The sequence below is a fragment of the Dioscorea cayenensis genome, chromosome 7 (assembly GCF_009730915.1).
Source record: "Dioscorea cayenensis subsp. rotundata cultivar TDr96_F1 chromosome 7, TDr96_F1_v2_PseudoChromosome.rev07_lg8_w22 25.fasta, whole genome shotgun sequence".
Classification (NCBI taxonomy): domain Eukaryota; kingdom Viridiplantae; phylum Streptophyta; class Magnoliopsida; order Dioscoreales; family Dioscoreaceae; genus Dioscorea; species Dioscorea cayenensis.
Window position 1 is genome coordinate 29672960 of NC_052477.1, and position 58359 is coordinate 29731318.

At 38.2% G+C, this 58359-nt stretch overlaps 8 protein-coding genes and 1 long non-coding RNA gene across 15 annotated transcripts in view; 5 read left to right on the plus strand and 4 right to left on the minus strand.

Moving 5' to 3' along the window:
- LOC120264893 (probable E3 ubiquitin-protein ligase HIP1) overlaps nucleotides 1-3790 on the minus strand; it is a 6012-nt gene extending 2222 nt beyond the window's left edge. Inside the window, exons 1-3 of one of the 5 annotated variants that reach the window (XM_039272780.1) lie at nucleotides 3672-3788; nucleotides 2296-2424; nucleotides 1608-1862 (exon numbers count right to left, since the gene is read on the minus strand). The gene's annotated coding sequence lies outside the window, so the exon portion shown is untranslated. Of the gene's footprint in view, nucleotides 1-1607; nucleotides 1863-2290; nucleotides 2435-3671 lie in introns of all 5 variants that reach the window. The other 4 variants (XM_039272779.1, XM_039272781.1, XM_039272782.1 and 1 more) reach the window with 4 other exon arrangements.
- Nucleotides 3791-5872: 2082 nt separating this feature from the next.
- LOC120264406 (protein YIPF5 homolog) lies at nucleotides 5873-7076 on the minus strand. Its single transcript, XM_039272218.1, has one exon. The coding sequence runs from the start codon at nucleotides 6960-6962 to the stop codon at nucleotides 6201-6203; it is 762 nt and encodes a 253-aa protein (XP_039128152.1). The 5' UTR covers nucleotides 6963-7076; the 3' UTR covers nucleotides 5873-6200.
- Nucleotides 7077-7805: 729 nt separating this feature from the next.
- LOC120264240 lies at nucleotides 7806-11367 on the minus strand. 3 transcript variants are annotated; one of them, XR_005537386.1, is made up of 6 exons: nucleotides 11177-11367; nucleotides 10553-10731; nucleotides 10254-10468; nucleotides 9506-10182; nucleotides 9168-9366; nucleotides 7806-8186 (listed from the first exon to the last, which is right to left on the minus strand). It is a non-coding gene; the product is annotated as an uncharacterized LOC120264240 (long non-coding RNA). The 3 variants fall into 3 exon arrangements; XR_005537387.1 differs by having other exon boundaries at nucleotides 7806-8095; nucleotides 9475-10182; XR_005537385.1 differs by having other exon boundaries at nucleotides 7806-8095; nucleotides 11177-11366.
- A 2609-nt stretch (nucleotides 11368-13976) lies between these two features.
- Nucleotides 13977-21640, plus strand: LOC120264810. The gene is given in 6 exon segments (XM_039272659.1): nucleotides 13977-14198; nucleotides 14291-14655; nucleotides 14767-15532; nucleotides 16259-16645; nucleotides 16647-17360; nucleotides 18384-21640. Coding segments are annotated over 5 exon segments (4827 nt in total). The 5' UTR covers nucleotides 13977-14198; nucleotides 14291-14607; the 3' UTR covers nucleotides 21296-21640.
- Nucleotides 21641-21899: 259 nt separating this feature from the next.
- Nucleotides 21900-24274, minus strand: LOC120264808 (tetraspanin-6-like). Its single transcript, XM_039272657.1, is given in 5 exon segments — nucleotides 21900-22352; nucleotides 22445-22473; nucleotides 22475-22765; nucleotides 23631-23930; nucleotides 23932-24274. Coding segments are annotated over 5 exon segments (852 nt in total). The 5' UTR covers nucleotides 24124-24274; the 3' UTR covers nucleotides 21900-22312.
- Nucleotides 24275-26429: 2155 nt separating this feature from the next.
- LOC120264809 (phosphoinositide phospholipase C 2-like) lies at nucleotides 26430-34253 on the plus strand. The gene is given in 16 exon segments (XM_039272658.1): nucleotides 26430-26761; nucleotides 26867-26971; nucleotides 27089-28257; nucleotides 28367-28505; nucleotides 28641-28752; nucleotides 29242-31552; nucleotides 31554-31727; nucleotides 32059-32255; nucleotides 32345-32480; nucleotides 32554-32793; nucleotides 32876-33089; nucleotides 33175-33284; nucleotides 33393-33539; nucleotides 33635-33721; nucleotides 33818-33835; nucleotides 33837-34253. Coding segments are annotated over 11 exon segments (1746 nt in total). The 5' UTR covers nucleotides 26430-26761; nucleotides 26867-26971; nucleotides 27089-28257; nucleotides 28367-28505; nucleotides 28641-28752; nucleotides 29242-31417; the 3' UTR covers nucleotides 34125-34253.
- A 502-nt stretch (nucleotides 34254-34755) lies between these two features.
- LOC120264806 (NF-X1-type zinc finger protein NFXL2) lies at nucleotides 34756-41834 on the plus strand. Its single transcript, XM_039272655.1, is given in 16 exon segments — nucleotides 34756-35517; nucleotides 35519-35929; nucleotides 36063-36176; nucleotides 36257-36312; nucleotides 36734-36800; nucleotides 37603-37695; nucleotides 38307-38392; nucleotides 38486-38525; nucleotides 39555-39674; nucleotides 39789-39968; nucleotides 40130-40320; nucleotides 40671-40752; nucleotides 40963-41175; nucleotides 41273-41359; nucleotides 41447-41634; nucleotides 41740-41834. Coding segments are annotated over 15 exon segments (2658 nt in total). The 3' UTR covers nucleotides 41603-41634; nucleotides 41740-41834.
- Nucleotides 41835-41847: 13 nt separating this feature from the next.
- LOC120264807 (probable endo-1,3(4)-beta-glucanase ARB_01444) lies at nucleotides 41848-44380 on the plus strand. The gene is given in 2 exon segments (XM_039272656.1): nucleotides 41848-44003; nucleotides 44006-44380. Coding segments are annotated over 2 exon segments (2223 nt in total). The 5' UTR covers nucleotides 41848-41992; the 3' UTR covers nucleotides 44218-44380.
- A 3427-nt stretch (nucleotides 44381-47807) lies between these two features.
- On the plus strand, nucleotides 47808-50593 carry LOC120265742 (putative serine/threonine-protein kinase-like protein CCR3). The gene has a single exon (XM_039273700.1). It carries the CDS (start codon nucleotides 48096-48098, stop codon nucleotides 50436-50438), a length of 2343 nt encoding a protein of 780 aa, XP_039129634.1. The 5' UTR covers nucleotides 47808-48095; the 3' UTR covers nucleotides 50439-50593.
- Nucleotides 50594-58359: the final 7766 nt, after the last annotated feature.

The window sequence follows — 58359 nt, forward strand, 5'->3', positions numbered from 1 at the left end:
TATCATGTTTTAAAATGTAAAACTGATCTTCTCCAATGGAAAATAGCATTTAAATGTTTAAGCAAAGTACCAAAAATCTAAATAGAGGCTGGACTATTACATTAAACTAGCATAAGCACTACTGGAAAATTTAAAAAATTAATGGTTCAACCAAACAATCAAAGCACAAAAATTGATCAATCCTCAACAATGTAAATTGCGGGAGTTGATATATATTACATGAAGATGAGATCATAATACTCCAATGTCAGATCAAACCTGGAAGAAGGGAACTCAAAGAAGGACCTGCCTTGAAAAACAAACCTTACCAACAGTCATTATTAAACATCTCACTTCTATTATGATGAGAAAGATGACAATAGATTATAGGCCAAAAAAACTAAAAAAGAAACAAGGAAATTCCTAATAAAGAAAAATATTCCTATTATACCCTGGCAACAACAACTCAACATCCTCATCATCTAAAGCCATGCAAGTTATAAAATAGTTGACAGTCAAGTGGCAGTTTTTCTTATTGAAAATAAGTTAAACTTGTTGAAGATTACCTCAGATGCTTCAATAGTAATTATACCAACAAAACTTACTGCCAATCACATAACTAGGAAAATTCCTATTAATAAAACAATCATGTCTAGAAAAGCAAAAGATCCAGAATGGTAAATTCAATGATAATCATCTCAAATTGTGCATGAGCTTAAAATTAAATAATAGGATATCATGAAAATCAACTAAAAAGATAATTTATTAAAGTAATTTTTATTGTTTGTGATGCTAGCACATGTCAAAATGGAGAAAGATGAACATTTAGTATGCATTTCAGTCAAAATCCATGAAGATATCAAGAGGTGATATTTAATTTACAAAAAGAACTTGTAGTCAAAAGAAACTGCATCTGTTATTAGGTTTGAAATGGTATATTAGATGGCTCTTTGTCAATTAGATAGAAACCACAACTAACAGAACAGGTCATTAACTGAGTTTCAGATCAGTATAAAATGAAATAAAGCACATGCTCTAATAATTATAGCTAGGAATGCCTTTACTTGTATCAAACAATGCTCAAACCCATTCAGACACCTTAAAATTAGAACAGTTTCTCCATGATAAGCTTTGCATATCAATAAAAGATGAATGAAAATTTTAGAATAAGTTAACACTTGTGGCACATTAGAAATATAAAGATATTATTACTCCTGGCCATATGCAGCTTTTCCTTCTCATCTCTAACCAGTTAGCAACAAAATGACAACCAGATAATGGCTGAAAAAATGTTTTTCTATAACTCAGATCCATAAGCTGTTTTCCATTATGCTAACCAACATTGCAAACACCACCCTTGAAATAAAAAGCAATCAGACCACTCCATCCTGTAGAATATCTCTTTTCCATGCCAACTAAATACCGGGCTTGATTGCAGCAAGAAATAGCTGCAAGATGTGAATGGATAAAGGTGTAGCAGTAGTCAGCTAAGTCAAATCTAGACATACTGACTCCATGAACCATTCACTGCATAATAAGCTTTGCTGGAAATTAATGACAGAAATGGCCAGCAGAATTGCTAGCACACCAACATCCTATGATCCCCAAAGTTAGGAAGAAACTCACACCTTGCTTTGCAGATAACCATGTTAGGTCCAAGAAACAAATATTCTTTGTTTCAAAGGAAGTTCTGGCGTTCTTGGAACACTTATCCCCCAAATCAACCAGAACATGACAGTATGGCTCAACCCTCCAAGTAAGAGGTTGATCTAGTAAAGCCTCAAAGTCCACTTCACACACTTCACACATAATGAGTCTTGAAGGAACTCAAGATATCAACTATAAATCCACTCCTGTAGGGCTCAAGAAGGCCAACAAAGCGCCTGCAACAGCATTTAAAATTCAGTTGATACTGTTACAAAGAACACTAGCAACAAACCAACCCCTGAAAAGAGTCTATCCTATCACAGATCCTTATGATATAAACCTATTCATAAGAAACCTTCTTCCCCAAAACCTTAGGTATAAATTGGAAAATTATAAAAGGAGAGAAATAAGGAAAAGCCAAATAAAAAAACCTAGCCTTTCTTACAGAACTAGGCCTATGGGAAAAGAGACAGGATCAAGTATGCTTATTTATCTCAAGATTTGTTACCAAAAACAACTAACATAGCATGAAGCACAGAAACTTAATAAACACTAATGTTATCACTCTATAGGACAATGGAGAATCTAACGAAGGAACAAAGAATTCTGCTCAATGACTTGACTACCAAAATTTACAATACAGAGGTCAAATTATAAAACCTACCTCACCTATGTACAAATACTGTCCCAAACTATAGTTGAAGACCTTGAAGAATTCCAAGATTCAGTGTTCAACACAAAGTACATGAGGTTTTCCATGATGCAGCACATGTGTAATCAGCAAATACAGTAAATCACCTAGAAAAACCTGCAAATGGTCAAGTCAACTGATGCTTTTGACACAGTCATGTGCATGAGCATCTAAACATGTCTAAGATCACTCCATACAGTATACCCAAAAAGATAAATTGTATGAGGCAGCATTAATGTCAGAATGAGAGATGCGTGTAACAAAATGGGCAATTGATTGAAACATGCAGCCCTCTTCCTTGTATTTAGAATATATCATCTGTTTCACAAAATCATCATCTTTCAAAAAACTAAACATTCCAACATTGGACAATTTGTTATGCAATTATGTTGAGGCAACCTGTTTTCTTGATAGAAATTAGTGAATAGAAAATTCAAGCACAAGCACATTCCTAGAGGATAAGAATGTCAGTTGCAAGTCAAGCTTCCAGACTACTACACAAGTATGCACCTCACTGATAACAAATAAAATGCATGCAGAAACATCAAAAGTGTTATTTTGATCCTTCCACAAAGCTTGACTATCGTTATTCATTTAACAGAGTTGATGAACTAACACCTAAACAGCGCAGCATTACCATTTGTAGGCTGCCTCACAAAATGGTAACATTCAGATTAATCTAGCAGGTTAGTTCATGAACAATAACATTCATTTCATGACAACTTAATTTAAAATTAGCATGAAAAAGAAGCAAAGGGTAACTAGAGAGCACAAAATCCAACCTTTACAAAAATCATCATGAGACAATAGTCACAATAGTCACATTTCTTATCCTAGAAAACCAATCAGTAAGTCTCAGCAAAACTTAACAATCCCAACTTAAAATTAACTAACAAAAACCAAAGAAAACCTCCTGAATCCAATCAACAAACAAAAAAACCCATTCCAGTCTGCACAGGGGAAAAGAAACACATCAGTTAGCCTCCAAGCATAAAAATCAGGAAGCACCATCCGAATCAAAGAAATAACAGATAGATCCTACCAAATCCAGGTTAAAAACATCAAAATAACAACCCGATTCTCAAAACCTCAAACTTGGACCAAAATCACCGAACAGACACCAAAAAGAAGCCACAGACCACGAGATTCACAGAAAACCGACACGATCCATCAAAATCCAACTACAATAACAAAAGAAAACAATAAAAACACCACAAAAAACATCATTTCCAGGTCGGAAACCGATCGGATGAAAGCAGGCACAGGAATTCACAGGTGGATCATCACGATCGGCAAAATCAAAACAAGAAATTGGAATCAAGAGGTGTTCGGTGAGAGGATCAAAAAAGCATACCAAAGAGCGATGATCGGGGCGATGACGGCGAGAGGATGGCGTTGGGGAAACGCTCACCTTCCGGGAAGGGAAGCAAACAAAGAAGTCGAAAAAAACTCCTCTACTTGCACCGAAGACCATTCGCTCTTCCTCTATATATAGAGGACAAGGGGCCCGTTCACGTTGTCTATGTGCGATCATATGAGCTTATATCCACCGTAGACTGTGCCTCGAGATTTGGTCTCAATTAATCTATCGGATGGTGATTTCCCACTGTCCGTGAGCGTGTTGCTATTTTATATGTCTTTTATCTTTGTTTGGTAACGGGCGAAGGAGTTGTTGCGAATTAGTAAAGTTATAGGGGCTTAAATAAAAGTTTCCAATTTCTTTTTTATAACTCTTTTAGTTTTAAATATATTATTATTATATATAGTATGTTAAAAAATTTATATATATATATATATATATAGTATTTGAACTTGAGAGTTGTAAATATGGGCGATTTGAGATTATTATTTATATTATTTGTATATATTATTTTTAACGTGTCAATGAATAGCATCAGCATGTGTATACTTTCTTAGACGCAAAAAAAAAAAAAGTTGGAACAAGTTACAAGGTTTATACCATAAATTTAAAATTTTTAAAAAACAATTGTCCATGAACAACTCAATCAAGGTTCATTATCATCTCCTTCAGATAGAAATAATGAAAAGAAGGAACAAGCAAATGTTTGTTAACTAGAGAATCAAACTTTGTGTTTCTAGGCAATATGCTTGCAATTTATATATATACATATATATAGAGATATATTTTTGGAAGTACCTGGGGAAAAAATGTTCTAATAATGGAAGAAGGAAATAATGGTCAAAAAAGGAACTAGAGAGGAAATACAACTGCAAATCCATGGCAGAGAAAAATTTTTAACAAGATCAAGCAATTGGGAGGAAATTCAACAGCAAATCCCTCTCAAAAATTGCACACTAATAATATTTGCTCAAAGACCAAACTAAAAGAGAGAAAAATTTTAACAAGATTAAATACCACCCAGGTCATGGGTTGTGCCATTGGTGTTTTTCAAAGATTACCTGTTAGAGTTGGGAGCATCATATTCAAAGAACAGTTAAAATTAACCAAGAAAATTCCGGTAAGAAATCTTTAGTAGAATGCAAGTGCAATCTGTTCACAAAGTTTTGGATGCTATGGTTATATAAATTCAAGCAAATGTAGGATTCAGATAAAAAATTTAAAAATATATGGAGCATTTACATTCAAAGATCAGTCATTCATAATCAACCAAGTAAATTACAGTAACAAAACTTCAGTAGAATGCATCAAATGCAGTCCCGTTGCCAAATATTTGATGCTAAATCAGAATAATTCAACCAAGTGCAGGATGCAGATAAAAAATTATGAGGATGGCTACAAGATGTCAATCACTCACTTTTGGTAAATAAATTCCATTGTGCATAAATGTTCTACCCACCATTCCTAATCCAGCTTAAATCACAAAGCTAGTAAGGGAACTCTCAAGTCCCTCTATCAACCTCCTAGCCTTCAATAGGCAGCCTATCAATTTGATAAAAATGATTGAATGCTTATTCTCATGCAATTGATGCTGATTTGCTTCACCAGTTTTGGATATGCTCACATCAAAAAATATCATACATGTTATGCTATGCCTACTTTCAAAAACTTCTATAGCCATTCAAACATTTAGTAACAACTTCATCAGATCACATCACCATATATTTATTCATCACTCTACAAATCCACTTACTAAACTTAGCAGTTCATAGTGTCTTTTCAAGATTCATAACATGGACAAATATTCTTTCAGTTTATCTCACCACTGCAATCTAATAATACATTTTGTAAACTAAACAACCGCTGATAACGAATTGGAATGGAAGAAATAACGAACTGAAAGTTTCTTCATTATATATGATATAAGAAATCATAAGCACATGATAGAAGAAGAGATATTGCAAAGCTTTCGAAAAGCTCACAAACACAGATAGATGTGTCATAAAAGAAGCCAGAGTCCAGCAGTGACATGAAACAAAAAAATTTCAGCAGATGAGAAATTATAAATCAGCACAACATCACAACAAAAAAATGTGCAACAAGATTAGTGGAACTAATGCAACAATCAAACTCATGACATGTATTTGATTTGATAATCAAGAATGCAATATCAATAGGAAAAAAAAAAACAAATATCCAGTGATAAAGGAGGAATATATTCAATAGAAAAACAAAGATTTTGGCAAGTATGCCACATAGTCAACTCCCAAGTAAATCAAATCCTCCATTCTTAATCTATATTGAATCCATCCAATTACCCTTCCGGGGTCCTAACAATTTGTGATAATAATCCATTCAAGTAGAACAGTGTAAAAGAAAGCAAACAATTTCTATGGCATCAAAAAACCTAGTGAAGGACAATCACATGCTTAGTGATAACACCATTGTGAAAGATCATATTTTTATGGGGAATTATGCCAGGAAGGAAGAAGGTTAAAAGGTTTCAAGATCCTCACAAGCCAATCAGAAGATCACAAGCAGCGAGAAGAGCAAGTAAACAAGCCAGCAAGCGTACGCGATCAGCCCGCGATGTTCCTCCCCGCATGAAGCCAATTCCACCAAAAGCCGAGCGCAAATCCTAGTGGACCAGAACACGAACATTGCCGCCATCGCAAAGATCACCACCCCGTCGTGCGGCACGAAGAGAGAAACGGCCGAGAAGATCACCATCGGGAGCATGCAATAGCCAACCAAGCTCAAACATCGATAGAGATCCAGATTCCCGTTGCGGCCCGCGAGCATGTTGAAGACGACGTAAAGGAAAAGAGAGGCAACAGTGACCCAGCCAAGGATGATACCGAAGTGGAACTTCCCGGCAAGAAGCTGGAAGAGGCCGAAGGCCATGAGGAAGATGAAGGGGCCGGAGAGATCGGCGTCCTCATGGATGCTAGGGTTTACACGAATTGGATTCAGGATAGAGGTGGTTTTGAGCCAGATCTGCCGCGTGTTGATGCCGAGTTCTTCGAGGAGAGGGGGTTCCTCGTCAAAGGAGGAGAAGGAGCCGGAGGCAGCGGAGGGGAAGGAAGGCGCCGAGAACGACGAAGGAGCCGGAGCTGCACCGATGTCGAAGGACATGAAAGGAAGGGCGGTGGAAGTGGCAGGGCGAGGGGGCTGGAATGGAGGAGCTGATGGCGCCGGCGTGGCACGGCGCTGGTGGGGGACGGCGGCCGGAGTAGAGCTGGAGGCCGGGAAGACCACCGGAGGGACGTTGAACTCTTTCGCCATTGATGATCCCGGATCGATAGCTCGAGAGATCTAGGGCTTCGTTGGAATTTGGGGGAGGTTCTTCGAGCGCGGTGTCGAAGGTGTTCGTGCTTGGGAACCGCTCGGAAGGAGTTGGTGTTCTTTTGCAAATACACCCTCGATTAATAAATATTTAATTTTTTATGGGCTTAAAGTCCCTTGACTTGGACCACAGCCTTGAGTCCATTTGGGCGGCGAAGTGGTTGGGCCAAATATTTGGGCCTCGATTTACTTTTTGATAGTAAATATTTTGGTTCTGTAAAATGAGACGGAGCCATGACAAATTTGCAATTGAACCCTCTATTTAAGACTAAGTTTTGTCAAGGAGTTTTCTACAAAACCAACAAACTTAATGTCATTTTTTTTTGCATTAAAACGCAATTTTATTTTTCAAAATAATTTTGGTTATATAAGAGAGTTATTTTTTTATAAAATATGATAAATATGCTGATACTTATATAGTCTAGTGGTAAAACACACATTTTTTTTTTTAATGAGTAAAATATATGTAGTGAACGCAGATAGTGAATCTTTATGGCGAGCACGAACAATAAACCTAATGTATAGGATAAGAGCACGTAATTCATTCAATATACACCCTTTTATAGAATTTAGATCAAAGGAATTCTTAGCAAGATGCCGAAACTTCAATCCATTTTTGAATAAAAACCCAAAGGTTTTTAAACTAATTTTCAATTAATATGAGCGTGTTACCTCAAAATATCATACATCCAGGGCAACTTTACAACACCACCCAATGCTTAACAAAAGTTTACATATGGAGTTGTCTTGCAAAATGAACAAAATTTATAACATTTTTACATAGAAACCAAAAAGGCTTTAAAAATAATTTTAAATTAAACGAGGATGTCCACACGAAATGTCACATATCCATGATAGTTTTAGAAAACACTCCCTACTTAATAGAACTTTTACACTATGGCGTTTTCTGCAAGATCACCAAACCTAATTTAGATATTTTATAAGAGCATTTTGGCAAAATTTTAGGCACTTTTGCAGCAACACCCTGCATTTTTCCCCTCTCTGGAGTACATGAGTACATCAACACTTTAAAGGTACGGTTATATTCTCCACCCGACCGCATTATCATTGTCCTGCATGTTAACTCATCCTCGTTAAATCATCGTAACAGGTGCATCTCCGTATCTATTTGGACATTTGGCACCCCTTAAATGGCAGTTGTTGCTATATGTCAAAAATAAAAGAAAATAAAATAAAAACCGATCCTAAGTGATTTCAGTTCTTGTGCAATTCAACATAAAAACAAACAGAGAATGATCAAGCATACACAAATGGATAAAATGAAAAATAATACTAATAACAATAATAATAATAGTAGCAATAATGATTCACAGTAATTTCGGATTCCTTGTCAGCACTGTTAAGGAAAACCAGACATTCATAAATAAGTTAACCCTGTAAGCAAGCATTGAAAAGTGATAATAGTTGGTAATTTTATCAGAATAGCTGGTAACACATCCCTACTTAGAAATTTTATCAAAATACTAATCCATGAATGAGCACTGTAGCTGGGACAACATTAAGCATGATTATTTTTGCAGTGTCAGGCAGCTGGTATTTAATATATTAAGAAAAAAATACAGAGATAATATCTTAAGAAAAAAATGTATTGCCAGTGTAGTTTTGAGAGGTCCAAGTCAATGCTTACATTTGATGATAGTGACAAACCATAAAGGTATTAACTGATGATTGTATAGGTTTAAACTTGGCTATTTAAAATAAAGGAAAAGGACCTCTGAATATTTTCAAATTGACCAGTAATCCTTTGTAACAATTTCAGTGACCAGCAAGGTTTTGTATTTAAGAGAAATGACAGAAGTCTAGGATAACTAGGTGGTTAAGAGGTCAGGGAAGAACAACAAAGAGAAATGGAAAGTGAGACTAGAGTAGTTTGGTGGTTCTACATTCAGAAACTAGGAAGAGTAAGGTGAGCTTTAAGAACTCAGAGACATACACTACCAGCTCAAATTGTGTTCAGTAATTGCTAGTGTAAACAATCAAAATTACCAGTAGAGTAGATTCAAATGTATAAAAATTTAACAACTAAGTAAGATTGCTTAATGGATGAGATGTTAGAATTTCAACCAATGAATCTTGACTCAAACTTGTTGGAGTTTGACCTTCATTCTTAAAACATATTCTTACCTCATCTGATAAGAAATCTTCAACAACCAGTAAAATGCACTTTGCCTCATTCCTGATGAAGCCAAATCTTTTCTTGAACATAAAACTAATTCGATATGCTTTCTTTGATAAGAGTTAATGCCATATCCTTTGAGTCTTTTTCAACAGAACCAAGTCAAAAGTTTTGACTTTCTTCACTAAATTGCACAATAATTGGGTTCTGCAAGAAAAGTACATCATAATGAGTTGTCACAAAGCTTGCGATAAACTACACAAATTGGTATAGCATGTACAGTGATAATAATAATAATAATAATAATAATAATACCTTCTACAAGATGCTGGTGTGAAACCATTACCTTTCTGTGGCATTGGTGTGCCATTGGTCCCTTTCTTTTTCCATTGACAAAAATGAATATTTAATATTCATTTCTCTTTGTTGAGGAGTTTATTGTGCTTGTTCAACCAGTAGAAGGGGGACATCAGACATGGAAGGAGTTGCCACAGACTCCTCTTATGCTTTCTGGAAGAGTCTTGCACATGACTGAGAACCCATGCTAACTACATGACCAGTATTAAACCAGGATTCTGGATTGGAAATACAAAATTGATTAACATAAAGGGCGATAAAAAACATATCTTGAAAATATCCATCACGAAGTGATCATAAGGTGCAATTCAATCGCTTTTAACAAATATGCTTCACCGAGCAAGTAATCAGCACAGCATGGGGAACAAAGGTTTCATTTGCATTCAATACATAAACAACATTTAGTAATTGAAACAATTAATTTTAGTCTCATAACCTGAAAATGAAAGCAGAGAAGCTGCTAAGGAAAGAAAATCGGATTAGAAATCAAACATGAGGATAAAAATCACTTGCTAAATCAATAAAGTGTATATTCCCCTAGATGGTTGGTGTTTGTTTCCTTGTCCACAATAGCAACATAGATAATAATCAAGCCTTTACAGCTCTCCCTGAGTTGCATCTACTAAAGTACATTCTTTCAAGATCTAAAACTGAATTCACTGCAACCTGAAAAACAAACATTTATCCAAACATCAGTTAAGTAAAATGACTAATATGTGCACATTCCAAAATCATACCTGACGAAGGCCCGTGAGCTGAATCCTTCTTCCGACATTGTCCAAAATAAGCAAATCTAGTGCTTTCATTTCCAAAACTATATATGGTTTTGATTAATTTCAAAACATAATGTGCTCAGTGAACCTTCACTTTCCTTGACAAGTGATAGATGCTTGAAGACAGCTAGATGCTCAAAGACAGCCAATGGTGCTAACCCAGGATTCTTCTCAGAGCCCTGCATGTCATCACCACACATTATTTCCAGATTACTTCTCAACATAACAGAACTAAACAGAACAATCATCATAAGGTCTTATACCTGAATTTCTTATGATTTTACCACTTCCACGAACTCTATAACCAAGAACACATGCATTTTTTCCACAGCATACACCATCAAACAATGGCCTTATCTCCTTGTGGCACAAAAATATATATATATATATATATATACATCTTGTTCATAGCACCGATCTAACTTGTAAAGATTCATCACAACTGCATAAAGAAAATGTCAAAAGGAGAATCCTCCATTAATTTAAACAAACAATTATAGTAATCAGGTTGACAAACATGAACAAGGATTTACAAGTGATGACCTTTATGTCAGTCAAAAATCAAGAATTTGGGTTTCCATCCAAACATAGTCCTAAATATCGGGAAAAACACTAATACTGACATAAATTTCTCTCTGTTCCTCAAACTAGCAATGTTCATAATCCCTATCACATACTTCAAAACCCACAAAAGAACCCTATTTTCCTTAAATTGAATTACAAACTAATAAAAAAAATGCTCATAAATTAAAATAAAAAAAAAATGCTAATCGGAGAAGAACAAGGCTCAATTAAGAGCTGAAGATTACGTAACCTTGTAAAGTGATTATTGAAACTTGAGAACGACTCAAAAAAAAATCGAATCTTTATCAGGAAAAAGGTCTCACCTTTCCCACCACCCGAACTCCACGGCGAGGCAGCAGGTGAGATAGTATGCGCTAGACGAACGTTCCGGTAATCCTCTCCGACGGGGTGCCCATTCCTTGAGAGATTCAACCAAGAATTTGTGGAAATTTTGAGAAGAGAATGAAAAAAAAAGGCTTTTCTTTTCAGAGGTCCATTTGCTCTGAAAATAGTTGGAAAATGAGAGGAAGTATTTTTATTTTGTTTTTTATTTTATTAATTATTTTTTGGAAATTTAAAATCAACCAATTTTATAATTTTTTCCCTACAAAATGAAGAAAATGCTAAAAACTAAAATGAACTAAACCTGTTTTCCAAAAAATAAGAAAATAGTTAAAATTAAAATTTTAATACTTAGTTATTTTATTTCCCCCATTTTATTTATTTCTCTCTCTATCCACTTAAATCATAATTTAAAGTGATGATAATGACAAATTGTATATTTTAAAAAAAATATAAAATTAATTTTAAATTATGTATATAGTTGGAAAATGATAGGAAATATTTTTATTTTGTTTTTTATTTTATTATTTATTTTTTGGAATTTTAAAATCAACCAATTTTATAATTTAATCCCTACAAAATGAAGAAAATGCTAAAAACTAAAATGAGCTAAACCTGTTTTTCCAAAAATATAAGAAAATAGTTAAAATTAGAATTTTAATACATATTTAGCTTATTTTGCCCATTTTATTTATTTCTCTCTCTATCGACTTAAATTATGATTTAAAGTGATGGTAATGACAAATAGTATATTTAAAAAAACATAAAATTAAATTTTAACTTATGTATGTAGATAAATAATTTGAGACATGTTTTTTTAAAAGTGAACGCTTATAATGAAAAAAAAATAATAAAAAAAGATTATACTTTACTTCCCACATGTCACTTTTATGCACTTCCTCATTTCCAACCTTTTCTTCCAATTCACATCACTCCATATGAAGGACCAATAGATTATTACAATAATACATTGTTGTTATAAATAAACATTATATATATATATATATTGGATAGGTTAAGTGCAAAAAGAATGATCATTCAAATTTGTTAAATCCAAGCAGTTTGTTATATTTTTAAAAAAAATATATATAAATATAAAATGAAATATTTATCTCCCTTATTAAAAAAATTTAAAAAAATCGAGAGAGTGAGTTTGTCCACTTTTATCCAAAAATAAATAAATTTTATTGAATTTTTAATTTTTTTATAAAAAACTTTTATCCAAATATTATAATTTTATTTTTTTGAGTGATATGTGTTTGTATATGTATATATATTTTATTAGAAATGATAGCCAAATAAACATGTATTTCATAGTTTTTTTAAAGTCAATTATCCACCCATTATTTTAAGCTTTTCTTTAATTTTTTTCTTTAGTTTAATCAAGCAAATAGATGCGTTCTAATGAGTATTTCTTAAGTCAAAAGGGTTCACTAGAATCCAAAACTCACAATTCAACCCATAAAATTCCAAAACACACACTCATTAATAAAAGTATAAAACCAACTTGACAAAACAACCAAATTTCAAATATTATAAACAATTAATATATATATATATATATATATATAAAATAATTCTAAAAACTTTATACCATGCCTGAGATTGAAACCGATATAATAAGATGAAAGTAAGGTATTGTTGAGTTTGCGAATGTGCTCCACATGTGTACATGTTTTTGTTTTAAGTTTAAAATTTTAAATAATGATACTTATCACCTAGTGTAAAAAAAAAATCCTAACCCATTAGATGCTAATGCATTTTAAAAAAAATATATTTTTCCTAAATTTTAAAAAATAAATCCACTTTTGGCGATTATTCTCATAAATTCACAAACAAATCATCCCATAGACCAAATCACATAATTTGAAAATCAAAACAATAATTATATTATTTCCTTTTTTTAAAAAAATTAGATTCATTAAACCTAATTCCCACAAGCAAGTCCTTTGAGAGCACATGCGCCGCACGTGCCACATGGATCAAGAGAGGCTTGAAAACGGGTTAACAGAGAGTCAAAAGACTCAAAGCATCCCATGCTTTTCTTCTCCAAAGAGAAAACTCTCAAGAATCCCTCCTTTTTTTTATTTATTATTTTTCTTCTTTTTTTCCTTTTTTTTTTTCTTTTTCTTTATTTCTTCCCACTTTGTCAGTAATCTCTGATTATTATTATTATTATTAGTATTATTAGTATTATTATCCGAAAAAATTTCAGAGATTATAGTGCGAGTATGGCGCAGGGAAAAGGACAAAAAAAGGAGCACGGATCTCGAGGCATGTTCAACGGCGTGGATGGTGGCTCAGGCTTGAAAGATGGTTCTTGCCACGTAAGCCCTACTTCCATCTCCATTACGATAATGGTCCTCTCTTTATCTTTAACACATCATAATTTAATAATTTTTTATATAAATAATTTTCTTATTATTATTATTATCTTGTTTATTAGTTTTGATTTTTGAATTTATCTATAGAAAATCTACAATTAGTCCCTCAATTGAGGCTTAATTATGAAAACGCCCCTAAAGTGATATTTCGAGAAGGGACACGTGTGAGTGCGGTGCACGATGGGGGCGCGAAAGCGGGAGAGATTGAACTTTTCTTTAATTAAAAAAGGGCCCGCGAAATTTCGGGGGCGTGATTTGTGATTTGAGGAAATATAGGGGTAAAATCGTAAAAGTGAAAGGGAATTTTTAATATTTATTATTATTTTTTGGGGGTTTTGAAATAAAATAATTTTTGAGGTACTAAATTGGAAAAAAGAGATCTCACGGACTTGAAAGGGGATTGAAATCCGGTTAATGGCGCCTCTGAAGAGGCATTGAATTCCAGCCTGGGTTGCCCCCATCTATCGGCTTCTCTTTTCTCGGCCTCTCCTTTGCTTCTCAGCGCGCTCTTCTTCTCCGGCGGCGATTGCTTTTCGTTGGGAGTTCACGGCTCTCGGAAGGCGGAGATTGAAGGAAGAAGCACTAGGGCACGGTGTGGTTAACCCTGGAAGCGAGTAAGGTAGGTGGAATCGGTTTTGGTTTCATTTTGACACGGGGTTTGATGGATTTTTGTTGATGATGCTTTGATCGTTGTGGAAATTTGTGGTTTAGTTGTTTTCAGGCGAGTGAGATAGAGGGAAAGGGTGGAGGTATTGGAAATTTGTGGTGGTTTGGGAGAGAAAGGGTTTGGATCGGTGGGGATTTGGGATTTGTGGGTTTTGTGGAGTTTTTTCTCTGATTATTGTGGATTCGGGGCCGCCCATGCCCGGTATTGGTGAGAAATTTCATGCCTCCGGAACCACTGCCATGGGATCGCAAGGACTTCGTTTCCAAAGATCGGAAGCACGACAGAGGGGCGGGTTACGAAGCTGTAGGCGGCGGCAGCGGGTCCTTCTCGTCCTCAACGCCGCGTTGGAGGGAGCCCTACCATGGGCACCGTGATTTCACTCGCGGTTCCCCTCGTCGTCCACCTCCTGGTAACCGCTTTTCAGATCCGAGAAACTTTGGCCAAATCTTTGGTTTTCTTTCTTTGCGTTCTTTGTTTCCTGGTGGATCTGATCATTTTTCTTTGTTTCTTTTTGGAGAAGGCTATTACCGGCAAAGTGGAAACTATCACCAGCTACACGGCGATGATGCAAGGCCTGGCGATCGCTACTGGCCGGAGGATGAGAACTATAGGCCATCTTTTGGGAGATATAATGGCAACAGGAGCAACAGCGGTGGTAGCAGCGGCAGGGAGAGCAGGGGGTATTTCCGGCGTCCCCCATACTGGGATTCGGGTGATTTCTCGCGTGCACACCATGATCCACCGCCACCAACGGCCCCGAGGTCCATTGCTGTACCCGGTGACCCCTCCTGTGCCACAGACGCAACCTTCATCGAGAGACGTTCAAGAGAAACCTGTCAGCACTGTGGATGATGATGCCCTAGTGGACAATGCTTCAGCTACGTGCAAGAAAAGCGATCAGGATCATTCTCTGGGCTCGATCTCTTGGAAACCCTTGAAGTGGACTCGGTCTGCCAGTATTTCCTCGCTGAAGACTGCTAGATCGGAGGTGGATGAGTCTGGCCGTGAGGCAAAGGAGACTCCGACCAGGTCCTCAGCTGCATCTCCTCAGGAGTCTGAGGATGGTGTTGCCAAGAAGAAGCAGCGGCTTGGATGGGGCCAGGGCCTGGCAAAGTATGAGAAACAGAAGGTTGGTGGATCTGATGATGGTTCTACCAAAAATGGACTGGTGCCATGTGATAGCAGTTCGAAGAGCACCGTCAGCGACACAAGCCCTAAGGAGGCTGGTTCTGCTGGATGTCTATCTCCGGTCACAAGGTCATCCATAGCTTGCAGTTCGTCTCCAGGTGAGCGTTGAGACTTTTCCTTCAACCTTGTGCTTCTTTATGTTCGGTAATATTGATTTGATTTGTCCATTTGAACAGCAGTACATTAATTATGAAACATTGAGTTGCCATTGTTGTTTAATATGTTCTTATGTCAAAGGTTTTAACAAACTTTGCTGGAATTCCTCAGTGTCTGTCGACTCTGTCTGTTGTTCTTGTCATTTAGGATAGGTTATTGAAGAATGACAGATATCTGAAACATTTACTTAAGTATCTTTCTAGTAACTAGTATGGTCTATTTATACTCCTTTAGAGTTTAAACTAAACATCTTGCGCTGAAGATTTATCTTCTCCCATTTTTGGACAGTGTTTGTTCGTAGTTCAGAGATTTTAATTAAGCTCGTTTCCTTTGTTTCCTTTGGTGCCTTCTTTCGCTCTATTTTTTTAGCATGCTTCTATTTGTGCCCTTGCTACATGGCAACTGTCTCTTGCCTTGGGGGAAGAATCAAGAATCACAACAGATGATTTTATCTACTCTTCTCCTTGTACATTTTTTTCCGATCTCAACTTTACTTTGTATTGAACTCCCATGATGTTCAGGTTTGCTTTTGGTTATATTCTATGCTGTATCTGATTATCATAACACAGCATTTTGTTGTACAGTCATGGCTGGTAAATTTTTCAATGATCCGATTACATATTTTGGACCATGTAATTCTAAATGCTCTTGCTTTTCTGTTGCACCAGGTGTGGAGGACAAACCATGTGTTAGGGCAAGTGATCCTGATACTACTGATCTTAGTGGTTCTTCCATTATTGATTCTCAGAATAATGTTAAAGAATTTCTGTTTGAACACTATGAGGCTGATCCTATGGGCACCCTAAATAAAGTGCTTACTGACCTGTTGCAACCTGAGGATTCCTGCTTTGGTGATTCTACTTTCACAAGACATACTGCCATTAGCAAATTGCTTTTATTGAAAGGTGATATTTCCAAGGAATTGGAGAAGACTGAATGTGATATTGACTTGTTTGAAAATGAACTGAAATCCTTGGATTTTGATGGAAATAATAATCAGTGCCATGTTGCCCTGCACTCCACCTGTTATTATTGCCACGGAACCTTGTGGAGAGTCTGCTGATGGTACCTCAGTGATCTCATTCAGTTCTGCTCTTGTTAAGGATCAGCAAATAGCTTCTATCAGCACACAAGTAATTGAATCGTTAGATGATTGTGATGCTGCTCTCAAAGATGCTGGTAGTGAAAGCTCTGACACGTTTTCATCAAAATTAGGCAAAGCATCATTGGGGAAGGCAATTTCTGATTGCGACTCCCAGATATTAGCTGTATCTCCTCTTGTTGAAGATGTTGATTTCACAGACCAAGCACCAGATCCCCTTCCACCTGCTGCTGATTGTATTGGCAGAGACAAGAATGACATGGAATATGCTAATTTTAGTGAAAACTCATGTGGGACTGGAGGTTCTAGTTTGTTCAGTGCTATTTTGGAATCAAACCGTGGTTTGAAGGAGGAAGCTATGAAGGGGCTGCCAAATGATGCACCTTTATTTGACTTTTGGAAGTTGGGGAAACTCTCTTCTTTGCAGGCAAATGACATGCTAATAAAAGAAAAGCTGGCTTCTCGCAAGCACCGTCTTAAATTTAAAGAGCTAGCTCTTACTCTCAAGTATAGGGCATTTCATCATTTGTGGGCAGAGGATCTGCGGTTGCTTTCTATCAGAAAATATCGTTCCAAATCACAGAAGCGCATTGAGCCCAGCAACCGTTCATCACAAAGTAGTTCTCAGAAGCATCGTTCATCTTTTCGTTCACGATTTGCATTACCTGGTATGTTGATGGCCTCCTTCTGAATGATTTATTTTTTTTTCAAATTTGTAAAAAATGCCATAACCTTGAAAAAGGATGAATCTGAACTTTACAATTTACCTCACCTTTAGCTGGATGGTTACGATGCATAACCTAATTATAAGTGGGTTGATTTAGTAGCCTTTATATTGTCAGTCAAAACTTTTTCTTTCCCCATTGATGATATATTATAAAATCTGGTTATCTTCCTTTGCGTCCATCCTGTTTTCAAAGTTATTATAGATGAATGCTTCTAAAGCAACATTGAATCTGGCCATCTTATTTTATGTGCAACCTTTCTTCAAAGCTGTTATGGTTATGATGCATAACCTAATTATAAGTGGGTTGATTTAGTTGCCTTTATATTGTCTGTCAAAACTTTTTCTTTCCCCTTTGACGATATATTATAAAATCTGGTTATCTTCCTTTGCGTCCATCCTGTTTTCAAAGTTGTTATAGATGAATGCTTCTAAAGCAACATTGAATCTGACCATCTTATTTTATGTGCAACCTATTTTCAAAGCTGTTATAGTTGAATGTTTTTGAATTTCTAGGAACTGATTTTTACCTTAGCGATTCAATACTTGTTCATGTTCTAATCATACTCCTTTGTTGAGTTTGAATTCTTCAGGTTTGTTTTATGTCATCTTTAAGATTTTAGAGGTAATTTGTATGTTGCAACTTAATTTAAAAAATGATAGCTCTTGCCATCTTAAGAGCTTCTCAGAGAAGCACCTCGTCAAGAAGTTTCCGGGGAGAAACATACTCCTGATTAATGAGGCTATAGGAATACCTTTGAGGTTCAGTAATTCTTATTATAAATAGAACTATAATATTACCCTTGTATAACAACTAGAATACTTTAATTTAGTCTTGACTTTCAACCTGAATGTATTTAAAATTGTACTTTTTTTATCAGCCAGAATACTTTCATTTAGTTTGACTTTCAACCTGCATGTTTTGTATTTTCATTTAGTCTGACTTGAGATTTTGTTCTTACTTCAGCTGGTAACTTGACACTTGTTCCAACTTCAGAAATAGTTGATTATACCAAACAGTTGAAGTCAGATTCCAAGCTTAAGGTTTACAGGAGCAATTTGAAGATGCCTGCACTCAACTTAGATGAAGAGAGCAGGAAGACAGTTTTTGTTACACACAATGGTTTGATAGAGGATCCAATTGCTTTTGAGAAGGAGAAGGAGATGATAAATCCATGGATGCCAGAGGAAAGAGAAGTTTTTATGGAAATGCTTGCTACATGGGGAAAAGACTTCTCCAAAATTGCTTCTTTTCTTAAGCACAAGACCATTGCAGATTGTGTTGAGTTTTATTACAAGAACCATAAGTCCGACAGTTTCAGAGAAGTGATGAAATGCCTTGCCCTCAGAAAGCAGTGGCAGCTACCGGCCAACAACTATCTATCAACATCAGGAAAGAGGTCTCAGCGAGATTTCAATGCAGTTCCTCTTGATATGTTGGAAGCTGTATCCATGGTCGCAGCACATGATAATGAGACAACAGGGAACCAGCGCAAGTTTGATCAAAGGCCAGGTTTTGGTAGCTATGATGATTTTAGAATGCCTGGTGATGCTCATGGTTCTGTGGATAAGCGTGATCTTTTGCGGCATGAGAAAGAAACGACAGCCGCTGATGCATTGGCTGGCATACGTGGAGCTCTATCTTCAGAGGCCATGAGCCCTTGGATCGCTACTTCTATTGGGCCTGCTGAAAGGATAAATTTCGCAATGCCTGACCGTCCTTTGACACCTGGAGTTACCCAGAGCATTGATGAAGAAGAAGCTTTCTCTGATGAGGGATTTGGTGAATTTGATTCTGCTGATTGGACGGATGCTGAAAAGACTGTGTTTATCCAAGCATTGAGCATGTATGGGAAGGATTTTGCGAGAATATCCCGCTGTGTTGCTAGTCGCACAAAGGAGCAATGCAAGATTTTCTTTAGCAAGGCTCGGAAGTGTCTTGGTCTGGATATCCTCTATCAAGGACCATGCAACGTGGCAACACCAAGGAGTGATACCAATGGAGGGAGGAGTGACACAGATGATGGTTTTGCTGCAGAAATGGATTCGGCTGTCTGTAGCACACAATCCTGTTCTAGAGTTGATACTGAAATGACTAGATCTGTGGTAAATACTGTTGGGGAAGATTTTGCTCATGCCGGGAATTTGTCCTTGCAAATGGAGATGGATAGGTCAAGTGAACACCATGTGTCAGAAGGAATAGATCAGGAGGAAATTGAGACGAAAGCTACTGATCTAGACTGTGATCTAAATAATGATGGATTGATGAGGCTGGGGGATGACTCCAGACCTGTTCATGTTCCAAAGGATGCAAGTGATGCTGTGGTGGGAAGCCACGGAAATGTTTCTTCAGGTGGTGTTGCAGGTTTTGTTGCTGATACTGAATTGAAGAAAAGTGGCAATTGTCCAGCAGTGTCATCATCGGATACAGTTAGTCTGGAGTATGTGGCCTCTGACTGCTTAAAATTGCGGACTGTTGAAATGACTCATGGGAGGAGTAATGAGGAAAATTGTTCTAATGGAACTGAGATGCAAGACTTGGATTCTGTATTTGTGGAAGGGCAAGGGGTGAAGATAGGCACTGATTCAAATAAAAGTGGTTCTCTTTGCTTTGAAACAGATCCATGCGCTAACGAAACTGCATCTTGCCTAGGAAATAAGGTGACTGCTTGCTCTAGTTCTATTTTCCCCCCAAACTACCACAATCAAATCCAGCAAGATCTGCTTCCTTCCATACAGAAGAGATACCTACTCAATTCTTTGAATCAGGAGAGTTCCATCTCAGTGCCTGTTTTGCCTGATCCATCTTCCTCTTCTTTTGGGGACCCTGTTCATACAGGCTTACAATCAAATCTGATCTATGAAGGACTCAAGCAGCATGAGAATCCAGTGACCGGAAAACTTTATCAGCAGTATTTCTTGGGAAGTTCAACATTAAATCAGATCAGCCAAACTTTGCAAGCTCTCACAGGCTATCCTCTGCAGTCTGTGGATCAGCAGGAGTTTAAACAAGGGCCTGAAATGATCAGTGGGAGATCAGAGATTCAGCAAAATTGCCAGAATGGAAATGGGCTATCACCATCAAGTGGAATCTTTGATATTGGCCTGCATAATTTGAAGCCTGTTGATCCAAAGATCTCACATCAGAGGTCTGAGATGCTTGGCTCTGGTAGGAATGATGAGCAACCAAATACACTACCAAAGCCATGCACTCAGTCTTTCTCTGAGAATGAGGAGCAGTCACGCCAAACTGGTGATGTGAAGCTGTTTGGTAAGATCCTAAGCAATCCATCTTTACAGAAATCAAAATCAACCTCATGTGAAAGCAGTGGTGGTAAGCCTCCTGGTCAAAAAAGAGACTCAGCACAGAAGCCATCCAATTGCCAGAATGATGCCAGTGCAGTTGCATCTCTCTCTCATAGTAGTAGGCACTCCAGTCCAACTGACATACCTGTTAGAAGTTATGGCTACTGGGATGGAAACCGAATACAAACTGGCTTCTCATCTTTGCCAGAATCAGCTGTGTTATTGACGAAATTACAAGGACCATTGGCAGGGTTATCATTTTATCCTACCAAAGATGCCCTTCCCAGTAATACCAGAGTTCGGACAGAATATCAGCAAGCTTATACACAGCCAGTCTCATCAGGAGGGACCCTACCTGGCTTCCAACAGCAGGGTAGGACGGCAAGACAGGGTAACGCAGCAGCAGTGGTTGGAGGGGGGATCCTTGGTAATGGCGGTGGTGGTGGTAGTGGCGGTAGTAATGCTGGGGGTTGTACAGGGGTGTCTGACCCTGTGGCAGCCATTAAAATGCATTATGCCAGGAGAGCAAAGCTCTTGGCAAGCTTGGAATCATGGAGGCAAACAGACAGGTAGGAGAGGAGACCCCCAAAGGAGGTGGTGGTGGTGGTAGGTAAGGGTAGTGTTTTGGTAGGGAGGGTTATCAGGCATGGTTTTAATGCCTTGTTGTATCATAGCTTTTGTAATGTTCCTAGTGAATGAAACAGGGGTTGGGGGGAGAGTGGGTAGCTTTCCTGTCCATATCGTTTTAGGATTTCAGCATGTTGCTTTTAAAGCCTTCTCTCTCTCTCTCTCTCTCTCTTCTCTTTTTCTTTTTTTTTTCTTTCTTTATTTTCCCTGGATTGCCCAGGTGTTTAGATGATAAAAGCCTTTTGTTATTATTTGTTTTAATAGTACATGATCCAGCGCCAAGCTTCGAGACGTCCTCTCGTCTCCGTGGTTGTGAGTAAAAAGGTAAGAGTTCTTACTCCTTCATGTTTGCATTTACTTGTTAATAATCCTCAGGTTGATGATTAATCCAGTCAAACATGCTCCTGAATGCTTGGATTGTTATGCTTTTACTTCTGTTACTATGAATCATGGTTGATTCTGAGGTTGATGATTAATATAGTTCACAAAATACGAAATCTTGTTTAGAACAGCATTATGTTACTGATGGTGGGTCTTTTTCTTGTTAGTCTGAAAGCAAAATAGTTTATTATTGAATTTGGTGGGCAGATGCTGGTGCTACTCATTGATTCCCAAACTTTAATCTAGACTAGTCTATTAGTTTCGCTGTTGGAATAAGAATAACATCACAACTTTTAGAAAACTTGAGAAAGTGGACTTCTACCTACCTACCTACCTACCCAATTTGTTGACTCATCTTGCTTACTTTTAACAAATTTCCAGCATCTACAAGATAAACGCTAGAATGTTCCAAGTTTTACATTCTTTGTTGTTCCTATAAGCACTCAACCAACTTGTGCAGCTTATGACCAAAATCCAGCCCTGTGCTTCCACTTTCCAAGAACTATACATTCAAACTTAACAAACAACATTACCATCTCAACCCAGAGATCACTGAACTCAGCTGCCAAAAACTTTCAAACTTTAGTAAAGCTGTTCCCTTTGATCACGTAACCATCTCCACCTGCAAAAGCATTAGATACATTGTATTATATATCTCATATTATTATGTTAATTAATCATTGGGTAGAAAGAAAAAAAAGTAAAAATGATCACCAGTAATAGTCCCAGCGAGGCCGGATTTTTCGACATACGGTTCTCCCCGTAAGGGTAGTCGGTCTCGGAACGGCGTGAGTTGCGAAATGCACAACAACCAATGGAGTAGATGCCGATGAGAAAGATGAGGATGACGACGTTGAGAACGGAGAGCTTGTGCCAATCTTCCCTCACTTGTTCTAAAACCCCGGCTTTGCATGAGTCACACTCGTAGCAAAGCACGCTCGCCGCATTGTTCCATCGGTAACAGTCCTCGTCTTGTGCTGATATGGTTGTGCCTCCATCGTACGTGCATGAAGTTGGTGGTTTGCAACACCCTGACTGCTCAAGCCATGCAAAATTATTTAATTAATAAATTATTTTATGGGAAATTAAAATTAATTACCGCGATTTATAATCCAGATGTATATATATATATGTATATATATTTGGTAGCATGCGTTCTTAGCTTGTGGAGTGTATTTGAATATATTAAACAAAAATTAAATAGCGTATGAGGATAAACTATTTAAATATATGCAAATGATTTTTGTATTTAGTGATTTTTTATATCTGGAAGTTAGATTTTTACTCACTATATTTATTAATTCTAGGTAAATATACGCTGCAACTTCAAACAAATATATATATATATATATTTTTTTTTTTTCATTTTTCAATCATAAAATTTTATTTTATACCATTTTTATAATAACTTTGTTTTATTGTATTCCTTGGATCTTTAACTAATTAAAAAAAAACATATTTTCATTTTTTTGTGTTTAGTAAATTAAAATTTTACTATAAAAATGATTAAATGGTTAACTAAGCACTACAAGGCCATGCAATAATAATTAAAACAATAATCACTATCTTGGGTTAAAACACTTACACAAAAACCTTTTAAATAAATGGCTTAATAAATTATTTAAAACAGTTTCAGTGTAATAAATATAAGAAAAAGAGCCTTTTTGTTGGTAATAATAATAACAACAACAAAAAAACCTCTATAGTTTTTCATCATTTCCCTAAAACTATTTCCAAAATATATTAAACGTAAATATACATACATACATACATACATACATAGATTAGAAAATAACAAAAAAAAAACCCTCTAAAATTTATATATATCTATATATTAACTCTAAAATCTTCATTTAAAAAAAAAAATCCTCAATTTTATTATATAAAAAAATAAAAAAACCTGAATTGGAGTGAGACTGCGCTGGAGGTAATCAAGAGGAGTCCAAGAAGCGATCTTTTCGCAAGCTCGAGAACCAACGACGCAAGCTCTCGCCGTTTGCCAATACTTCGGCTCCTCGATCCGCCGGCGCAGCCACCCGGAGTAGCTCTCCAGCCTATACTCCTTGTAGTTCCGGCCGGGCACCGCCACAGCTCCTCCCCCTCCGGTCACTGCGAATCCAAAGACCGTGATCCCTAACAACGCCCCGATGAGCACAAGCATCGCCAGCAAGTACAACCACAGCGCCCATGCTAGGTTGAAAGCACGCCCCCACGAACCCCGCCAGCGACACCAGCAGCACCACAAACCCTAGCACCAGCAACGGCACCTGCAGCGTTGATTCGCATGTTTCTGAGCTCCGTGCCAACCATAGTCCCCCGCCGATGATCGGGATCGAGGCCAGCAGCGTCAGTAGGTTCAGGTACCCAATCACCGTATTGCTAAACCTATACATCCTCTTCTGCTTCTTGTTGTTGTTCTTCTTCTTTTCTGGTTTGATGCTTGATGGTTTCTTGATTCTTGTGAGTGCTTTAGGGTTGGGGAGAATTGATCCATTTTATTGCTTTTTCACTTTGTGCTTTAATAATGGAGGAATTGGGGCAGCTTTTTTTTTTTGGTGCATGCTTTCTTTTTTCTCTTTTCATCCTCAAAGTATCTGTGATTTTGATATTTATGTAAAAAAATATATTATATTTATTAATATTCATTTTTTGTTTTGGTTTTAATGAATGCTAATTAGGATTGGAGACATTTCCTTGTGAAAAGTTGATTCCTTTATGATAAAATTAACAGCAAATGATAAGCTTAATAGTAAGAGTCGCATGCTTGAATTACTTTGATTTTGTTGGTGTTTGCTTATTGACAAAGGAATTGCTTTTTGAAGGATAAGATTTGGAGAGAGAGCTATCATACTTTAATTTGGCACCATTTAGCCCTCAAAAAGAATTCAAATACGGAAGAGAAGAAATATTCTAATTTTGAGAGACATCTAGTGGCTACCATTGTGGAAGTTAGAATTTGGCATCTTTAGCTGAATGACACTTTGCTCATTATTATTATCCATGAAGGTTCTTGCTAGTAAAGCTCAATGCATGAACATAGTGGTGATATAATGATTTGATAAACTTCAAAACAAGTCCATAAGACAAGATTGGGATGCCTTGTTGAAGTGCTTCTGCTTTAGGAATTGTTTTTTAGGGACTTTGAGGAAAGCGGTGGGTCTCTCAGTCATGAATATGACTGAAGCCAAGTTAATTAATACAACATTTGGTTCGCTGACTAGTACAGTAAAATGATTACTATTTACTAACTATTGTTGTACATCCTTTTAAAGTGTTATGGTATTTACATTTTATATGAGTTGTTGTTGTTGTTGTCGTCGTCTACCAAGTAGTAGAGCACAAAACAGATTAAAAGTAAAATAAAATAATTTAAAATATAGTAAAATTCAAAAACTATATCTTTTCTGCCTTCTAGAAGTCATCAGGGGAAGATCAAGGCCTTTGAAGAAGGGGGATAAGTGAGGACTCGGTCGACTCAAAGTAGCCAAGTGATTAGTAAGTCAGTTATTATATCTAGATATAAGTTCTGGCTTCATCTCAGGGGATTGGCTCAATATAAGATTTATATTCCTAATTGCATGACAATGTCTCTGAGTAATTCGATCATTAGGGTGATCTAATATGTCAATAAGGCTTGTGCAGTCATAAAAACTCTATCCGGCCTCAAGCTCTGCCCACGTCAATGCTCCAATGTGACCTGCATAGCAGCAACCTCAGCTTGTAAGCAAGATTCTGCCATGATGGCCATAGACCCTGTCAATACGATTTTTGAAAGTTAGCTACAATGACAAATCCAAGGCTAATCCAGCAGTGATCCTACCCAAGAGGCATCACAAAAAATAGAATTAGAGTGAATGGAGTGGGTGAGATAGAGAGACTCTATAACTTTCAAGTGAGCTTTCCTTGACTATTCCATAGGATATTGGAAACCCTAAAAATCTGGTTCTTAGTTCCTAAAAATATTATTGCATCTGGCTTTTCACAAAACTAAGCACATGATGCCAGGAGAGCTCTGAAGAACTGACGATAATGCTTGATTAGCCATTTTCGAAAACAGAGGCCCTCCAAGAACCTAAAATCCACACCCAAACTGGTAGCCATTATGCTCTTGCAGCTTTGGCCTTTATAACAGCTCCAGCACCTTTGTCAAAAGCTTTTTGAAAACATGTTTCTCAATGCAGGGCCAAGCATATCCCTGTTGTGAGTCTTTTTGAGCTTATGAAGTGGTGAATAGATTTATACTCATATTTAATTTGATTGCTTTTGATTTGCTTGAAAGGTTTTAGGGTTTTATTCCAATCAAGTGTATATCTGTTATTTTTTGCATTAATATAGTTTCTCCATCACGCTGACTATAGTTACTGGAAATAATGCAGTATATACTCATCTGGCTGCCATGACCCATTCTCAGTCAAATAGGGAAAGGAATTCATCAGCACTCAATAAAGGAATCAAAACAAGTTGTTTTGAGGTATCATTCATGAAGTGAAAAGAGGACGTAACTCAAGTTCCTGTGTGAAATAAGTATTCTATAAAAATAACATCTCCCTAAGACTTATGGTTCAATTCATGCGTCAAGGAGAATCATGCATCAATGATGGGCCCAAATGTACACCATATTATGTAAGAAAGCTCCTCACAGGCATCAATGCTTTCGCCATGAATGAGAAAGAGGAGGAAAGCATCAAGCTTCTGTTCTAGTTCACTATGTACACCACTCCATTTGCTATTTTTACATCTGTCCTAACAACCATCTCTCTCATTTTGCAGTTCCTACTTGCAATGTGTGCTTCTGCTGTCACCGATGGTACATGCCAGCATCAAACAAGGCTGCAGAACCGATAAAAATGCTGTAGTCAAAGTATTCTACAAGAGGGGTAGTTGGGGCTGAGGAGCTGCAGAACTTCATGGTGGAAGTGCAGAAAGAGACCATGACATCAAGGGAAGAGGCTCGGGCTATCATAGATAACCAAGGAGATTTCATGCACCTCAACCTCTTCCAGAAAGGGCCCATCTTTCCATCAGAACCAAGTTAGTTCCTCTCTTCTTTTGTGTCCAATTCATGTTATTGTCAAAAGAAAATTGTTATTTACATATTAATGCTTTTATTTTAATGAAAATGATGATGATGTGAAGAATGCATAAATCCTTTTTCATGTTGCAATGAAGAGATCCTGCTTTTTCCAGAAGTAAAGGACAATTTGTGACCTGCCACTTGTCCAGATCATTTTTTTTTCAAAAGTAATGTTCTTGAGTCTTGTTTATTAGTACATGTGACTATAATTTTTCTCATCTTATATTCTTTAACCAGATTATTTTTGTACCCTCCTTATCATGTCTTTCATGCGGATTCATCAGGACATGAATGCACCCTTGTCCCCATGTCTTCATCTCAGAAGCCATGTCTCCTGTTTAAGTAAGATAAGCTCAGTAGCACTTTCCAGTGATGTTCCAATTAGAGAGGCCCTGAAGACAGGAGTGAGAGTAATTGGAGCTGGATATGTAGCCGAATGAGAAGAAGGACAATGTGGATCTGGGATGTAATTGAACTTAAATAGTGGCTTTCATCTGGATGCAGTTTGTGATAAACTTGGTTCTGCTTAACAACATTTCAGGGCATTAACAACTTCTGCGGAACTTGTCAAATGCCTGCCGTCCATCAAAAAGCATGCCTTCACTGCCTCTCCATACCCAGTTATAATCATTCTAGACAAACATCTCACTCCTGATCTTTTGGCTGAAGTAGCTCAGCCCACGTGCATGAAGTGCCATTATTATATTTCTTGGTTCATCACTTAAAAGTGAGTGTCGTCTTCTTTCAATGGATGTCTACTGAAACATTTGGAGAAATTTTGTTCACTCCAGAGACAGAATCCTCAGAGGGATTCCCTTCACCAGAGACACTGAAGCGGAAGATTCTAATTTCCACCAAACCACAGCAAGTGTATCTTGATTCTGAGACAGGCAAATTCAAGGACCTTGAATCCCATAAAGGACTAAAGGATGATTAATTATGGGAAGTTGAAGTGTCAGATTCAAAACTTGATCTTGATTCCTTTAGCAAGTTGCATATAATATTCTTCTTCTGATGATCTTGTCTTGGTTGTATCCAAAGTGGGAGCGAAGCATACTTCATTAACGGACTGATAGTGAACATACTTTTGAAGATGAAGATCCTGATGATGGTAACATAAACCTGAATACAAGCATCTGATTGGGATTGCTGCTATAAAGAAGGGTAATGATTGAGTCATTGGTTGTCGATCCTGATAAAGTTTCATTCTTGAACTTAAGCAAGCAAACATTTGACAAGGCTACAGAGAGCCATGGAACTGAACTTGTGAGGCACACTCAAATTATGATGACTGAAATATGCATTTGAATATCATGAATATGCTTCCTGTAATGGGCTCACTTAAAGGAACTTATTGAGGATTTATCCCAAGGGCACCAGAGAAACATCATTTGATTACAACCCTTTGTGTGGCTGGATTCATGGAGTTCAGATGCTGGCATTCAACATGCAGGTTTTACACTTTTATCATTTTCTTTCTTGAATAAGATTCTATTTCATATAATTCAATAACAATTAATTTGAAATTCCATAAATGTTGTCTTTGCTACCAATGGGAACAGGAAGATCACTCGGATTGATGCAAAAATCATTTTGAGCTGTGGGCCTGTGGCTATATAAGAAAACCTGACATTTCTGCTGAGAAAGGATTCAGACATCTCCAATCCTAAAACATAACTTCCATGGAAGCAAACCTTGTCGGTAATTATCTTTCATCATTCAGTTCTTATCATTTTTTTCCCTTCCACTTTTTATATCTCAAAATCGATCTAAACCATTGCGGTTGTAAGTGGGAGATGGATGGCTAGACAACTTAAACTGATTTCACTTTGCTAGATTCTCAGCAACAGACCTCCAAGCCAGAGTAGGAAGGAGAGAAGACACTATAGAAGGATTTACTTCTTGGATACATGTTCATGGATTTGATGGTCCATCTTATCTTTCTCAGGTTGGCAATACATTGATGAAGAAAACAAGTATAATTGAAAACAATTGGACTCCGGTATTTATTTTGGTAGATATAATAGGATGCTATGTTATGTATTTGTATTATATTAAGAAAGTTTTTAACATTCTTAATATGCTGTCATAAGACTCATAACTATCATTTTTTTTTATTTTAATAATATATACTTGTTAAGTTTGTTTGTTGATATGTATTTGTTTATAGTTGGCATTCACATCATTTGGAGCAAATCTAGATCATTTCTATATTTTCATTATATCCAAATTGCTCAGGTTTGGATGAAGTTATTCTTTTGTTTTTACAATTTTATTAATCATTTTTTGAATATTGATTGTTAATTGCCTAATTATAATTTTTTGATTAGTTCTTAATTAAATGCTAAAAATATTTAACAGTAAACAATTATTATGAAAAATAATATAATAAAATTATTTCTATATTTTTTTCATATTTATTACGCCAAAATATTAGAGAGAATGAGAGTGATTCCGCACTGGAGGTTCCAATGGAGCGTTCTCGGCGCAGCCTCGAGTCTCGGCCCGGGCCACTGCCATCCCTCATCCTTGTCGTCCTCCTCCCGTCACTCCGAAGCCGAAGATGGTGATTTCCCTATCAACACCACGGCAACATCGATTTGCATGTTTCGTGGCTCGGCGCCAGCCATCCAGATTGATGCTAGCATTATCTACAGGTTCAGGTACCCTAGGATTGTTAAATCTATACATCCTCTTCTTATTCTCTACTTTTGAGTGATTTACGCTTTGGGGAATTCATCAATTCATTGCTTTTTTTAAGCTTTGTGCTTTGGCAACGGAGGAGTTGTTTTATGGGAGTAATTAGTGCAGAGTTTTCCTTTGGTGAATGCTTGTTTTTTTCCCTTTTCATTGTCCAAAGTATTTGTGATTTTGATATATATATATATATATGAAAAGAAATTTAGCTTTTGTAATTCATTTATTTTACTTTAATTGTAATTTCATGTATAAGGATTGGGTTTGTAAACATTTCTCTGTGAATAGTGTATAATTAATATCAAATAATAGGCATAGTATTAAGTGTAAGACACATGCTTGAATTGCTTTGATTTTGCTGGTGTTTGCTTATGGACAAAGGAATTACTTTTTTGGTGGGTATGCTTTGGAAAGAGAGCTCAATGCTCTCATACTATAATTTGGCTCCATTTGGTAAGGGAATCCATAAAAGAGAAGAAATGCTCTGATTTGAAACACTTCTTTTGGCTGCCATTGTTGAATGAGAGCATCTCTATCTAAATGACACCTGGTTCTGTAGTATCCTTGAAGGTTCTTACTGTTAAAGCTTAATACATGAACAAACTGGTTATGTAGTGACTTTATAAACTTCAAAACTAGTTTACAACACAAGATGTGGATGCCTTTTAATAGTTCTTTGAGGAAAGTGGTGGGTCTCTCCATGATCAATGCTTAAAGCTAAGTTAATGAATTTATGAATAAAAGGTGATATGGTTCACTGACTGGTTAACTAAACTAGCTGCTAACTGTTGTTATAACCCTCTTTTTGTCTGTTATGGTGTTTGGGTTTTATAGACAAAACATGTTTTTCCAAATTAATTTTGAGAAATGAATTAGAATTGAGTTTTTTTGGTGATGTCCAAATTACTGGTTTTATCAAAAGTTCTCTAAAAAGATGGTTTTGAATGCGTTCCAAACATATCCTAAAGTTTTGATGTATATCTATGTTGAGCATTATAAAGTGGTGAAAAAAGTTTTAGATAGACATCTAATTCCCTTGCCTTTGATTTGCTTTTAAGGTGTAGAGTTGGTTTAAGTTTCATTGCAGTGTTTCTTCCATCTGTTATTTTTCATTTTTGTGGTTTTATGAACACCCATTGAGTTATTTTTAGGAAATTTTTTTACTTTTCAGAAAAAGAGTTTTGGTTCTCAGGCATCACATGGACTGGAGCCAAATCTATTTCAAGTTAATTTTAAGTTTTCTCAGTGTGATGAACTGCAAGGAATTAAAGTTTGTGTCTGGATCTAAGGAAAACATAGGAGAAAAAAAACATTACAGAATATAATTTTGCATTTATGTAATGTTTCCCTTGTCTGTTTTCCCTCTATTTTTCTTATTCGCTGTGATGCATTAAGAGTAGTCCTTCTGGAACATGACTTCTATCCATCTGATCATTCTCCTGTTCTTTTTCTTTCTTCTTTTGAAACTTCATCGTAGCTAGTCATAAAGATTGTGACCATCATGCTTTTCACGTTGATTTTTATTAAAAATAGTTACTGAAAAATAATACCAGATGTATTTCTCTGAGTTTGCCATGTCCAATAGGAGGCAAAAGCGAGATACTTCGAGGTTCTATTCATGAAGTGAAAGACTCCGAGCTAGGCTCCAATGAGAAGTTCCCTGTAATCTAATATTCTCATGACTTGCGAGTCATTTCATATTTGGAAGAGAAGTCATGCATCAGTCATGGGGCCCAATCTAATTCTATGCCATGAAACGAAAGCTCTTTCACAGGCATCAAATGCTTTTCCCATGGAAAAAGAGAAGGAAAGCATCAAGCATCTGCCATGAAAACCATATACTCCACTCCACTCCTGATATATCTGTGTATATCTGTACACCACCCAAACAACCATCTCTCATCTTGCAGCTTTGAATGACTACTTACAAGGTGTGTTTCTGCTTTCACCGCCGGTATAAGCCGGCATCTAGTGACCCGCCGGAGCCAATAAAAGGGTTTTATTCCAAGTACTCGGTGAATGGATTCATGGGGGCTGAGGAGCTGCAGAGGTTTCATAACGGAAGTGCAGAGAGAGGCCAGGGCATCAAGGGAGGATGTTCAGGCTATCATAGACTCCCAGCGAGAGTTCAGGCACCTCAACCTTTTCAGGAAAGGGTTGTCTTTAGATGGCTTCTTCCGTTTCCTCTTTGCAGAGGAGAACAGTCCTATCTCTCACTCTCTTGGGGTAAGTTCTCTCTTCTTCTTGGCTTCTACATGAAATGGCTGCAGTTTGTTTTATTGTGAAAAGAAAATTATGTTTTATATCAAGGCATAGCTATTAATGAAATGAGGCTGACATAAAAAATACATTAATTCTTTTGTATTGCTATGATGACATTCTGCTTCTGCTTTTTCAAAAGTAAGGATCAAATTTTGATATTCTACACTTTCAACCATAAAAATGGTCGAAACTTTGTTCTTGTTTTTAGTTACATACATTTCCATTGTTGAATGTTTCAATCTTTTATTCCTTGGCTGGAATATTTCTGTACATCTTGATCATGTCTTTCCTGCAGGTTCATCAGGACATGACTGCGCCCTTGTCACACTACTTCATCTACACAAGCCATAATTCCTATCTAACTGGAAATCAGCTCAGCAGCGCCTCCAGTGATGTTCCAATCATAAAAGCACTGAAGAGAGGAGTGAAAGTAATCGAGCTGGATATGTGGCCAAATGAGAAGAGAGATAACGTGGATATCTACCATGGGAGGTTGTTCCTACAAATATTGAATTTAAACGGTGGTTTTCATCTGCATTCAGTTGGTGATAATTTTGGCTATATGATTGACAACATTGCAGGACGTTAACAACTCCAGTGGAACTCCTTAGATGCCTGATGTCCATTAAAGAGCATGCCTTTACTGCCTCTCCATACCCAGTTATAATCACTTTAGAAGACCATCTCACTCCTGATCTTCAGGCTAAAGTAGCTAAGGTCACGTGCATGGAGTGCCATTAATATATTTCTTGGTTCATTACTTTATGTGAATATCGTTTCTTCTCCGCAGATGCTTACTGAAACATTTGGAGAAATGCTATTCACTCCAGAGACCGAATTCTTGGAGGAATTCCCTTCACCTGAGAGTCTAAAGATGAGGATTCTAATTTCCACTAAACCACCAAAGGAGTATCTTGATTCCAAGACAGGCAAAGACAAGGACCATGAAACCCAAAAAGGACCTGATGATGAATCTTCATGGGGTGCTGAGGTGTCAGATTCAAAACTTGACCTTCACACTTATAGCAAGGTGCGGCGCATGAAATATACTTCTTCTGAAGATATTGCTTTGGTTTGTATCCAGAGTGGGAGCTAAGAATCTTTATTTGCAGACTGAAAGCGAGCATACTGTCGAAGATGAAGATCCTGATGAAGGTGAACGTAAACCTGAGTACAAGCGTCTGATTGGGATTGCTGCTAGAAAAAAGAAGGGTTCAATGACTGAGTCATTGGCTGTTGATCATAAAGTTACACGCATGAGCTTAAGCGAGCAAACATTTGACAAGGCGACAGAGAACCATGGAACTGAACTCGTGAGGTACACTCAAAGTATGATGACTGCTACATATGTACAAAGATCATGAAGTATGATTCCTGCAATGGCTACCATATTGTTGTTAGGTTCACCCAAAAAGGAACTTGTTGAGGATTTATCCCAAGGGCACCAGAGTAACATCATCTAATTACAACCCTCTCCGCGGTTGGATTCATGGAGCTCAGATGGTGGCATTGAACATGCAGGTTTTACACAACTATGAACTATCATCTGGTTTCTTGAATAAGATTCTGCTTCATATAATTCAGCAACATTTAAGTTGAAACTCCACAAATTTTTCTTTGCTATTTAAGGGACATGGAAGATCACTCTGGTTAATGCAAGGATTATTCAGAGCAAATGGAGGTTGTGGTTATGTAAAGAAACCCGACATTCTGCTGAGAAAGGATCCATACGAATTCGACCCTAAAGCAGATCTACCATTGAAAGAAACCTTGGTGGTAAACCTTCTATCACATCTTCGACATTCTGTTCGAGAACACGAAGCTTTACAACATTTCATTTTTCTGTTTAATCATTTTGATTGAACACACAGGTGTGGGTGTACATGGGAGATGGATGGCGATTCGACTTTGATCAATCACACTTTGATAAATACTCACCACCAGACTTTTACACCAGGGTAAGAAGAAGAGAAGACAATTTTAAAAGGATTCACTCTAATCCATGAATAGAATAATCATCGTCATTGGTCTTAGAATCAATCTTTGTCGTGCAGGTCGGCATAGCAGGTGTACCCTGCAGATACAATCATGAAGAAAACAAGAATAATAGAAGACAATTGGACACCGGTTTGGAACGAGAAGTTCGAATTTCCATTAACTGTTCCAGAGCTTGCATTGCTGAGGATTGAAGTCCATGAATATGATATGTCTGAAAAGGATGACTTTGGTGGGCAGACTTGTTTGCCTGTTTGGGAAATCAGGCCTGGGATTCGCACTGTTCCATTGTGTGATCGCAAGGGTGAGCCTTACAAGTCTGTCAAACTCCTGATGCGTTTTGAAATCATTTTATATCAATCATGAATCTTTACTGGGATCATATGTATTATAAGTTTATTGGGGTTGTATTATTGTGAGACTTTGTGTCTATTCCTTCATGTATTTATACAATAGTAATGAAGTGTTTGCCATGTCACACCTTTTTTTCATTTATTATTGTGGTCTTTTTTATTATTATTAACTGGGACGAAAGGCAGGTGAAGTGCTGGGAGTATTTTTATCCCTCTCAAAAAGTATTTTTTTTTTTTTAGAAGGATCTATCGATAGCTGGGTTTCCACTAAAAGTGATCAAAATTTGAATTATGGGTGAGGGTATAATTCTGGAAGTGTAAATAGTAATTATATACGGGTAGTTCAATGCTTATATATATGGATCTTATTTTTTTACTTGTTTTACTGAGATTTATGTATACTCTTGTTTTTTTAATGGCTTAGTCACTTATCTTGAATACTATATCAGAAATATTTTTAAAAAAATTAAATTACCTGTTTTTGGATTAAAAAAAATCCAAAAACTCATAAATCTTTTAACATTTAAATATTTATTTAAATGAAATTCCACATCTGCAAGATCACAAATAATATACTTTATAATAAAAATAACTGAAAGTTCCGATCTCGAGGCAAAATGTACGTGAGATAGAATACCCGCATGATGGGTCACAATCACAAAAGAATAACACTCTCATTCCCGGGCCCAAAAATAAGCTCACGAATCACGAGAGAAATCGTGCACCGGCGAACTGAGAACCTCTCAATGGCCCCAACCGCCGTCTTCTCCGACTCCGAATCCAGCAGCAGCGGCGGCGAGGACTCCACCGCCCGCCGCTTAGAAGTAGAGAACTCCATCCTCTCCGGTTATCTCAAGATCTCCGGCCATGGCCGCCCAGATCTCTCCAAGATCCGCTCCATCCTCTCCTCCTCCTCCTCCTCCTCCTCCTCCTTCTCCGCCTGCCTCATTTGTCTCGACCGCGTACGCCCCGACCATCCCATCTGGTCTTGCTCCTCCGGATGCCACGCCGTCTTCCACCTCACCTGCATCCAGTCCTGGGCCTCTCAACCCCCTTATCGCCCCTCTGCCGCCTCCTCCGACTGGCCTTGCCCCAAATGCCGTCTCTCTTATTCCAAAACCCTGATCCCTAGATCCTATTATTGCTTCTGTGGCAAGGTTGAGAACCCGCCGGTGAATCCTTGGGCGTTGCCGCACTCGTGTGGTGAGCTCTGTGAACGCGCTCTCCGTCCGGAGTGCGGTCATCACTGCCTCCTCCTTTGCCACCCCGGCCCTTGCCCTCCTTGCCCTCAACTTGTCACCTCGTCTTGCTTCTGTGGCTCTGTCTCCGATGTTCGTCGCTGCGCGCATAAGTATTTCTCTTGCGGCAAGCCCTGTTCGAAGCCTCTTGATTGCGGTCTGCATCACTTGCCCTGAACGCTGCCATGAAGGCCCCTGCCCGCCGTGCCGGGTGAAGGGTGTTTGTAAGTGCGCGTGCGGGAGGACGAAGGAGGAAAGGGAATGCTGTGAGCGAGGGTTTCAATGTGAGAATCCCTGTGAAAGTTTGCTTGCTTGTGGAAAGCATAGGTGTGAGCGTGGATGCCATTCGGGACCTTGCGGGGATTGCCCCTTGCGAGGGAGGAGGACTTGTCCCTGTGGAAAGAAGGAATACAAGGGTGTTTCTTGTGATGTAAATGTGCCAACTTGCGGGTCGACATGCGAGAAGTTGCTGAGTTGTGGGCTACACCGGTGTCCAGAGCGCTGCCATCGAGGGCCATGCGTGGAGACTTGTCGGACTGTTCTTATAAAGTCCTGCAGATGCGGGAGCTTGAAGAAGGAGGTTAGTCTTTGAGCTTCATTTTCAATCTTCGTGAATGTCATATAGTTCGCAATATTGTTCAATGTCACTCCAAACTGTAGAAAATGGTGGTTTTTGAGCTGAATTAGGCAACTGTATTCCAATTCTATTCTAGGTCCCTTGCTATCAAGATTTGGTGTGTGAAAGAAAATGTCAGCGAACTAGGGATTGTGGAAAACATGCTTGTAGACGTCGCTGCTGTGATGGGAGTTGTCCTCCTTGCCCGGAGGTGTTTGGTTTGACTTTACATAATTCGTTTCCTTCTTCCCTATTGTTGTTGCAGCAGAAGCACTAATATCATAATTTCAGATTTGTGGCAGGAAACTTCGATGTAATAATCATAAGTGCCACTCTCCGTGTCACAGGTACTACTTCCACATTTCACATATTTCCATGGGTATATTACTGGGTTTAATATGCACATCTTCATTTATACATTTTCCAGGAAATAACAAATAAGTGAATAAATAAATTAGAGTAATTATTTGTTGTTAGATATCATGGGCCTGATTAATAACTACATGGCTTCCTTGGTATGGCTTCTAAAATCAAGTGGTATAAAAAACTCTGGAGTGGACCTGATTGGCATAGTAAAATTGATGCTAGTGTTTTTCCCTCCCAGTCTTGAGTCTTTTTGTTTTATAATCTTTGCTTTTATGTTGAATCTTTTTACTATTTCATGGTTAGGCCATGCGGCGGGTTTGTAAAATGAGTTCTGAACTCTGTTGCTAATTTTGGACAAACTCTGTTGCTAATTAAAGTCTCCAATAAACTTTTTTTCCTTAGAGGTACTTGTGCTCCTTGCCCCTTGATGGTGACCATCCCATGTGCATGTGGGGAAACATCTTTTGAGGTATGTTTACTTCACACTCTGTGTTGCACCTGGCAAATTGTTGTATTTATTGTAGTTGTGGAGAACTATACTTGTGTGATGTATGGTTGCGATTGTCGTCATTGAATCATTGAAATGCTCATGTAAGCTTTAGTCTTAGTTGCTTTTTTTGCCTGCAACTTTGTATGACCTATGCGTAACCTTTCTAATAATTTGGTATTTGGTTATTTAACGCAGATGTAGCATATTGCATTTCTGTTTTTTATTGTGTCTCTCGCCATAATAACATCATCTAGCTTATCCTTTACCATTGATTTATCCTGGCTTAAGCTACATTTCAGGCATCAAGTAAGTCAAATATGGTCAGCTATCATTGCCACAGAAAAAATAGCGCCATCGCCTTTAATAGTTGAAATCCATGCATTCGGATTTAAAACAAAAATTGCTTGCTATAGTGCTCATAACAGGAACATTGCATTTCTTTTTTGTTGCCTATATCTATATGTGGACTGTGGAGACTGGAGAGGGATTGGATGCAATCATACAACCCTCACTTCCCTATGCCTCACACATGTCAAATGGCTTAAGTTGAACCGACATGTTATATTTAAGTTAAAATTTGCTTAGAATTGTAAAAATATGTATTTTAATTCTCTTGTGCTTTAAGGTGACAGCTTGTAGGGCTCATATTTTATTTCGTATCAAGCTTGATTTTGGAAAATCATAATTTTGGACACTGCTGTTTTCTGTTTGTTCTCTAGAGTAACGGCTTCTTGTGGTCTTAAGTTTTATCTCACACTGTTGTTCATTCATGTTTTGGCAGGTCCCCTGTGGACTTGAAATGAATCAAAAGCCTCCACGATGTCCAAAGCCTTGCCCTATACCTCGTCTTTGTAGACATAAATCACAGTGTCGGGTATGCTGCATTCACCACTAGATCACTCAGATGCAAAATGAAATGCAATTTTCACACCCTGTTTCTTAGATTACACTCTCTAATCATCATTTTTGGATGTGTGTTACTCATGCCAGCAATTCCATATAGTGATTCACAGATCCTTACTTAGAATTTCTTATCTTTTGGCAAAGAACATGGAATATCAAACTAAAACATTTTCTGTTCTATCACCAGTTGATTTTTGGCTCTATGTCTGTCTAAAGTTCATGTCTGAATGAATTTATGATGCTAGTGCAGTAACTCATCTGTATCATGCGAGACATCATAATGGAATTTATACATATCTACCACATGTTATGTTTACAATATTTCAGTAATCCAGGAAAGCATGGTTCTGCTGATGTATGCCTGATTTCTCAGACTGCTAGTTGTGCTTGGTTTATATTTAAACCCGACCCACTTCTTGTTAGAAGCGTCTTGCGTACTTAATATTCTGTCTTGTGGTTCTCTAGAATCATTATCATTCGTTCTTTTTTTACCTTGATCTGCTAATTCATTAAAAATCTTTAGCTTGATTGTGTAATTGTTGCTTTATGCAAATCGGTCTGATCTTTTTATCTATTCACCAGCCCCATAGATGCCATTATGGATCCTGTCCACCATGCCGGCTAGTTTGTGGTGAGGATTTTTCTTGTGGTCATAGTTGTAGACAAAGGTATGTTTCAAGTTTGAAGTTATATTTGTAATGAAAATGAGCCTTAACATTCTATGGCATTGAATTTTGTGTAACTTCATTTTTTTCATTTAGATGCCATGGCCCCATGCCTCCTCCAAACCCTGAATTTACACTAAGGGGCCGTTTGGTTCCCGGATTGGGAATGGAAAGGAGTGAAGGAGTAATGAAAAGGAGGAGGAGTGGAGAGGGATTGGGAATGAAGGATGTGTTTGGTTGGTAAGGTATAAGAGGGTAGTTCATTGGGAATGGGAAAAGTAAAAGAAGAAAATATGGTAAAATGACCTTTATAACCTTGATAGAAATAAATAACAATATATATAACATATTAAAGTAAAAAAAATATTTGAATCAATTGTTATTTATAATTAAATTTATTTATTTATTTCTTTATTATTTGAAACAATTGTTATTTTAAATATTTGTTAGTATTATGATTAAATTTTTTTATTAATTATTATTTAATTATGATTTGTATGTGATAACTATTTTTTTAAAAATATTAAATTTACTTTATTATTACAAATGGATATTTAATTTTTAATAACTCATTAGATAAAAATAAATATTATAAAAATGATAAAATAACTTTTTAACTTTTTATACGCTTATGTAAATAAATATAATTATATATATAATAATTAATTTTTTTAAGTGACAACTATTTTTAAAAAAATATTAAAAATATTAAAATGATTTCAATATTATAAATAAATATTTAATTTTAATAGCTCATTGGGATCATTAATTATTTATTAATTATCGTGTTAATCATATATCAAAATTAAGGAGCTTTTTATAAAACTTAAATTGCTAATTATAAACTTTCATTTTTTTTTAAAAAAAAATTTTATACTTTGACGTTAATAATTGAATGTTAAAAAATGAATGTAAAAAAAATTAAATTAAAAAAATGGTAAAATAGGATACATGGTTTCAATGCAAGGGCAAAAGTGTCATTTTATCTCCAAGGCATCATAAAGGAATGAAGAATCCTCTCAAATTTGAGGGGATTGTGATTACCAATGACACATGATTTTACTCCTTCCCCATGCCTCTCTCACTCCCATGCATGTACAACCAAACAAAGGGTTGGACTCATTGATGACTCATTCCCATTCCAAGCATGTCAACCAAACACCCCCTAAAACCAAAGAAGAAGAAGAAGATGGATAGACACGTCGAATGCACACCAGGTTCACCATGTCCTCCTTGTCAAGAAGTTGTTCTGAAATCATGCCTTGGCCAACACCTTGAACGGACGGTTTGTTCAAGTCTTCTTTTTATGTAGAAAATTTTTTCAATCAAATATGGCATTGCTTAATCTATGTTCTGCTCTGAATTTCTCTGACAAGCATGTCTTACCGCTTGATATCAGATGCTTTGCTCCAATAGAAAGAGGTTTTCCTGTGATAACTTGTGTGGAAATATTCTCCCATGTGGGAATCACTTCTGCACAAAATCTTGTCACCTTATTAAGACTCAGCCGTGCCTAACATCAGATGCTGAAAGTGAACTGGCAGAATCCTGTGATGAGTGCTTTCTTCCTTGCCAAAAGGTCTCGACCAATCTAATTTGTATTATTAACTCTACAGCCCACTTTTTTAGTTCTTTGTTATTCTGATTTTCTATGTCATGGTTACCTCTATCTTCTGCCATAGACTTTATTTCTTTTATTGTGATTATTAAGGTTTCTGAACTTGTGTTGCATTGTATCAGGTTAGGGAACTTGCATGCCCACATCCTTGTCCCCTGCCATGTCATTCCGGTAACTGCCCCCCATGCAAGGTTCTTGTTAAACGAGCCTGTCATTGTGGTTCCATGGTGCATGTTTTTGAATGCACATACTACAATAGTTTATCTGATGATGAACAACAAAGAAAACGGTCCTGTGGTGGCCCCTGCCATAGGTAAGTTGTCATGTGTTCTCACTACTTTACATACGATGATGTGCTGATTGGGATGCTTGATTTTCCTCCTATCCTAATTTGAGTGGATATGCTGGACTGATGCACATGCCTTAAAAATAATCTGTTTACTTCACGAAGTAAAGTGATTGAGTGACTGAAAATCAAATGATACAATTCTTGCATTGCTTGGATGTTCTGCATCCCTAACATGGCTTGTTGGCTTGTTAGGTCAATCTCTTCTTCATAGGCATGCAACGTATCATGATGCTATCTTTTAATTAATTTCATTCAGATCCCTTTTGTTTTGCTTTATATTCAGTGAAGCATCTTAATTTTTTTTCAATATGCAGAAAATTACCGAACTGCCCGCATTTATGCTCAGAAATATGTCATCCTAGTCAATGCCCATCTGGTAATCAGTGTAATAAAAAGGTAAGTCATCTGATCTTATTTCAGTCCAGTGATGAGCATCACTTAACCATTTCATCTATGTATGCGAGTTATGAAAATTGTGTTTCAAATACAATACATATCCCTAATCTCCTGGAACAGTAACAAAGTGAGGTGAAATATTATCGTAAAGTGGTTACAGTTCTTTCATATGCTTACTCAATGTTTTTCACCTCCGAACTATCTTCTCAGGTTACCGTTCGTTGTGCTTGTAATAATCTAAAAAAAGAGTGGGTCTGCCACGATGTTCTGAAGGCATACCGCAATTCAGGCCGTGATCCAAAGGACATCACAAAGAATCAATTTGGAAATGGACTACTTCCTTGCAATGCAGATTGTGCAAGCAAACTCAAGGTTGCTGCTGCTGAGACAGAATTACGTCTCCGTAAAACTGAAATCATTCAGGTACTAATGATGGTCTATTATCAGCATCGGCAACTTCTTCTTCATCATAAGTTGCATTATTTATCTAGATTCATTATTTGGTTTGCCTTTCTCTCAGAGCACACCTAATGAAGTCACAAAAGTGCCAAAACGCAGAAAGAAACGTGAACAAGTTCAAGAAGTCAGGCATAAGTCCACATTCCAGGTTCTCATTCAAGACATCATTAAAGAAAACCTAACCCATAATGATGCATTAGTTGAATGATAACAATGCGTTGTCACTGATCCACAGGTTATCAAAACCACCCTATGGAAATCACTCATGTTCACACTCCTAATCCTGGTGATCTTAGCAACAGCATACTTTGGCTACAAGGGTCTATTCTTGCTATCAGACTGGATGAACGAACTCGACTATAGACGTCTTCGACAACATCCAAGATTTTAACTCAGCATAACATTTTATCATCAAATTCATTAGTAAGTAAAATAAAATCAACAATAAACCATACTCCAGCAAAAAAAAAAAAAAAAAACATTCATGTTTTCTCATTAACCAAGTTATCAATTTGCTTGTTCTAGCAGCCCAAGAGAAGGTTTTGAATCCAAGCCAAAGCCATCATCATCCTCTGTTCCTCTCCTTCAACTCCAAGCAAAAGTACCCAAAAGTCATCCCAAACCGAACCAGCCACATCAAGCATCTCCTCTCCTCATTACTCGTCACATGACGTATGTATATATTTTTTTACAATCCCCCACGCGCTTAGAGATCGCCTAAGATCTGGTAAAGGATTCACACATCCAGGTACGTCCTTCCACATCCCCATTAGTTTAGGAAATGCTAAAGAAGGTGACTCGACGACTCTCCAGGATCACCTCCCATATAATCACCCAAACCATCAACAAGAAGAGAAAAAAACAACACCACCCAATCATCCCCATTCTCATCCCTACACCCTCCTCTATTCCATCCCCTCCCAAAATGACACCACCACCACCACCACTACAACACCAACACAACCATCAACACCAACCATTCCTTTTCCCAAACACCCAATCCTCCTCAGTCCTCCCAGACCCATCAACCTTCTTCTCCCCATCCCTCTCCTCCCCTCTCCCCACCAACTCCTTCTTCCAAAACTTCGTCTTGAAAAACGGTGACCAACCTGAATACATCCATCCTTATCTAATCAAATCCTCTTCTTCATCCCTTTCCTTTTCTTACCCTTCCCGTTTCTCCACCCCAAACTTCATATACCAAACCTTCACTCAAGATCTCACCATCTCCTCTTCATCCCCATCCCAATCCCAACACCACACCATCTCCTCATTCAATGATCTTAGCCTGACACTTGACATCCAACCATCTCTCCGCTTCTTTCTAGTCCGTGGCTCACCATTCATCACCCTATCCACTCTTGCTTCCACTTTCCTCTCCATCTCCACAATCCACGCCATTCTCTCCTTCTCCTCAAACCCTTCTCTCACTAAACACCGCATCTCTCTCAACAACTCCCAGACCTTTATCCTCTACTCCTCCTCTCCTCTTTCTCTCTCCCTTTCCTCCCTCTCTCTCCTCTCCTCCTCCTCCCCCTTCTCCGGCGTTCTCCGTGCTGCTATCCTTCTTGACCCTTCTCATGAACCTCTCCTCGATCGCTTCAGTTCTTGCTATCCAATCTCCGGCCATGCCGATCTCTCCAAACCCTTTACTCTTGACTACAAATGGGAGACTAAGGGTGACGGCGGCGATCTCCTCCTCCTCGCTCACCCTCTCCATCTCCGTCTCCTCGACGACTCTTGCTCCGCCACTGTGTTGCCCGATCTCAACTACACCAGCATCGATGGCCCCCTTGTTGGTGTTGTTGGCGATTCTTGGACTTTGAAGACCGATCCTATTTCCCTCACCTGGCATTCCATGAGAGGCGTTGATGAAGTTGGACTCCCTGAGATCATCTCCGCTCTCGCCAAGGACGTTGCTACTCTAAACTCCACTCCGATCACCACCACTTCCTCGTATTTCTACGGCAAAGCCATCGCTCGTGCTGCTCGTCTTGCTTTGATCGCTGAGGAGGTTTGTTTCCCTGATGTAATCCCCGCGGTGCGGAGCTTCTTGAAGGATTCGATCACGCCGTGGCTTGACGGGAGCTTCAATGGCAATGGCTTCTTGTACGATTCGAAATGGGGTGGGATCGTCACCAAGCAAGGATCGGTGGATTCCGGTGCCGATTTCGGCTTCGGTGTCTACAACGATCACCACTATCATCTCGGCTACTTCCTCTACGCCATCGCCGTGCTCGCCAGGCTCGATCCGGCGTGGGGGAGGACGTACAGACCTCAAGCCTATTCAATGATGGCAGACTTCATGACACTCTCCAGGAATTCACCGCACGCGAGCTACACCCGCTTGCGATGCTTCGATCTATGGACGCTGCACTCGTGGGCCGGCGGGTTGACAGAGTTCGGCGACGGGAGGAACCAGGAGAGCACAAGCGAGGCAGTTAACGCGTACTACTCCGCAGCGCTCATGGGCTTGAGCTACGGCGACACCCATCTGGTGGCACTGGGCACGACGCTGGCAGCGCTGGAAATGCATGCGGCGGCGACGTGGTGGCATGTGAGAGAAGGTGAAGGCATGTACGAGGAGCAGTTCAGTAAGCAAAACAAGCTGGTCGGAGTGCTGTGGGCGAACAAAAGGGACAGTGGGCTGTGGTTTGCACCGCCGGAGTGGAAGGAGTGCAGGTTTGGTATTCAAGTGCTGCCATTGTTGCCGGTGACTGAGCTATTGTTCAGGGACGTGGGGTTTGTAAGGGAGGCAGTGAAGTGGGCGGAGCCGGCGCTGAGGAGGGAGGGGTGGGAGAAGGGTGGAAAGGGTTCGTGTACGCCATGGAAGGAGTTTATGAGAAGGAGATGGCGTTGGTAAAGACGAGAACTTTGAATGGGTTTGATGATGGGAACTCACTGTCCAACTTGTTGTGGTGGATTTACAGTAGGCCTGATGAAGATGAAGGTATGGTTGGTGGTTATGGATGGAGGCACTGTTGGTTTGGCCATTACTGCCATTAGAATGAAGGTCAGTGCTTCTTCTAAGCTTCTTCTTCTTCTTCTTCTTCTTCTTCTTCTGGTGCTGCTTTCTTTATCTTATAAAGAATAAGTTATTGTTATGATGACTATTATTATGTTGTTATTTGTGTTGGGGTTGTTTTTATTTAAGTATTGGTTATGGTTTTATGGGGTTTTTTTATATTATATATATATATATAGAGATTGGTATTTGGGATGATGGCTTGATTGATTTTGGTTTTGTTTGAGATTTTAAGGAGGGAAAGAGAAGGAGGGTATGGAAAGTAGAACTTTGAGAAGTGGGAAAGTGTATAATTAATTAATTATCTTTAGATATCCTCTGGTTCAGTACTTGGTCACTGAAACTGAATAAAGTGTGCTAAAAGTGATAACACTCACAAGCTTGCAGTGAGAATTGTTCTCTTGGCTCCAAAAGAGAGACACAAAAGCAAAAGAAAGAGAAAAAGAAAGATGAAAAACATGTGGTTGCTCAAGAAACAAAATGTTGGTCTCATAGATAACTTTTTGAGGAAATCAAGTTCAGCTTATTATTATTATATTGTTTTCTTTTCACATAGTCCACTGTCAATCAATCCAAGTAAAGGGAAAAGTAACCAGGATTAAAATTGCCATTTTTTTGTGTTGTGTAATGTGACAGGGCTTGAACTAGTTAAGGAAGAAAAAAATAGTGAATATGAGAATGAATTGAAAATTGTTCTCAGAGATAAAAAGATAAAAATAATTGAAAATTAGTATTTCATAAAAGTGATGCTAAGTTGTTTCTTTGTTTAAAGTTTATTTTGTGTTTAAAAGTAGATAAGGTTGGTCCTAAACAAGATCTTTTTGGTCATTTAGACACTTGAGCTCTAAAATTGAATGTTATTCAGCTGTTGTCTTGAAATTTTTTCAAAGCTCAGAGACCAAAATTCAGCTATCTAATTCATTAGGATTATTTAATTAAAGAATTATTGCTATGTTAAACTCTAAAAATTGACCCAAAAACTATGAAAGCTGGGGTTTTGAATGCTCTAGTTTAAAATTGGAGATTGGTGAGTGAGTGAAGTCAAAACTCTTATTAATACTTTCTGTTCACTTAAAAAAATTGGTTCGTCCTTCTCAGGATTTGAATTTTGTTTGCTTGCAATTTTTTTAAAAAAAAAAACTCAAACTTACATTCAAAGAACATTATTATTTTTTTACAAAACATAAAGTTTGAAAGAACATTAGTGGCATAACTGGAAAAGGAGAGCTGATGTTTTATTTCTTTTTAATCAAAAGTTAATATTTCATACGATGTGTACTTGTAAATATTTTATATGTAACGGAAATTTAATTTCATAATTATAATAAAGTAGATTATGCGTGCGATCACAAATAATTTTCTAAAAAGAAAATTAAGAGAATTTGTTAAAATTAAATTCAAATAACTCTTGTTGACATAATTATAACGTTTCGAAAGCAAAAAAATAAAAGTCTCCATTCTTAAAATAATCAAATAATAATAAAATAACTGAAATTATCTGAAAAAAAATTTCAAGTGACTTTTCAACATAAACTCATAATATTAAAAAAAATCAGATATTAAATATAAAAATAAATATTAAACAAAAAATAATATATTCAATGAAAACTTATTTAATTACATGTAAAGTTAAACAAAAAATAGAATAAATTGATGGAATAAGTGAGTTGCAGTGATCGAAAAAAAAAAATTTAAAAAAAAATATTTGAGAAATTCAAATATCAGGAGATATGTTTGAGAATTTTTTTAAACATTTAAAGACTTATAATTTATTTTTCCTAATAATAATAATAATAATTAAAAGAAAAATAAAGGTAATAAGAAGAAGTCCGGCCAAAAACAAACAAACAGTGCAACAAATGGGAAATCAAGCGTTGAAAATCCCACTGCAATGAATACCTAGTCTACTTTACAAACTAAACGAAAATCCCACTGCCATGAATAAATACCTAGTCTACTTTACAAATTAAACAGTCTTCTGATGTTTGGAAGTTTGGTATATTGTTTCTGAACTTGTCTCATGCCCCACCTTCTGAAAAGTGAAAAAATAATGGAGATTTAAGAAACATTCAACATTTCAACAACTTCTAGAAGTAATTGAACTTCTATTGAGGGTCTTTTGCTTCTAATAATAGGAATTAATTGCAAGTTAAATTAAATGGGCTTAAATATCAGTGAGAATAAAAAATAAAAAAAATAAAAAAAAAGACAAATTTAAGGTCATACTGTTAGTTAATAATATTATCCAATATATCCAATTATTCATCTCCATATCAAACCTGTGATTTTATCCAATGAAGTTGATGGTCAAAGGTTGCTAATGGACTGACTATACTTCTTAGCTATAACAATTTATTAGGCCTTCAATATTAATTGCATGTGAGCTTTAATTTTTTATTTTATTTTTATAGTCATTTTGTTCATATGTTGATCTACTCTATTCTCATTAATTATAAATTAGTTTATACTATTTTTATTTTCAATTTATGCAATTTTTAAAAGAGGGAAGAATATTCAACTATGGCAGTCTTGTAATTGACTGTAATTAGTTCCATTGATTTCTTCTTTGTATATACTCTTCCGGAACCTTTTAAATTATTCACATATGCCCTTATATAATTTCTACTTGCATTTTTAATCATAATAATTAACTATGAGTTAGATTTATTTTACAAACTTTAGAAAAAGTCTATATATATATTTAAAGAAGATACTAATTTTCTGTTGTATGAACTAACTTGTTTAAGAAAAATATAAAGAGTGGATGAGTTCAATAAATGAACCAAAGATTAGTCCATGAGCATGTTTTCAAAGCAAGGGTTTCTTTTTTATCATAATCACGTTTTCCAATAATTTAATGTTTTTAATTATAAAAAACTAGATTTGAACTAGATTTGATTGTTTATTTTACAAGCATTTGCAAAGAGGTTTTTAAAAAAATTATTATTTTTTTTACAAAAAAAAAAACTTCAGTCCATACTTTTCAACCAAAAATGGTTAGAATTTTAACACAAACAATTAAAATTCATAATTATAAAAATATAAAAATAATAAAACTAACTATAAAATCTTATATCTATATATATTATTATAAAGATTATAATGATATTGGTTCCACTATATAAGATCTGGGTTATAATATTTTTATTATCCGGGTTCAAAATGTGTTAAATGCAATATATTCAATGATGCTAAGGGTCTCCGGCTCCGTGAAAAACCAATTGGTTTAAAGATTTAATGACATTTTTTTGGTTAATTAATTGAAAGTAGCTAACCAACTAAAAAGCCACAAGGCGGCCCCGTGGGACTACAATTTCATTTCCATCCACCAGACACGTTTGACTCACACGCTATCATTGACTTTCAACTTTCCTGACTAGACTCAGTCCATTCCCCTTTTTCCCTTCTAATTTGTAATTATTCACATCTTTTCTTCAATAATTTTTCTTAAAAGAAAAGTAAATAAATCAAATTTAGTAATTTCACATAGTTTTCATGCCTTGATGATCAAATACCACCACCCAATTAATGAATCAAAACCGTCCAAACTTAAAACCCAATTAATAACGGGATAAATGACCCCCAGGCCCCAACTTATTCATTTTAGATCGAAATCAACGGTCAGGATCTCCCGCGACAAAGACAGTCCACCGCCGTCATCATCACCGTCCATCTCTAATCGTACGGTGATTCTTCAACTCGTTTTGAATTTTACCAAAAACTAAAGCCCCACGCGTTCCAGTCACCGTCTCCAAAATATATATGTACTCTTTTGGCTTTTTGTTTCTATTTCTATTGTTTTAGTCTTATCGTGCTCCGCCGATGAAGCGCAAGCGAGAGCGGAGCATCTGACCGTCCGATGAGGATTTCGCTCACCGCTGCGGTGACCGTAGCCGCTGTTCTCATCTTCGTCTTCTCCGGCGCTGACGCACTCGGCTCCGCCGCCACGCTTGCTATCAGCTCCGGCACCGTTTGCGGCGTCCTCTCCGGCGCTTCACCGAACTCCATTCGCTGTTCTCGCGTGTCTATTGAGTCGGAAGCCTCATCGTCCTTCCCTCTCTTCCCTAACGTCTCCTTCTCCTCCGTCTCCGGCGGCCGGAGCTTCCTCTGCGGCCTCCGCGCCGGCGGCCGCAACATTCTCTGCTGGCCCAGCACTGGAAACACCTCAGCGACTCCGCCTGTGAAGCGGGTCTACAACGGAGCCGCCGTCACCGATCTCACCATCGGCGATGACCAGATCGCCGCCGTTGGCGGGAACGGCACCGGGGTCTTATTCTGGCGCGGCGATAGCTCTTTCCACCGGAATAGCACTGGGACATTCCGATCCCTGACCTCCGGCCGGGGCTTCTCCTGCGCTATCGACTCCAACGACGCCGTCCAATGCTGGGGCAACCTCGGGACTAAAATCAAGGCCGAGTTCCTAAACATCTCAATGTCTCTCATCGTCGCCGGCGACGCCCACGTCTGCGGCTTCACAGTCACCGGCGATCTTATCTGCAAAGGCAGCAACGTCTCCGGTCAACTCAACGCGCCGCCGACCGGAACTCCCTTCGAGTTCACCAGTCTCGCTCTCGGCGTCAGTCACAGCTGCGCGATTCGCCGGAACACCAGCACGGTGATTTGCTGGGGCGGCGGTGCTTATCGTTCGATAGGTAACACAACGTTGGAGTTCATCGTCGCCGGAGGCAATCTCACCTGCGGAGTTGTTTCAGCTAATTTGTCAGTCGTTTGTTGGATATTCAACCAGAGATCAACCAATCTTGCCCTAATTCAATTGCCTTCAATCCTCCCCGGCATTTGCGTCGCCGATGAGAGCTCGTGTCGTTGTGGGACGAACACTGACTCTCAATCCCTGTGTTCCGGCACCGGATTCATCTGCAACTTTTGCCCCAATTCGCAAAACCCTTCTCCTCCGCCACCGCCACCGCCACCGCCACCACCACCACCGTCATCAGGGAAGAAGAGCAAATGGAACTACGTATTCCTCATCATCGGAGCTATCGGCGGCTTCGCTGGCATTTGCACCATCGCTTATTGGATAATCACGCGCGTTTGCCGCCGAAAAAAGGTACACAACTCCGTCCAACCCACCATCGCCGGCGCAGCCACCGCCATCCCCGCCGTGCCGAGTCCACACACGTCTCCATCAGGTTCACGATCAAACATTTTCATACGTCAAGCATCAAGAGTGATACGCCGTCAACGCAGCGGCCCATCATCGATCAAAGACCGGCCAGAGCCATTCACATTGGCGGAGCTCGCAGCTGCAACAAAGAACTTCTCACTGGAAAACAAGATCGGCTCCGGCAGCTTCGGCACCGTCTACATAGGCAAGCTCTCCGACGGCCGCGAAGTCGCAATCAAACGCAGTGAATCCAGCCCCAGAACCAAGAAATTCCAAGAAAAAGAAACAGCATTCCAATCCGAGATCGCCTTCCTCTCCAGACTCAATCACAAACACCTCGTCGGCCTCGTCGGCTACTGCGAAGACAAAGAAGAAAGACTCCTCGTCTACGAGTACATGAAGAACGGAGCTCTCCACGATCATCTCCACAAATCCGAGATCCAGTCCGAGATGTTTAACTCTTGGAAAATGAGAATCAAAGTGTTGCTAGACGCGTCGAGAGGGATTGAGTACCTTCATAGCTACGCCGTGCCGCCGATCATCCACCGTGACATCAAATCATCGAACATCTTGTTGGACGGGAACTGGGTCGCTAAGGTATCGGATTTCGGGCTCTCGTTGATGGGGCCGGAGACGGAGGGGGAGCACTTGGAGATGAAGGCGGCGGGGACGGTGGGGTATATGGATCCAGAGTACTACGGGCTTCACCATTTGACGGTGAAGAGCGATGTGTATGGATTCGGGGTGGTGATGCTCGAGGTTTTGACGGGGAAGAGGGCGATCTTCAAGGCTGGTGAAGGAGGGGGGAGTCCGACAAGCGTCGTTGACTATGCATTGCCGAGCATCGCCGCCGGTGAGGTGGAGAGAGTGCTGGATGATAGAGTGGCAGCACCGAATGGGCAGGAAGCGGAGGCGGTGGAGCTGGTGGCGTACACGGCGGTGCATTGCGTGAGCTTGGAAGGGAGAGAGAGGCCGACGATGAGTGACATCATTGCGAATCTTGAGAGTGCGCTGGCGATGTGTGAAGGTAGCCACGTCAGCATCTCTAGTGCTAGTGCTCGCTCTTGTTCGGACTGAGTTTTTAAAAATTAATTTTTTTTTTTTATAAAAATATGATTTTTTTTTTTGGGTGTGAATTTGGGATTTTTGGAAAGGTGATTGGGAAATTGATTTTTTGGGATAATGGAATGTGTTGGAATGGGAGGGGACTGGGGGAGTTTGGGAGCATGTGGGTTGGGGAATAGTTTGGCATAAATGTACATATGTTTATGAAGATTTTTTTCTCTAAATATAATTGAATGTGTTGGAATGGAATTGGTTTATTATATGGTTCTAATTTAGATTAAACAAATTTCAGTAATGATATCTATTTTGGCCAACTATTAGGTCTATTAGGACAAAATTCGTTATATAGATAATTTATTTGATGAAAGATTTACAAATCAAATCGAGATGAATTGAAATATTAACTCTATATTAACATACGTTTTTAATTTTTTTTAGATAGGGAATGTTTGCCGTTTATTTATTAATATATATATATATATATATCCATTTTATATTATTTTTATAATTATTTTATTTTCTTTTTTACTTGATAATGATTGAGAGTTTAAATCCTATCTTTTATTTGTTCACATTTACAAATAAAAACCTTTTTCATTGAAAAAAATACTGCACTTTATTGAAAAGAAAAGTTGTTGAATGGTAATGTTTATATTGCATGTGCATCAATATAATAGTTTCAGAGGATTTGTATTTTATACTCAGTGATGAAATGTTGTTTTTTTTTTGAAGAAAATATGACACAACCTCAATTTAACCTTTTTCTTTTATGCGTTATCGACTTACAAAGCATAATGCACCGCAAAAAGATTTGAGGTTCTAGAAGAATTTTTCATAGCGGATATTTTTTTTAAACACAAAAATTTAAATTTAAAATTATTTATTTAAATCAATTAAATCTCAATCATTTATATTAATTCTATTGATCAATTAATCATTTTTTGTCAATTATAAAACTATTAAACATGAATATATAGCAAGGAAAATAAAAGAATTAAAAAAAAGTGGAACATGAACATCAAAACAACTCAAGAGTACTATGATGACATTCACACTCTCACACACCTCTTTATCAAACTATAAAAACTTTAAATAAAAACAGAATGTTGGTGAAAGACATGATTCCAAGAACTTCTTTTCTTCTTTTCTTTAGCATTTAGTTTTAGTTGTATCCAAATGGAGATTGATTTAATGTGCTTGTGTGAATAAATAAGTACACTGAAAAAATAGTTAAGATGATAATAAAATTTCAATGGTGGGTCCTTTAAATAAGAAAGAATATTAAAAGAAAAGATTGCATTGACCTTGCATTTGATGATTTGTTGAGAAGAGACATCACATGATCACAACCAATGGCACTTAATATTATATGATTCTTATCAAAAGATAGAAATAAGTTTTGGTTTGGTTCTTTTAGGAAATACAAATTGACAAGCCTTCCTTACTTTTTCATTGTCTTTGATATCTTTTAAAGTGTTAGGTCGGCACTGCCTTCATTGTTTCATTTTCATATAATTTAATATATATATATATATATATATATTAGGTCGGCACTGCCTTCATTATTTCATTTTATATAATTATATATATATATATATATATATATATATTGTGAGAATACTTTGCATTGGATTGAGTATTTATTTATTTTTTTAATAGTTAAAATGATGCATAAGAGGTTTGATGAGGCCCCTTAAATTATTTATTGTAATAAAAAAATTTAACACATGAACAGCCTTGAATTTAAATAATACACATCAATAGCATATGACCATATTATTATTGGGTTTTAATCATGTAAATGAGCAGGGATACATAATCTGGTCCAAAAATAAAGGTTAAGAGCCTTATGAGTGGGTAAACCATTCCTAGTATCCGTTTTTTTATTATATAAATTCAAAGTTAAAATTACTTGCTCTAGATGGAAAGCTTCTACCATTTGGACAAACCTATTAATATAATATTTTTATTTTATTAAAAATAATTTTGAAATAAAAAAATAAAAAATAAAAGTTCATAAATTATGCCTAAGAGGTTGATGAGGCACTTAAATTAGTTATTGATAACAAAAAAATTGAACTCATGAATGGTCTCGTATTTAAATAAGATAAGATACATCAAATAGCATATGAGCATAAAATCATATTATTATCATCATCATCATCATCATTATTATTATTAGGGAAAATTACTGTTTACCCCTCGATAATTTCAAAACTTCCTAAAATGCACTCGTGAGTTTTGCATACCTCGAATGACCCTTCCTTTATTGTTTCACTTCCTTTTTACCCCTGCATTATGAAATTCCATCATTGCTCTTAAACCTTTTGCATACATTTTTCATTCTTTTTAGCATTCCTTTTTGCATGTACTCATTTCTTAAACAGAGACTCATTTTTTTAAAAGCAGAGAACTCATTTCTTAAACAGAGAGTTCATTTCTTAAGCAGAAACCTCATTTCTTAAACAAAAAAACTCATTTTTTAAACAGAAACCTCATTTTTTTAAACATAAAACTCATTTTTTTAAACATAAAACTCATTTTTTAACAAAAACATTAATATTTAAACAGAAAAATAAATATTTACGTGATAAATTAATCATGGATATAAAAACCAATTAATTTTGGCCACTCGTACATATTTAAATAGAAACAACGATATTTAAGCACTTTTTTAAACGTAAACGCAATATATTAAACATAAACATCGATAGTTAAACAAAGACAAACAAGCATATAAACAGAGAACTCATTTCTTAAACAGAGAGCTTATTTTTTAAACAGAGACCTCATTTTTTTAAACAGAAACCTCATTGAGTAGGGACATTGAGTATCTCATCGTCGTTGATCTCGCGCGAATGCTTGAGTGTTGAGCTCCAGATCTGGCGAGCGATCTCGAAGGTGGCCTGCTCGTGTGGGGTCTTAAAGGAGAAATCTTTATCGGCGTTGGTGATCCGGTTGGCGACGTTCCTCGGCGGTCGGAGTGGTGAGGTCTTGCGTGGCGACGTCCGGATAAAGGCAGGGCTGAACCTGAACGGAACCATTCTCATTGCGGAGACCGCAGACATGGTTAGTGATAGGGTTAGGGGTTAGGGATCATTCCGGTTTGGATCCATGGTGCCCTAAGTCGGTGGCGGGGAGCGGAGGGAGGAAGCGGCTGCCCGAGTGAGGGTTCGATCTCGCCTCGTCTTCGTCTTCGTCTTCGTCTTACGTCTTCATCGTCCTTCCCTATCGTCGACCTCATCTCTTTCATCTTCTTCGGCTGATCGACCTCGGAAGACCGCGATGCTCCCTCGCCGGCCGAAGACATCGAAAGGTATGCACTCGTACGTATTTAAATAGAAACAATGATATTTAAGCACTTTTTAAACGTGAAACGCAATATATTAAAGCGAAACATCGATAGTTAAACAAAGACAAACAAGCGTATAAGCAGAGAACTCATTTTTTTAAAGCAGAGAGCTTATTTTTAAAGCAGAGACTCTCATTTTTAAAGCGAAACCCTCATTGAGTAGGGATATTGAGTATCTCATCGTCGTCGATCTCGCCCGACGCTGAGTGTTGAGCTCCAGATCTGGCGAGCGATCTCGAAGGTGGCCTGCTCGTGTGGGGTCTTGAAGGAGAAATCTTTGTCGGCGTTGGCGATCCGGTTGGTGACGTTCCTCGGCGGTCGGAGTGGTGAGGTCTTCGGTGGCGGCGTTGGATAAGACGGAAATTTGAACTGAGCGGAACCATTCTCGATTGCGGAGACCGCTAACATGGATAGCAATAGGGTTAGGGGTTAGGGATCGTTCCGGGGTTTGGATCCATGGTGCCTAAGTCGGTGACTGAGACGGAGGGAGGAAGCGGCGGCGAGGTGAGGGTTCGATCTCGCTAGTCTTCGTCTTACGTCTTCATCGCTCTTCCACGTCAGTCGACCTTATCTCTTTCATCTTCTTAGTGCATCGACCTCGGGGAAGACCGCATGCTCCTTGTCGGTCGAGCCGAGACATCGAAAGGTTGCACTCGTCAGTATTTAAATAGAAACAATGATATTTAAGCACTTTTTAAAGCGTAAAGCGCAATATATTAAGCAGAAACATCGATAGTTAAACAAAGAAAAAAACAAGCATATAAACGAGAGAACTCATTTTTAAACGGAGAGCTTATTTTTTTAAAGCAGAGACCTCATTTTTAAAGCGAAAACCTCGTTTGAGTAGGGATATTGAGTATCTCAGTCGTCGCCGATCTTGCTGCGAGCGCTGAGTCGTCGAGCTCCAGATCTGACGAGCGATCTCGAAGGTGGCCTGCTCGTGTGGGGTCTTAAAGGAGAAATCTTTGTCGGCGTTGGCGATCCGGTTGGTGACGTTCCTCGGCGGTCGGAGTGGTGAGGTCTTGCTGCGGCGACGTTGGATAAGACGGGCTGAACTGAGCGGAACCATTCTCGATCTGCGGAGACCGCATGACATGGATAGCAATGAGGGTTAGGGGTTAGGGATCATTCCGGGGTTTGGATCCATGGTGCCTAAGTCGGTGACAGGAACGGAGGGAGGAAGCGGCGCCGATGAGGGTTCGATCTCGCCGTCTTCGTCTTCATCGTCTTCCCTGTCGTCGACCTCGTCTCTTTCATCTTCTTCGTCGTCGACCTCGGGGAAGACCGCGATGCTCCCTCGTCGTCGAGGCGATCGAAGGTTGCACCTTTTTCTCTGGCAAGATCGAGGTGGAGATCAAAATTCTAGGGTTCGAAATCCCATTTTTCATGCAACGTGACTGTGATTGTGAGCCGCGTGCTTTGTCTCACTCTGCCCAATCTCTAATAAAAGAGATTTTTGGGGGTGATAAATACACCACAAAAACTCATTTCTTAAACAGAGACCTCATTTTTAAACAAAAACCCTCATTTCTTAAACGAGACCTCATTTTTAAACAAAAAACTCATTTTTTAAATAGAAAACTCATTTTTTAAACAGAAACTCATTTTTTAAACAGTAACCTCATACCTCATATTTTTAAATAGAAACTTCATTTTTTAAATAGAAACTCATTGCACCCAAGGGCATTATAGTCAAACCCTCGTCACACTTGCCACAACTTCCCATGCAGGGACAATTTCAGTCAAAAATTCCAAATTAACTCTATCAATCACTATTAGATGTTTGGGGGTTTAAAAATCATCTGTATTGAAAAAGGAAGGGGTTTTTGGGAGTGCAAAAACTAACGGGGTGTTTTGGCAATATTGGAAAAATTACTTGCTTTACCCTCGATAATTTCAAAAACTTCCCAAATGCACTCCGTGAGTTTTCGATACCTCGATAAACGACCCTTCCTTTATTGTTTCACTTCCTTTTTACCCCTGCATTATGAAATTCCATCATCGCTCTTAAACCTTGCATACATTTTTCATTCTTTTGCATTCCTTTTGCATGTACTCATTTCTTAAACAGAGGCTCATTTTTAAACAGAGAACTCATTTCTTAAACAGAGAGTTCATTTCTTAAACAGAAACCTCATTTCTTAAACAAAAAACTCATTTTTTAAACAGAAACCTCATTTTTTTAAACATAAAACTCATTTTTTTAAACATAAAACTCATTTTTTAACAAAAACATTAATATTTAAACAGAAAAATAAATATTTACGTGATAAATTAATCATGGATATAAAAACCAATTAATTTTGGCCACTGTACATATTTAAATAGAAACAACGATATTTAAGCACTTTTTTAAACGTAAACGCAATATATTAAACATAAACATCGATAGTTAAACAAAGACAAACAAGCATATAAACAGAGAACTCATTTTCTTAAAGCAGAGCTTTATTTTTTTAAACGAGACCCTCATTTTTTAAACGAAAACCTCATTGAGTAGGGACATTGAGTATCTCATCGTCGCTGATCTCGCGCGAACGCTGAGTGTTGAGCTCGGATCCGGGCGGCGATCTCGAGCTGGCTCGCTCGTGTGGGGTCTTAAAGGAGAAATCTTTATCGGCGTTGGTGATCCGGTTGGCGACGTTCCTCGGCGGTCGGAGTGGTGAGGTCTTCGGTGGCGACGTCGGATAAGACGAGTCGAACTTGAAACGTGAACCATTCTCGATCGCGGAGACCGCAACATAGTTAGCAATAGGGTTAGGGTTAGGGATCATTCCGGGTTTGGATCCATGGGCGCCTAAGTCGGTGACGGAACGGAGGGAGGAAGCGGGTCGCCGATGAGGGTTCGATCTCGCCGCTCTTCGTCTTCGTCTTCGTCTTCGCCTTCATCGCTCTTCCCTATCGTCGACCTCATCTCTTTTCATCTTCTTCGCTCGTCGACCCTCGGGGAAGACCGCGATGCCTCGTCGTCGAGCCGAAGACATCGAAAGGTTGCACTCGTCATATTTAAATAGAAACAATGATATTTAAGCACTTTTTTTAAACGTAAACGCAATATATTAAACGAAACATCGATAGTTAAACAAAGACAAACAAGCATATAAACAGAGAGCTCATTTTTAAACAGAGAGCTTATTTTTTTAAACAGAGACCTCATTTTTTTAAACAGAAACCTCATTGAGTAGGGATATTGAGTATCTCATCGTCGCTGATCTCGCCCGAACGCTTGAGTGTTGAGCTCCAGATCCGCGAGCGATCTCGAGGTGGCCTCGCCGTGTGGGGTCTTGAAGGAGAAATCTTTGTCGGCGTTGGCGATCCGGTTGGTGACGTTCCTCGGCGGTCGGAGTGGTGAGGTCTTCGGTGGCGACGCTGGATAAGACGCAATCTGAACTCGAACGGAACTATTCTCGATCGCGGAGACCGCAACATGGATAGCAATAGGGTTAGGGTTAGGGATCATTCCGGGGTTTCGATCCATGGTGCCTAAGTCGCGTGACGGAACGGAGGGAGGAAGCGGCGCCGATGAGGGTTCGATCTCGCCGCTTCGTCTTCGCCTTCATCGCCTTCCCCGTCGTCGACCTTATCTCTTTTCATCTTCTTCGCTCGTCGACCCTCGTGGAAGACCGCGATGCTCCTGTCGTCGCGAGCAAGACATCGAAAGGTTGCACTCGTCATATTTAAATAGAAACAATGATATTTAAGCACTTTTTTTAAACGTAAAACGCAATATATTAAACAGAAAACATCGATAGTTAAACAAAGAAAAACAAGCATATAAACAGAGAACTCATTTTTTAAACAGAGAGCTTATTTTTTAAACAGAGACCTCATTTTTTTAAACGTAAACCCTCATCGAGTAGGGATATCGAGTATCTCATCGTCGCCGATCTCGCGCGAACGCTGAGTGCCGAGCTCCAGATCCGACGAGCGATCTCGGCGTGGCCCCGCTCGTGGGGGTCTTAAAGGAGAAATCTTTGTCGGCGTTGGCGATCCGGTTGGTCGACGCTCCTCGCGGTCGGAGTGGTGAGGTCTTCGTGGCGACGCTGGATAAGACGAGTCGAACTTGAACGGAACCATTCTCGATCGCTGAGACCGCAACATGGATAGCAATAGGGTTAGGGTTAGGGATCATTCCGGTTTCGATCCATGGTGCCTAAGTCGCTGACAGGAACGGAGGGAGGAAGCGGCCGCCGACGAGGGTTCGATCCGCCGTCTTCGCTCTTCATCGCCTTCCCCGTCGTCGACCTCGCCCTCTTTCATCTTCTTCGCTCGCTCGACCTCGGGAAGACCGCGATGCTCCTCGTCGTCGAGCGAAGGCATCGAAAGGTCGCGACCTTTTTCTCTCGGCAAGATCGAGGGTGGAGATCAAAATTCTAGGGTTCGAAATCCCATTTTTCAGCTAACGCGATCGCTGATTGTGAGCTGCGATGCTGTCTCATCGGCCCAAACTTAACCTGAATAAAGAGATTTTTGGGGTGATAAATACACCACAAAAACTCATTTCTTAAACAGAGACCTCATTTTTTTAAACAAAAACCTCATTTCTTAAACAGAGACCTCATTTTTTTAAACAAAAAACTC

Excerpts from the sequence above, each read along its gene's own strand:
- LOC120264406 (XM_039272218.1), bottom strand. The coding sequence starts at position 6,962 with ATGGCGAAAGAGTTCAACGTCCCTCCGGTGGTCTTCCCGGCCTCCAGC.
- LOC120265742 (XM_039273700.1), top strand. The coding sequence starts at position 48,096 with ATGAGGATTTCGCTCACCGCTGCGGTGACCGTAGCCGCTGTTCTCATC.